A 62,387-nucleotide genomic window follows, 5' to 3' on the forward strand; every position below is an offset into this window, starting at 1 on the left:
ACATGAGGATGAGCTTACACTTCCAACCTGCTGGGGCCAAAGCAGTCCCCAAAGAGCCCCTCCCGAGGCCCCTGGAGGCCCCCGGTGACGGCCCCCACTTCCTCTCCCCTGGAATGGAGGAGCTGCCGCTGACTCAACCAGCACTTGCTTCTCCTCTCTAGGACGGCCCCCGGCCCCTGCTGAGGGCTGGGCTCCTCTGCTGCTATTTCTGTTTGACAAATGAGGAAAGCAAAGGCCAAGGTGCCGGAGGAGGGCAGCAGGGCGGACTATACTCGGGAGGGCCTGACTTCAGCCTCAGGACAAGTCGGGAGACACTGAAGGGGCTGGTGCCAATGGGACCATCACTCCGTCCCCAGGAAATGTCAGTGGAGGGAAGGGTCTGAGGGTTATGTCCTCCTGGGGAAACTGAGGCCCTGAGTTGGGCTTGGTACCCAGCCTGTTGCCTGGACAATCCCTTTCCTCTCTCTGGGCCTCAGTTTCCCCACCTGCAAAAGAGAGTGTGAGGTCTCCAGGGGCCCTCTGTGGTGTTAGTATTGGGGGCTGGTGCATCTTCAGGGTGGCGCTGGCCCCCAGCCCCTTGGCTCCCCTTGGGCATGGGATAGGGGTTCAAGCAAGGGCCCCCTCCCTTGGCAGCTGCCCCTCCTTACTTCCTGTTTACAGCAGCTGCAGAGTCTCATCTCTTCACCCCAAAGCCATTATGATCACCATGGCAACCAAACCGTGTTTGTTCCAACAGGTTGGAAGAACCTGACGTAAGACTGCAGGGGTTGGGGGGGGGCATCAGCTACAAGATCCTGGCTCAGGACCTGCCAGATCCTCAGGGAAGGAGGTTAGTTGCCCTGACCCCATTCCTATCCCCTGTAGAAGGAAGCTAAGGGGCGGCTGGTTGTGTGGGGTCCAGCCCCCTCCCCTGCTCATCCGATTCATCTGTGCAAAGCTGCTGTGCATTTCCCGAGCTCCCCCACCCGCTCTGCCCAGCTGTGCTGGGTCAAGATGGGAGCAGGACTGGGGACTAGAGCCTCCAGCAGCAGAACACACCCTGCAGGGCTGCCCCTCTCCCTGCAGGGCTGTACCCCCTCCCTACAGGGCTGTTCTCCCCAACCCAGGTGGTTCCGCGTCTCTTCCTGCACAGATAGGTACAGGTGGCTCAGACGTCAGTCTGAGTCTAGAATCTAAGACAGGTGGTGGCCCTCTCAGAGCAGTGTCCGCCCCCTCCTGGGGTGAGAGGGGTGGATCTGGTCCCCTCTAGACCAAGGAATAGCGAAATCACAGCTGCCCCCGCATGCAGCTCTGTGCTGAACCCTGCTCCTCCAGGGTCTCCTCCACTCAGCTCAGCCCTGGCCTGCCAAAGCCAACTGTTCTTTGATTCTGGGCCTGAGCAGAAGTGGGTTCCTGGTCTGTCTGATCCCCAGCCAGCCTAGAGTCCCCCCACTAGAGACGAGGTCCTTTGGGGTGAAAACTTCTCCAAACCAGTCTGATCCCCCAAGTACAAGGTGCTCTGAGGGTCCAGCAAGGTCTACTAAAGGCAGGAAGGGGACCCAGGGAGCCCAAGCATCTGAGCAGCCCGCAGGGTTCGCAGCTGGGGTGGGAGAAGCCTCAGATGGCGAGGCCCCGCACCAGCTCTGGGAGTCAGCAGGCCCCGGTGGGCTCAGCAAGCTGTTTTTACGGGCTCCCCAGGTGAGCATGGCACAGTAGAGGGGCACCAAAGATGGGCTGGGAACAGCGTGAGAGGGCTTCCACCCGTCGGGGTAACCTGGCAGGTGGCTAGACGTGGGCCGTGGGGTCGGTCGCCCTTTCGGTGACGAGGATTGCTGCGGGCGTTCTGAGTTGACGCCTGCAGCACACACACCCCGGGGTGCGGGCTGTCCCCTCTGAGAAGAGCGGTTGGGACAGCGGAGGCGGAGTCCCCACGCCCAGGCCCGCTCCAGGCTGGTGGTGGGGGCACTGCTGGCTGGGAGGGCGACTTTGGAGATGACCACACAACCCTTCCAGAAAAGTCTGCGCTGCGGGCCCGGGCATATCCTGTTCCGTTTCGGCGACTCTTGTCTGCCCTGGGGTCCCCGAGAAGGGGTCGTGATGCAGAGCGGGTCTGCTCCGGCTCATTACCCACGTGTGGATTGATTGGCAGCCCCGAGCCCCTTCCCCTTAGGAGCCTCGGGCCGGCACTAGGGGCACGTGGATCCTCGCCCTGCGCCCCTAGCGGCGCCGGCGCGGGCGGAGAGGGGCGTGGGGGAGGCGGGGGCGGGGCGGAAGCGAGCCCCGAGCGGCGGGGCGGGGCGAGCAGGCTCAGCCCCGCCCCCGGCCCCTGCAGCCCGGGCGCGGGGCCCCTGGCGCTTAGTCGTCGGCGCTGGCGGCTGCGAGCGGTCGCGCCGCTGTAGCGACCCCGGAGCCGGCGCCGAGTGCGGCGCCCGCAGGAGCCCCGTCCCCGCGCCCCTGCCGCCCGGCCCACGGTGAGTGCCGCCGACTCCTGCCCGGCCGTCGAAGCCCAGGCCGGCTGACCGCCGGCGGACCGCGGTCGCCGCTACCCCGGGGAGCCGGGAGGTCGCCAAGACGCGCCGTCGGCACCGAGGAGACGGCTCCTCCCCCGCTTGGCGGAGCGGAGCCTCGGAGCGGGAGACGGTGCGCACTGCAGAGGGGCGGGGGGACCAGACCTCCCAGCCGCGGAGGGCGCGGGGCTCCAGGACCACCGCCCCCCGGGATGCGCAGGGTCACTCCGCTCGGACCCGGCGCCCCTATATCCGGGGGAAGGCGCAGGTGGGCGGGGACCGAAGACCGCCCCCCCGAGAGCCTCCGCGGGGTTTCCCAGTCCACCCTCCAGCGATTAAGACGCCCCTGAGCCCGGCCCGCTCCCCCTCCCACGGATCCTGGCAGGACCCCTTGTTTTCCCCAAATTCCTCCTGGCGTGGGTGGGTCCCCCAGAATACGCCCTCTCCAGGCTTCCAAACTGTCCCCAAACCGAACACCCACCAATGAGAGAAGCACCCCGACAGAACTGGGGTGGGGGGAGGTCCGAACGGAGGTCGGGAGGAAGGGGCGAGGCGGGAGCCTGTCCCTGAGAGAAGTGGGAGGGGTGAGCAGGTCAGAGGGCCCGGCTGGCCAGGTGGGAGGGGACCTCTGAGGAAGATCGTACGGGCACTTCATTTTAAATGCGTTCATTCTAGAAGCATCTCGACAACCTTTTACTGCTGGTCTCCGGCTTCAGAGCTCTAGGTCCGCTCGCGGAATTGTTTACAATACAGACCTCAAACCCCTCCCTGGAACTGGGTGGGCATGAGACCCCAGTGAGCAGTGCTCCTAAGAGGCACTGCAGGCGGACTGCAGAAGGCACTGTGTGCAGGCGAGCACTGTGCAGGGAGTCAGAGGAGAGGGGCAGCTGGGAACCTCCTAGGAGAGTGAAGGGGGCCAGCTGGGGGCTGGGGGGCAGCAGGGAGAGCCAGGTGGCCAGGCCAGACCTTCTGCCGCCCCCTTACTCATGCCGGGGGCAGCATCGGTGGATGCCCTACTCCTAAGTCCCCAGGGACCGGTTTCAGTGAGCGGCCCCAGCACCCTGAGGGTGTTGATTCACGTCCAGGGCAGCCAGTGGGCTGCTGGGGACTCTTCTAGAAGACCAGGCTGGCTCTCCAGTTCAGCTCCACTGCTCCAGACCTGCCTGCTTCAGTGCCAGCCCCCAGGTGGGCTAGCAGGACGCAGCTTGGCTTTGAGCCCTGGGTTCTGGGCAAGTCACCCCATCACTGGGATGTGAAATGCAACAGTGACATCACTTTGCAGAGTGATCCTTTCCCATTCAACCCCAGGCCTTGGGCACAGCCCTGAAACACAGCAGGCCTGTTGCTTTCGGCTGGGTCCTGGTACCTGTGGGGCGTCCAGCTCCTCGGCTGGCCTCACTTTGTTCATTGGACAAACTGGAGCCGGTGGCCAGGCCTGAGTGGGAATACAGGTGTGTCTTGCTCAGGGCTTCTGGCCAGGCCTGGGAGGGACCAAGACACGGAAAGTTCAGGAAGGAGTCCTCTGGGGCCCGTCAGACAGACAGGGGGTCCCCTGAAGCCCCTGCTCACTTTGCCCCATACACACCGAGAGCCCCTGGCAGCTGGTGAGTGCTCCCTAACAACCAGCCCCACACCCTCTGTCCATGACAGCTCTGAGTGGGTGCTGGCTGGCCCCAGGGCCCAGGCTGCTGGGTGCAGCGAGGCTGTGGCGGTGCAGGCAGCCCAGGGGTTCCCAGGGGACAGAGGGGGCTCCTAAGCTCCCAGGAAGAGCCTCTGCACCTGGACACCACTGCTGCCTCCTTCCTGGGCACAGGCTGAGACAGGAGCAGGGAGGGAGCAGCACGGGGGAGGCCGGTCCGCCTGCACCTGGGACTCAGGACGAGCCAAGAGCTTAGCGCCTGGACGCCAGAGCCTGGGAGGCCGTAACTCCACCCCGGGCTGCCTGCTGGCTGGGTGACCCTGGGCCTCATGAGCCTGGGGTCTCGGTTTCCCGGTCTAGGTGTGGGGAGCAGAGCGTCACTTCCCATCCAGGGCTGGTCTGAGGAGGGGCCCCCCCTTGCCTTGAACACTCTGGTCTCACCGAGAAAGGCCCCCACCCTGCAGCTCAGGCCACTTGGCTCCTGCGTCATCTTTGTCTCCGGGACTGTGAGCCCTGGAGCCCCCGTCACACGTAGACGCAGCTGGCGGTTGTCCTGGCAACAGCTCAAGCAGTGGCTGCTCCCTGGCTTTGGGGGGCTGTTGGGGAAGCAGCGTTTTCCACTCAGCTAGAGAGGAAAAGGGGCCCTGTGACACCCAGCCCCCAGGGACCTCACAGCTCTCTGGGCTGCTGAGCCCGCAGCAGGGGTAGGGGCTCCCTGGGGCAAGCACCGACCGGTGTGAAGCGGGTCCAGGGCTGCTGGAGGCCAAGGTGCCCCTTCTCCTGTCCCAGCTCTTGGGCCTGGCCGGATGGGTTCCCCTGGCCCTGCAGCTCCAGGATTGGAGGATCAGGGAGTGAGATGAGGAGCTGAGAGCTGGAAGGGGGAACATACCGGTGATGGCAGCCCGGGCACCCCGCCCCCTACCCCGGAGATACACCCAGCTTGCTTGAAAAATCTGTCCAGGACCCTCAAGGCGGCAGGTGTGCCCGGCCCCGCTGTCCCAGCAGAGGGTGACCGTCCGGGAGGAGGTCAAGCCTGTAAACGAGGACGGGCCAGCACTCACATGGCCCCTGGCAGTGGGCACACAGGGCAGGGCGGGTCTCCCCGGCTACCCCACTGCCAGGTGCCCGTGAGAGACGGGCCAGTAGAGCTGGATCCAGCGGGGTCCCCATTTCCGACTTTGTCAAACGAAAAGGACAGGCTCCGGCTGATGTGCCTGGCCTGCGGGGGGCGCCCTCGAGTGGACAAGGACGTGACCCAGGCAGTGGGCAGGTCCCCAGGTGAGCCAAGGGAGTATGGCGTGTCCGGCACACAGAGGCCAGCAAGCCAGGGCCAGAGAGGGTCTTCGCTTTGTCCTGATGACTTTCAGCGCAGGCACACGAGACCATGAGACCACCTTGTGGGATGCTGCTGGGGGCGGGGGGGATCGGGAGGCCAAGGCCGGAAGTAGTTGCCTGGGCCGGGTCACGGGGTGGAAGAGGCGGACTGCAGGGCCCTTGGTGGCTTCCCCCTAAGGTCTGCAGGGGGCACTGAGCACCCGCAACGTGTGAGGGTGTAACAGCGCAGGCCGGTCAGGTAGGGGGCTGGAGTTGGCGGTGACAGCCGTGCGCTCCTCAGGGGCGCCCAGGGCCGGGCCCCCTGGACAGGAAAGTGTCCCCTGAGCAGGTCCCACTCCCCTTCTGCAAAGTGTGGGCTGTGGGGCCGCAGCCCCTGTCCGCTCCCAGGGCCTGTGTTGCCATAGCAACCAAGCCACCATGCAGCATCCTGCCTGGAGCAGCCTAGATGTCACCCTGGGGCACGGGGATTCTTCATGCCAAGGGAGGAATGGGGCCTGGGCCTGGTGGCCCCTGCCTGTGTGTCCCCTGAAACCAGCGCAGTCCGAATCATTCTGGTCTGGGAAGCCCGAACCTGTGGGGGGGGCAGGGCTTGGACTGAGCAAGTCTGCAGCCTTGGGAGGGTTGGAGCCCATGGCCCCAGCAGAGGGCACCTCTGAGTTCCAGCTCACACCTCCGTCACTGCTCAGGGTGGCATCTGATGTGACCACAGGGGACGGTAAGGCAGGGCTCTCTGCCCCCCAGGTTGCCTGCCATGTCCACTCTGCTGGAGATCAAGAGCAGCGTGCTCAGGCAGGTGCAGGTGTGCCCATCCTTCCGCCGGAGGACGGAGGAGGAGCCGGCCAGCGGCAACGCCGACCCGTCGGAGCCCACGGCTGCGGCCTGGTGGGTGACCCCGGCCAGCTCCCTTCCTCCCCTGACCTCACACACCAGCCGCACCCCCCTCCCCAGGAGGCTCTGAACCCAAGGCCGTGGAGGGCATCCCACTGCACCCCCAGCTGTTCAGAGACCCTGGGATCCATTTGAGTCGTGCGGGCCAGCACATGCTCTGAGCTGCAGCGTCAGGAGGGTCTGCTGACCCCGAGTGTGGCCTTTCTTGCAGGAAACCCGGAGATGGTGTAGAGTTCTTCTCCCAGATGCGCCTCATCCTGAAGAAGGGGGAGGGCAGACAAGGGCTGCCATGTCCTGAGGTGTGGATGCTGCGGGCCCGGCTGCCCCGCATGGGCCTGGGCCAGCCTCCCCAGCGGCCGCTCCGTGCTCCCCTCCCTCCCTCCCTGGAGCACTCCCTGCCAGGGAGCCACGGAGACACTCACCCCTGGCGCCCTCACAGGTCCTGCTGTGCAGCAGCTCACCTGCCCCCGCAGAGCCCGTGGACCCCAGCCGTGGCCTGAGAGCTTTGAGCCAAGAGGAGGTAAGAGGGTGGGGGGTTTGGGGAGGGTGGGCTGGCCTCCCCATGGGGGTGAGCAGAGGTAAGGGGTGGGGAGGGACCCCTGGTGGAGGCCCCAAAGGTGCAAAGGCTCAGAGGCAGAGACCAGGCTCTACCAGTGGGAGGAGCGGCTGGGGGCTGGGCAGAGAGGGTGCGTCCGAGGAGCCAAGAGCCCCTTCGGTCGGCACTCAGGGCCCACGCCCCCGCCTGCAGGTGGACATGCTCTACGAGGAGGCTCTGTACACGGTCCTTCACCGAGCAGGCACCATGGGCCCCGACCAGGTGGATGACGAGGAGGCCCTGCTGAGCTACCTGCAGCAGGTGAGCCCCAGGCCCTGCCCACTCGGCTGGCCTGGCCCCCCCGCCTCTGGGGGTGGCCGAGACACTTTCCCCACCTGCTTGTGTCACTGTCGCCTCAGCGACACACAGAGTTGCCCCACATACCTACACACACAGGTGCACAGGCAGACACACACAGGCTGACAGGCATGCCCAGGAAGGTGGACACACAAACACATCCAAACAGAAGAACACACAGAGGACACAGCTCCAAAGAACATTGGAAAAGACAGGCAGACAGATGTAGGGTTCACACAGAAGGATGGACAGACACGCAGAGAAAGGTAGAAAGGACAAACCAGCAGGTGGACAGGCCCCTTTCTTCCTGCTGTGTGCACTCCCCCACCCCGTGAAGCCCCCGGGATGGTAACTGGCCTGCTCAAAGGCACCTGGGCCTCACACCTGCCGGCCCGCAGGTGTTCGGCACCAGCCCCGAGGAGCACGCCGCAGCTGTGGAGCGCGTGAAGAAGGCCAAGGTGAGGCTGCCGCCCGCTGGGCAGATGCCGCCCCTTGCAGTGCTTGTGGGCAGAGGCTCGGGGTGGAGGGGTGCAGAGCCGGCCGTGTCAGGCCCACACTGAGCCCCAGAGACCGTCGCTGCCCCCACTGCAGGCCCCCACCTACGCCCTGAAAGTCTCCGTCGTGCGCGCCAAGAACCTGCTGGCCAAAGACCCCAACGGTGAGCGGGGAGCAGCCAGGTCAGGGACCCCAGGGTGGGGGGGGGGCGTTGGAACTGAGGCCTCGGGGGTGGGCCGGGTCTGGGGCCCCGGGGCGGGCTGGGACTGAGGCACCCACCACGTCCTAGGCTTCAGTGACCCGTACTGCATGCTGGGCATCCTGCCGGCCTCAGGCGCCGTGCGGGAGCCCAGCCCGCACAAGGAGCAGCGCTTCAGCTTCCGCAAGGGCAGCAAGCGAGGTGGCCCACTGCCAGCCAAGTGCATCCAGGTCACCGAGGTCAAGAGCAGCACCCTGAACCCCGTGTGGAAGGAGCACTTTCTCTTGTAAGGCTCCTTGTCTCGTTGGGTGGCAGGGTGGCTAGGTGGGGTCTGCGGCGGTGCCAGCTGATCCTGGGGCAGCTACGCCCGTAGGTGGTCTCAGTGCCTGCCCCTGGGAACTGAAGGGCTGGTCCTGTGCCCACTTTCCAGAGCAGGAAGCCGAGGCTCCGAAATTGTCCCTGCCCCAGCACTGAGCAGGGCATCACCTGGACCCTCCTTTCTGTTCTCCTTACAGTGAGATCGAGGACGTGGGCACAGACCAGCTGCACCTGGACATCTGGTAGAGGCCCCTGTGCCCTGCAGGGCAGGGGTGCGGGCGCCTCTGGTCTGGGCGGAGCGGGAGGGGGCAGTCAGAGCCAGGCTGAGCTGCAGACAAGCCAGGCCCCCCCCCCCACCCCGCCCAGGGATCACGACGATGATGTGTCCCTGGTGGAAGCGTGCAGGAAGCTGAATGAGGTCATCGGCCTGAAGGGCGTGAGCAGGTGGGGCAGGTGGGACCCTCGAACCCCTGACTCTCAGTTTGGCCACAGGGGCCAGCGGGTGGGGGCTCCTCAGGGGCCACAGGCATGAAACCATCCTGCTGCCCCCAGGTATTTCAAACAGATTGTCAAGTCTGCCCGCGCAAATGGGACAGCGGGGCCCACTGAGGACCACACTGATGACTTCCTGGGGTGCCTCAACATACCTGTCCGGGTGAGTGGGCTGGCAGTTTCGCTTGCCGAATGCTTGCTCCTGGGTGTCCCACTTGGTGTTGGCAGCAGTCCTGCCCCACTGGTGCTCTGCCCCGTGATGCCCCAGCAGCTTCCCATCCTTCCTGGGCTGGGGCTGGGGGAACATAATGCTGCAAGGGGGGAGGGACAGCCTCCAGGAACCCCTAGTGTCCAGGCACCCTGAGCTGGTCACCAGAGTTCAGTAGGAAGCAGAGACCTGTTTCTCCTGCAGTCCCAGAGACAGTCTGTACAGGCAGGGGGCATTAGGCAGAAACAGCAATCTGAACCCCCTTCCCCCAGGAGGTGCCTGTGGCTGGGGAGGACCGCTGGTTCAAGCTGGAACCGCGCTCTAGCGCCTCCCGGGTGCAGGGTGACTGCCAACTGGTCCTCAAGCTGATCACCACACAGGTGGGAGCCAAGGGCCCCCCCTCCTGCAGCCCTGCACCCCAGCCCATAGGCTCACGAAGGGCTGCTGACCGGCCGGCCCTGCGTTCCAGAGGGACACGAACATGAGCCAGCGTGGGCGGTCGGGCTTCCTGTCGTACCTGCTGCTGCTCAGCCGTCTGCTGCAGTTTGAACACCGAGCCGAGGAGGTAGCGCCAACCTCGGGCCCCAGGGGCAGCCAGGGACGGCGTGGGTAAGGCGAGGCGGGGAGGCCAGGGACCTGGGGGCCGAGAGGGGATGGGGGTCTCTCGCCTCCACCCACGGCCAGCCCGTCCCCCAGCCCAACTCGAGCAGCTGGCGCGGCGAGCTCAGCGGGCCTGCGGCCACCGTGCTCTGCCTGCACGGCGCACAGAGCAACCTGTCGGCGCTGCAGCTGGCTGTGCTGTGAGTGGGCGGGGCCGCGTCGCGAGGGGCTGCGTGGGCGGGGCCTGCCGCACGGGGCGGGGCGGTGGGGGGCGGGGTCCGGAAAGGGGCGGGGCTGTCAGTTGGAGGGGCACGGGTTCCCTGCTGGGTCTGGCCCCTGACGCAGCTGCCCTGAGCCTGGGCTGGGGCCCCGCAGGCACTGGCAGGTCAGCAGCCGCCACCATCAGACCCGCACCCTGGACTACGGCTACCTGCTGGGGCTGCTAGAGGACCTGCAGGCGCACTGGGAGGAGGCGGGCTCGCTGCCCCAAGAGCAGGTGGGCTTGCATGAAAATGTTCCTGAAGGGTGTGCCGGGGGGGGGGCTGTTCAGGCTGGGACAAGCAGGGACAGGACCGCCAGAGTCCTGCCCTGCTGGGGTGCACAGCCTGTGGGAGTGGTAGGGGGTTAAAAACAAGCGGACAAAGCGCGGGCTTAGGAGAGAGCAGCTGCTGTGCGGTCCCAGGACCTGGCTGTGCGATACCAAGGGCGAGTACCGCGGGAGGCGGGTCGTGCGGCTTCATCCCCGAGAGCAGCGGAGGGAGTGGGCCGCATGGAAGGAGGCGCAGCTGGTGCTGCGAAGGCCCTGGGGGCGTCTGTGTCTCCAGGGGGCGCTGTGGAGGCTGGAGAGGGCACCACGGCGAGGCCAGTGGGGTTGGAGGCCCGTAGTAGGGAGGGGGCTCTTCAGGGCAGGGCCTTGCAGACCGGCTGCTTTTGCCGAGGATCGGGCACTCAGCAGTCCGTTCTGAAGGGCCCTGTCCCTCAGGAGGAGGGCCTGGCAGACAGCTTCTCTGCCTTCTCTGAGTTTGGGCTTCAGCTACTGCGACAGCTCCGGGACTACTTTCCTGCTACTAACAGTACAGCCGTCTACCGCCTGGAACTGCTGTTGAAGTGGGTGCAGCCGCTCATCTGTGGGTGGGGGGTTGGGGCTGGGGAACTGGGTGGGTGCAGCCGCTTCCTGGGGATGGGGGTAGGGGGACTGGGTGGGGCAGCCCCCAGTCAGCTGCAACTCCTCGCCCAGGTGTCTTGGCAAGCTGCAGCTCTTCCAGCCTTCGTTTGAGATCTGCCCCTTCGAGACGGAGCTAAACATGGACATTGCTGCTGCCCTGAAGGTGCGTCTGGTAGCTGAGTCTGGGCTAACTGCCCGTCCTTGCCCATGCCCCTGCCCTCAGGCTGGACCTGCGGAACCACACACACTTGCTCTTCTTCCCTCCCACCCAACACGCTTCCTCGGTGCCTTCCCTTGCAGAGAGGCAACCGTGAATGGTTCGACAAGCTCCTGAACACCCAAAGTCCTCGTGAGCAGGTGTGGTGGCAGAGTGGGGGGGGTGTGGCCGCAGGGGAGGTGAGGGGCCACAGGTGAGTGTAGGCCAGAAGGTCAGTGTGCTGGGTCTCCTTGCAGCCAGGCCCACAGCGCCTTGCCGGGCTGGTCAAGCTGGCTGACACCATCTACGAGGACCTGCAGTCCTGCTACGGCATCTACGCCAGCCTCTTCCACAGGTGGGGCCAGGGCTCTCCCTGCTGACCCTGCGCCCAGCCCCTAAAGTGCCACCACCCGGCTGGGGAGCAGGGCGAGCGGGTGTCTGAGGTGTGTCCTTTGCAGCATCATCAAGGTCGACTTCTTCACCCTCACCTTTCGGCAGCTGGAGCGTCTGGTGAGGAGGGGGTGTGGGGAGAGCCCCCTGGCTGGGAAGGGGCCTGGGGTTCCTTGTTGCCACCAGCCTGAGTCCACCCTCCTGGGCAGGTGGCTGAAGAGGCCTGGGTGCTGACTGAGGAGCTGAGCCCCAAGATGACCCTGGAGGTGGCCTCAGGGCTCTTTGAGCTCTACCTGACCCTGGCGGACATCCAGCGCTTTTGGAGCAGCATTCCAGGCCGGTGGGTGCCCTGCCCCACCTGTCCTCCAGTCTCCTCTTGGAGGGCTCTCTGTGCAGTCTCCCCAGAGCCTCCACAGGCTGGGAACCTGGGACATGTTGGGTCAAGGTGTTTGATCAGGGTGAGCGCTGACAGGCCTCGCACTGCAGGGACAGCCGTTCTCTCGCCCTGGCCGGCATCCACGCCCCATTCCTGCCTGCTGTGAAGCTTTGGCTGCAGGTGCTGCGGGACCAAACCAAGTGGAGGCTTCAGGGAGCTGTGGATGTGGACACAGTGAGTGAGCCCTCAGACTTGAGGGGGCTGGGCTCATCCGGGCTCCCCCCAACCTCCGCCTCCTCCTGCTTCCTAGCTGGAGCCCATGGATGCCTCCTCCAAGCACAGCAGCTCTGCAGCCACTGCCAGCCTCTGCTTCAGCCACATCCAGGAGCTGTGGGCCTGCCTGGCATGGCCTGACCCCGCCCAGGCCCAGACACTAGGCACCCAGCTCAGCCAGGTGGGGACTACCCACCAAGAGGAGATTGGGGTCTGGGTGCAGAAAGGACATGGCCCACAGCTCCTGAGCCCCCGTCTTCCACCCCAGGACCTGTGTGAAGCTGCCCTCTTCTACACAGAGCTGCTGCGAAAGAAGGTGGACGCTCAGCCTGGGGCCGCTGGAGAGGCAGTGAGCGAGCCCGTGAGCAGGGGGGTGCAGGAGTGGGGGGCGGAGGCTCAGGGTGGCCACCACCCCCTGCCAGCCCATGCATGTCCGTCACACCTCCCCAGCTCTGCGTGGTCCTCAACGACGTGGAGCTCCTCCGCAAGGCTGCTGGCCAGGCACTTCGTGGTCTGGCGTGGCCGGAGGGGGCTGCGGGGCTTGAGGGCACGCTCCCACGACCCCTGCTCAGCTGCACACAGGCCCTGGACGAGGACCTGCAGCGGGAGGCCCGAACCGTGACGGCACACCTCACCTCCAAGGTGGCAGGGCTGGTGGGCTGGGGCGGGAGCCGGCTGCCCCTTCCTGCACCCCGCATTGCTAAGCACCACTCTCCTGCTCTCCCACAGATGGTGGGTGACGTCAGGAAGTATGTGCAGCACGTCAGCCTCTCGCCCGACTCCATCCAGAATGATGAGGTGAGTGCCCTGCCAGCCGAGGTCTTGGGCTCGGCAGAGAATGCGCGTGTGCACTGGGGCCCAGTCCTAGTCTGAGGACCCTACCTGCAGGCTGTGGCCCCCCTTCTGAAGTACCTGGATGAGAAGCTGGCTCTGCTGAACGCCTCGCTGGTGAAGGAAAACCTAAGCAGGTAGAGTCCTGGGCGGGTGGGCAGAGCAGGGCTGGCCCATGGTCGGGTCACAGATGCTGAGCGTCCTGCAGGGTGCTGGAGGCCCTCTGGGAGCTGCTGCTGCAGGCCATCCTGCAGGCTCTGGGAGCGAACCGAGACGTGTCTGCCGACTTCTATGGGCGCTTCCACTTCACGCTGGAGGTAGAGCCCCATGGAAGCCTTTCCTGCCTGAACTCCTGGTTCCTGGCCCCTCTGCCCCTGCCCCCTGGCAGTAAGACTGCTGACCCTTTCAGCTGCATGCTCCCCTCCAGCTTGGTCCCCAGCCCAGACACTCCTCCTCTGGGAAGCCATCAGGCAGCATCTTTTTCCCTGAGTCTGCTGAGTCAGCAGCACCTGGGCCACCTGTTCTGACAGCTGTCTGGCTTTGGGTGTCCTCATTTCCCCTAGCTTCCTGGCAGCTTCTGATAACGGCCCAGGTATGATTGGCTCTGCTTTGGGCTCCAGACAGCCCAGGCCGGGTGCTGCTCAAGGCTCCATTCCTTCCCACTCTCTGTCTAAAGCACCCACCCGGCCCCTGACACCTCTCTTTTCTTGCCCCACCCCAGGCCCTGGTCAACTTTTTCCACGCTGAGGGCCAGGGTCTGCCCCTGGAGAGCCTGAGAGATGGAAGTTACAAGGTGAGGTTTGGCCCTGGGGCCTCTGACAGAAGAAGGGGGAGGAGTCGACACCTGAGACCCAGGTTTGAGTTGAGCCCCGCTTTGCGCGTGAATGGGGCCTGTGAGGAGCTCCGGCATCACCAGGCGCCGCCTCTTCCCTGCAGAGGCTAGAGGAGGAGCTGCGCCTGCACCAGTGCTCCACGCGGGAGTGCATTGAGCAGTACTACCTGGACAAGCTCAAGCAGGTAGTGCGGCCCAGGTGCGCGCACGAGGCTCCGCCCCCCGACGACCCCGAGCTCGTCTCACCGGCTCCTGGCCTTTCCACAGAGATCCCTGGAGCACAACCGGTTCGGGCGCCTGAGCGTCCGCTGCCACTATGAGGCGGCCGAGCAGCGGCTGGCGGTGGAGGTGCTGCACGCCGCCGACCTGCTCCCTCTGGACGCCAACGGTGCGGGCGAGCGGTGGGGAGGGCTGTCACCGGGCGGGGCGGGGCTGGCGGCTGGGTGCGCTCACAGCTGTGTCCCCAGGCCTAAGCGACCCCTTTGTGATCGTGGAGCTGGGCCCGCCGCACCTGTTCCCGCTGGTCCGCAGCCAGAGGACCCAGGTGAAGAGCCGGACGCTGCACCCCGTGTACGACGAGCTCTTCTACTTGTGAGTGTCCCTCCCCGCCCTGCCGACCCGGAGTGGGGAGCAGGGCTCCAGATAACCACCTGCCTCCCCTCGCCCACCGTGCAGCTCCGTGCCAGCAGAGGCCTGCCGCCGCCGTGGCGCCTGCGTGCTGTTCACCGTCATGGACCATGACTGGCTGTCCACCAACGACTTCGCGGGGGAGGCAGCCCTGGGCCTGGGCAGCGTTGGCGGCGTCGCGAGGCCCCAGGTGGGAGGGAGCGCGAGGGCCGGCCAGCCGGTCACGCTGCACCTGCGCCGGCCTCGAGCCCAGGGTGAGTGAGCGCCCGGCAGGGCGGGGCCAGCCGGGCCGATGTTGGCCCCGCCCCTTGCAGAGTCCAGGGTGACTGAGCGGCGAGGGCGGGGCCAGGAGGACTGACACCGCCCCCGCCCGCAGTGAGGTCGGCGCTTCGGATGCTGGAGGGTCGCCCCAACAAGGAGGCGCAGGAGTTTGTTAAGAGGCTCCGGGAGCTGGAGAAGTACATGGAGGCGGACCCCTGAGCCCTTGCGGGCGAGAGCCAAGCCCTCCCTACGTCCCGCGCTGTTTTTTCGCCTTGTGGTCAGCTCTGTGCAGCCCCGCCATGGCGCCCTTCCCCGCTTCATGGTGTGTGTTCTGTGGCTGGACCCCCCGGCTCCCTTCTGCCCCGCCACGTCTGTGCGGTATGTGCTGTGAACCCCTGTGCCCAGTAAGCCCTACCCTGCTGGATCTGGACAGCCGACTGGACGAGTCCTGGCCACCAGGTGAGCTTTCCCCTTCCCTCAGGTTCCATGGCCTCGGGGTGGGAGGGCCCTGGTCTTAGGGCAGGGTTCTCAGCTGGGGGCCTTGCCCCCAGAGGACGTTAGGCAGGGGGGATCAGTCACACCCAGTGAGTGGTGGCTGTACTGTTGGCACCAGTGGGTAGAGGCTAGAAGTGTGGTTTGACATCCTGCCATGAGCCCTCCCCCCAACATAGAATCACCCACCCCTAAATGTCACCAGTGACCAGGGAAGACCTCTGTCCTGGGCCTCTCTGGTGTCGGGGCAGAGTCTCCTTAAGCGGAGAGGCTGGACGGTCTGGGTTTGGAGTCTAGACAATCCAGGCCTCTGAGGGAGAGGTGAACACCTGCAGTGCCCCCACCTTCTCTGGGGATGCCCCTCCCCAAGAGGGCATATAGAAGGGGTTCTGCCTGAGAGCTCCACGGGTCTCCAGTTCCCACCCAGCTCACAGGCCCAGAAGAGGGACGTCTGTGGTCACTGTGGGAGGCTGAGGATGTCACACCAGGCTGGCTGGGTTAGTGTAAGGCGCTCTGTGCCAACTGTGTGGCCGTCTCCTTTTCATGAACGCACAGCGTCCACACAAGACCTACCCAGGGGTCCCATCTCTACGCCCCAGGCTCTCTAGGCAGGATCTGGCTCACTAGAGGCCAAGTGCTGAGAAGCAGAGGCTCACGCGGGGGTCTTCTTGGCTTGCAGCTTCATTGAGAGGGCTCTGAGGCAGGACCCAGAGCAAGGCTGGGTAAGAAGCGCCGGGAAAGAACCCGGTCAGAGTCCAGTCCTGCTCGCAGCTGCATGGCCTGAGGCTGCCAGGCCTGTCTGTGTTCCCACAAGCTCCACTGCCATCTCCAGATGTTCTCGTCACTCCGCCTCCAAAAATACACACCTCTGCAACTTTCAGTTTCTCTGCCGTTTCTTGATTCCTTTCCAAATCTCTGTGGGGACCCTGGCTTCAGCCCCTTGCTCAGCAGTCTCCTTCTCTTCCTGGCTGCTGCTGCCGTCTCCCCCGCCGTCAGGGTCAGGCCCAAGTTCCTCAGACTCATCTTCAGTGTCACTGTCAGCACCATCTCTGGGCAGCCGGAGAGAGAGGGGTATGTCCACTGGCCTCCCCGACACACCTACTCACTCACCAAAGCCCCTAAGCTGAGGACATCCTCTCAAAGTGGAAACCCCTCCAGCTTCCCTTCTCTGCAGTCAGAAAACCATCCTGATGTTTAAGACACTCCCCCACCCTGCAGAAGGAGGGACTGAGATCAGAGGTGGAGGAGAGCCCTGGGTCTAGGCTGTCATGAAGCGGGGGGACCTACCGGGAGCCAGTCATGGGCCGATTGGGGTTTGCAAATTCTCGCCCTGAGTCCACATCAAAGGGATCTGAATGGAAGAATCAAGGAGGAAAGCGGCCTGAAGTAGGAGTCCCACGGCTGTGGCAGGAAGGTCTTCCCCACCCTGGGGCTTCTCAAGGGAGGGGGCAGGCCTGGAGGGTCCTGGCTCCCACCTGGGCGGCAGGTGTCCCTGCCAGGCCTCACCGATTTCTTCCTCTTCGGGGTGCTCCTTGGCGTGGGCCAGGAACTCCTGCTCTGCCTGCAGCACCTCCTCTGGGCTGCTGCAGGCCGCGTATTTGTCCAGAAGCTGGCGGTTCAGATCCAGAAAGCCCTTGCCCCACTTGAATTTCCGCAGTAAAATGACAGCGAGGTCTGAGAAACCTGTCGGTGCAGGAAGCCCATGGATGCAGACAGTCCCTCTCCTGGCCCTCAGGAACTGAGAGTCCCGCCAACACCGGCCCACGGCCCTCTGCAGCCCACCAAGTCCCTCTCCCCACAGGGCATCTCACGGGACTGCCCCTCTGAGCCTCCGTGTGAACCTTAAGTTCTCAGGAGATGAGCTGGGGTGACAGGGCTCTGGGGGCCGTCGTGCCCTGACAAAAGCTTGGAGGCCAGTGGTCTGTTCTGTCTCCACCTCTGCCTCTCAGGGAGAGGACTCAAGTGGGAGCTGGAAGGAAACCCTGGCCACCACCCAGCATGTGGTCAGGCTCCTCCCGGGACTGGCAGCAAAAGCACACCGACTCCAGGCTGCCAGGCCCTGACACTCACCCAGGATGCAGAAGGTGGCAGCGAAGGCCTCCACGCAGGACAGCCTGCAGGGCCGGCCATAGTTCACAGGGTTGGCGGCCACCAAATGGGGCAGGAGCCGCAAGTGGCTCCCACGCATCTTCCCAAACGGAGTCTCATCCAGTCTGGCCCAGGAGCAGTCGATGACAGCGACCCCAGACTGTGCCACCAGGTGTCTGCCAAGAGCAGTGTAGGGCTTGGTTCTTGGCTTAACTGGGTGCTGGCCCCAGGGCAGCTATGTCCTAGGAGACTGGCCGCCCTGGGGATTCAGAGACATCATTCAAGGACTCTCATGGGCCAAGCATGAGGCAGCTGGGGGAAAGCTGTTCCTCCAAAAGGCTTTTATTCACTCAACACATGTTTACTGTAGCCTGCTACCTCCTGGGTTCTGTGCCAACTAGACAGATCAAACAGGTGAGCTCTGAAGGGAAAGATGCGCCAGGGCTGGGGGCTAATTAAGAAGAGCCCGGGCAGGCCCACTCCGTTTCCCCGCACCCAGTTCTCTCGAGCCTACCTGTCTGCGGGGGACACGTACTGGGAGCCCATGGGGCTGAGCACGAGGCCGCCGAACCTGTGGCCCAGGCGCAGGCAGCGCACCAGCCCCAGGCGGGCCAGCTTGCGGCCGGTGCAGCGCCGGGGGTCGCAGTGGCCCAACTCCCACATGGCCAGCGTGCAGGGCAGCTGCGCCGGGCCCGGGCCGCCCTGGTCCTCAGGGGCCTCTGGCTCCACGGACGCTGCGGTGGGCAGAGAAGGGGATCCGGCCTCAGGCGCGGCTCCGCGGCCCGACCCTCGGCCCCCCTCAGGGTCACGCCCCACTCACCGCGCAGCGCTGCGCCCACCTCCTCGGCGAAGGCCTCCAGGGAACGGCCCGCAGGGCGCCGAGCGCGGCCGCCCTCCGCGCCCGGCCCGCGCGAGGCCCTCCGGCGGCCCATGGCGGGAAGCCGGGCCCGCTGCGCCTACTGCGTCTCCGCTCCTCCGGCGGCGGAGCTGCGCGGGGCACCACTTCCGGTTCCGGCGCTCACGTGACCGCGCGGCGGCGGCGGCGGCGGCGCGATGGCGGCGAGGCTGGCGGGCTTGGCGGTGCTGCTCGGGCTCGCGGCCCGCGGTGAGTGACCAGCCCGGCGCCTCCGTCCCGGAGCACCCCCTGTGGTCTCCGCGGCCCCGCCCGCGCTGCCTGCCCGCCTCCTCACTGCTTGCTCCCCGCAGGGCCTGCACCCACAGGCGCCGCCAAGATGAAGGTGGTGGAGGAGCCCAACACTTTCGGGTGAGTGGCCGCGCGGCGAGCGGGAGGCGCGGTGCCGCGGCCCGGGCCTGCTTCTCCCTGACCCTGCCGCGTCTCGCAGGCTCAACAACCCGTTCCTGCCCCAGACCAGTCGCCTGCAGCCCAAGAGGGACCCTTCACCCGTGTCTGGTGAGTGCGGGGCCCTGACCGCTGACGTGCCGGGGACCCGGGGCGAGCAGGGAGCCGGCCCAGGTTCAGCACCGGTGGGCCGCGTCAGTCCTCGGGAGCCGGCGCCACGGAGGGAGAGGGGCCTTGGAAGCTAGGACCTGCAGGCTCATGCTGTCCTTTGTCAGCCTTCTAAGTGCACGCTAACCTTCCAGAGCGTGCCTGTGCCGGGTTCACTAGTTAGGGACTTAGTCCTTAGTTTGTTTTCCTAGAGGTGATCTCTGTTATCAGGTTGGTGTGTGTTTTCGTAAACGTTTTTTAATGCGCTTACGTGCATAAGCTTACACGTAAAAAACGTGTAGTAGGTTTTTTGTCGGAGAAGGCAATGGCACCCCACACCAGTAGTCCTGCCTGGAAAATCCCATGGACGGAGGAGCCCGGAAGGCTGCAGTCCATGGGGTCGCTGAGGGTCGGACACGACTGAGCGACCTGCCTTTCACTTTTCGCTTTCATGCATTGGAGAAGGAAATGGCAACCCGTTCCAGTGTTCTTGGCTGGAGAATCCCAGGGACGGGGGAGCCTGGTGGGCTGCCGTCTATGGGGTCACACAGAGTCGGACACGACTGAAGTGACTTAGCAGCAGCAGCAGGTTTTTTGTCTGTGACCTTTGCTTTCTTGTTTTGAGTAATACCGTATTACTGCTCAAAACGGGATTCTCTGGTAGCTCAGCTGGTAAAGATTCCGCCTACAATGCAGGAGACCCCGGTTCGATTCCTGGGTCGGGAAGATCCGCTGGAGAAGGGATAGGCTACCCACTCTAGGGTTCTTGGGCTTCTCTGGTGGCTCAGCTGGTAAAGAATCCGCCTGCAATGAGAGAGACCTGGCTTCAATCCCTGGGTTGGGAAGATTCCCTGGAGAGGGAAACTGCTATCCACTCCAGTATTCTGGCCTGGACAATTCCATGGACTGTTTAGTCCATGGGATCACAAAAAGTCAGACACCACTGAGCGACTTCCACTATGCAGGTTTGCTGGTTTGCTCTTGTCGCTCACTGCGCGTCTTCGCTCTTCTCACTTGCTGCCTAGCATTCCATAGGATGCTCTGCGTTCTTTCATTGTCCAGCAAGGTGTTGTTTATGCGTTTTGGTCACTAAAAGCATTGTTGAGGAGAATATCCCTTCTAGGGATCCCTGTTTCTACACCTATGGGAGTAGTTTCGTGCAACAGGATCTCAGGAATGGAATTGCTGTGTTGTTAAATGGGTGTTAAATATAACAAACAAAAAATCCAAGGGAATTCTCTGGTGGTCCAATGGTTAGGACTTGGTGCTTCCACTGCAAAGGGCACTGAGTTCAATCCCTGACGCAGGAACTAAGACCCTGCAAGCTGCACAGTGCTCAGCCATGTCCGACTCTTTACGACAACATGGACTGTAGCCCACCAGGCTCCTCTGTCCATGGGATTCTCCAGGCAAGAGTACTGGAGTGGGTTGCCATGCCCTCCTCCAAGGGATCTTCCTGATCCAGGGACTGAACCCATGTCTCCTGCATTGCAGGCAGATTCTTTACCAATGAGCCATCTGGGAAGCCCACCAATTAAAGAGAAAAAATCTAAGATCTCTTTTTAAAACAAATATTTATTTGGCTGCAGCAGGTCTTAGTTGAGGCACTTGGGATCTTTGATCTTCACTGGGGTATGTGGGGTCGAGTTCTCTGACCAGGAATTGAACCCAGGTCCTCTGTGTTGGGAGTGCAGAGTCTTAGCCACTGGACCACTAAGAGAGTCCCCCAAATGTTTTTTGTTTTTTTTTTCAATTGAATGCTACCGTATGTTAGGGTCTATGCTGTGGATGCAGAAATGAAGAAAACAGTGTCCTCATGGAGCTGACAGTCTTAATTGACAGGAGAGCAGGCTGACGATAAACAAAAGAGTAGGTAAAATGTAGACTGGTGAAAGTGGTCTGTAGGTATGGAAGGCAGAGAAGAGTGTGTGTGTGGGGTTGTTCTGGGGATTGCCATTTTAAATACGGGGTTCAGGAAAAGACTGAGAAGTGAAATTTCGGTCAGAAACTGAAGGGGAGTGGGAGTTAGGGCTGTGAACATCTGGGGGAGAAGAATCCAGCAAAAGGACTGGCCAAATACAGGCCGTGAACACGGATGCCAGGCTGGAGGGATTGGCCACGGGGTGGGAGTGGGGTGCTGAGATCAGAGACAGAGGGTACAGCTATGAGCTTTCACTCTAGACAGAGTTTAGCTTTTTACTGTGAAAATATTGAGTAGAAAAACGGAGGAATGGGGCTGTGAACAGCAGCGTACACGCTGACTCAGTGCAAGAGTTGATGTTCTGTGCTTTACCTTCTTCTCATTTGAGACCGGGGTTTGATCCCTGGGTCGGGAAGATGCCCCGGAGAAAGGAATAGCAACCCACTCTAGTTTTCTTGCCTGGAGAATTCCATGGAGAGAGGAGCCTTGCAGACTACAGTCTGTGGGGTCACAAAGAGTTGAGCACAACTGAGTGACTAGCACATACACACAGAATGCCTTGTATAGCTGTCCTGGGTCCCACGCTCGCCCCCGACCCTCGCCCTGGGAAGCAATCAAGGGAAATATATGCATCTGGTTAACTAGGCGCTGGGCCAGCTGTCTCACTAACTATGAAATAAGTGAGCGAGGTTTGAGACTTGCAGTTTATTTTGGAGTGTGTCCAGCCAGAGTCGGGCAGCAGGGTGCTATGGTCCACCCTTCACGAGGTCATTCTTTTCTCTGTCATCAGTTTGATTTGCAGTTGGGTTCCTGTGTTTCTGCTTGTGCTCAGTTTTAGTGCTTACTGTACACATTCGGAGAAGGCGATGGCACCCACTCCAGCGCTCTCGCCTAGAAAATCCCATGGGTGGAGGAGCCTGGTGGGCTGCAGTCCGTGAGGTGGCTGAGGGTGGGGCACGACTGAGTGACTTCACTGTCACTTTTCACTTTCACGCACTGGAGAAGGCGATGGCACCCCACTCCAGCACTCTCGCCTAGAAAATCTCACAGGTGGAGGAGCCTGGTGGGCTGCAGTCCGTGGGGTCACTAAGTCGGACACGACTGAGCAACTTCACTTTCACTTTTCACTTTCATGCATTGGAGAAGGAAATGGCAACCCACTCCAGTGTTCTTGCCTGGAGAATCCCACGGATGGGGGAGACTGGTGGGCTGCCGTCTGTGGGGTCGCACAGAGTTGGACACGACTGAAGTGACTCAGCAGTAGCAGCTACACATTTTTACTTTTGATTTTTCCTTGACTTAAAAAAAAAATAGTTCTAGCCAATTTCGAGCAGGTGTGAAGTGGGAGGGTGTGTGAAGCACCAGGCAGCCTCAGCCAGCTTTCTTTTTGCCACTCTGGTTACTTTGAAACTAATTTCTCTGTTTATTTGTAATATTTTGTGCATGTGTTGAAGGGCACAGCAACAGTATCCGTCGGTTAAATCCCCTCATTGTTTGAGATGTCTCTGGACTGTGTCCATTGCGTGGTTAACATTAGTTCGTGTAGTAGCTGGAGTCCAGCTGTGCGCCTGCGTGCTGGCCGGTCCTCTGGGTTTCTCGAGAACAGTGGGGAGAGGTGTCCCCCACCTGGCCTCTATCTCCTGCCTGAAGCTCTCGTGTATAGCCCTTTCTCAGGGAGAGGACCTTCCAGGCTGTTCCTGGTTGCTGAGTTTTTACCATGAATAGCTGTTGGGTTTTGTCAAAGGTTTTTTTCTGAACCTATCAAGGCAATCCTGAGTTTTGTTTTTCAACCTGTTTCTAGGGTGGGGGAGAAGCTGTATACAGTCAGCAAAAAGAAGACCAGGAGCTGACTGTGGCTCAGATCATGAACTCCTTATTGCAAAATTTAGACTTAAATTGAAGAATGTAGAGAAAACCACTAGACCATTCAGGTATGACCTAACTCAAATGCCTTAGGGTTATACAGTGGAAGGCCAAATAGATGATAGAGTGAGTGCCTGAAGAACTATGGGCGGAGGTTCGTGACACTGGACAGCAGATAGTGATCAAGACCATCCCCAAGAAAAAAGAATTGCAAAAAGGCAAAGTGGTTGTCTGAGAAGGCCTTACAAATAGCTGAGAAAAGAGAAGAAGCTAAAGGCAAAGGAGAAAAGGAAAGATATACCTATTTGAATGCAGAGTTCCAAAGAATAGCAGGGAGAGATAAGAAAGCTTTTCTCAGTGATCAATGCAAAGAAATAGAGAAAAACAATGGAATGGGAAAGACTAGAAATCTTTTCAAGAAAATTAGACCAAGGGAACATTTTATCCAAAGATGGACATAGTAAAAGACAGAAACGGTATGGACCTAACAGAAGCAGAAGATATTAAGAGGTGGCGAGAATACACAGGAGAACTGTACAAAAAAGATCTTCACAACCAAAATAATCACGATGGTGTGATCACTCACCTAGAGCCAGACATCCTGGAATGCGAAGTCAAGTAGGCCTTAGGAAGCATCACTACGAACAAAGCTAGTGGAGGTGATGGAATTCCAGTTGAGCTATTTCAAATCCTTAAAGATGATGCTGTTAAAGTGCTGCATTCAAGATGCCAGCAAAATTGGAAAACTCAGCAGTGGCCATAGGACTGGAAAAGGGTCGGTTTTCATCCCAATCCCAAAGAAAGGCAATGCCAAAGAATGCTCAAACTACCGCACAATTGCCCTCATCCCACACACTAGTAAAGTAATGCCCCCAAATCTCCAAGCCAGGCTTCAACAGTATGTGGATGGTAAATTTCCAGATGTTCAAGCTGGATTTAGAAAAGACAGAGGAACCAGAGATCAAATTGCCAATATCCGTTGGATCATCAAGAAGGCAAGAGAGTTCCAGAAAAAATCTACTCCTGTTTTATTGACTATGCCAAAGCCTTTGACTGTGTGGATCACAACAAACTGTGGAAAATTCTTCAAGAGATGGGAATACCAGATCACCTGATCTGCCTCCTGAGAAATATGTATGCAGGTCAAGAAGCAACAGTTAGAACTGGACATGGAACAACAGACTGATTCCAGATCAGGAAAGGAATATGTCAAGGATGTATATTGTCACCCTGCTTATTTACCTTATATGCAGAGTACATCATGAGAAACACTGGGCTGGAGGAAGCACAAGCTAGAATCAAGATTGCCAGGAGAAATATCAATAACCTCAGATACGCAGATGATACCACACTTCTGGCAGAATGCAAAGAAGAATTAAAGAGCCTCTTGATGAAAATAAAAGAGGAGAGTGATGAAATTGGCTTAAAACTCAACATTCAGAAGACTAAAATCATGGCATCTGGTCCCATCACTTCATGCCAAATAGATGGGAAACAGTAGAAACAGTGAGAGACTTTATGTTTTGGGGGGCTCCAAAATCAATGCAGATGGTAGCTATAGCCATGAAATTAAGAGATGCTTGCTCCTTGGAAGAAAAGCTATGGCCAACCTAGACAGCATTATTAAAAAGCAGAGACATTACTTTGCCAGCAAAGTCAAAGCTATGGTTTTTCCGATAGTCACGTATGGATGTGAGAGTTGGACTATAAAGAAAGCTGAGCACTGAAGAATTGATGCTTTTGAACTGTGGTGTTGGAGAAGACTCTTGAGAGTCCCTTGCACTGCAAGGAGATCAAACCAGTCCATCCTAGAGGAAGTCAGTCCTGAATATTCATTGGAAGGACTGATGCTCGAGCTGAAACTCCAATACTTTGGCTACCTGATGCAAAGAACTGACTCATTGGAAAAGACCCTGATGCTGGGAAAGATTGAAGGTGGGAGGAGAAGGGGACGACAGAGGAGGAGGTGGTTGGATGGGATCACCAACTCGATGGACATGAGTTTGAGCAAGCTCCGGGAGTTGGTGTTGGACAGGGAGGCCTGGTGTGCTGTAGTCCATGGGGTCGAAAAAGAGTTGGACACGACAGAGCGACTGAACTGATAGGCTGGGGAGCTTTGGCTTAACAGCCTGGAACATGGTTGCAGTATAGCTGCTTTAAAATCCTGTCTGTGTAGGGAAAAAATCCCGTTTGTGATATTTTGTTATAGAAGCTCGAATGAACTAAGTACCTCATGTAAGTGGAATCATAAAATACTTGTTCTGGGATTGGCCCGTTTCACTTAGCACAGTATCTCGAAAGTTCATTGTGTGGCCTGTGGCAATACTGCCTTCCTTTCTAAGGCTGAATACACACTGCATTCTGTTCATTCATCTGTCGGTGCCCACTGGGGTTTTTTCTTTTTGGTTACTATGAATAAGGCTGCTGTGAGCATGGGCCACATTTGAGTCCCTGCTTTCAGTTCACACACCCAGGAGTCAGTTGGCTGTATCATGTGATTCTATTGGGTTGGCCAAAGGTTCGTTTGGGTTTTTCTGAAAAATCTTGAGAAAAATCTGAGATTAACCTTTTTGGCCAACCCCCTATGTTTAAGCTTTCTGAGGAACTACCAAACTTTTCAGCAGCGGCTTGTACATTTTACATTCCCACCAGCAGTAGCAGTGTGCAGAGATTCTGGTTTCTATGTATCCTAACCAACATTTGTTTTCTGTTTGTTTAATAATAGTCATACTGATGTAGGTGAAGTGATATCTCATTGTGGATTTGATTTGTGTTTATTTTTCACTTCAGAAAAATGTCTGGTAATCCTTGGTCCATCTTTAAAAAAGTTTTTTTCCTGATGTATTTGGCTGTGCTGGGTCTTAGTTGGGGCATGTGGGATCTAGCTCCCTGACCAGGGATAGAACCCGGGCCCCCTGCATTGGGAGCTCAGAGTCTTAGCCACTTAGTCTGAGCCACTTGGACCAAGGAAGTCTGCGTGGTCCATCCTTTGATTGGGTTCTTTGGGGCTTTGTTGTTGTTAAGGGAGCGCCCCCCGTTTCTAGTTTCCCTTTTGGTACCGCTGCCTTTGGTGTCATTGCCAACACCGATGTTTGGTGCTGTGTGCTTGTAACTGTCACGACCTTGGTGAGGGGACCCTCTCCTGTATAACACCCCCCTTATCTCCCTGAACAGTGCTGACTGGTAGCCGTCGGGTGTCGGCGTGGTTGTCCCCGCTCGCTCTACTTGCGTCTTTTCCCGTCCTCTCACTTTCAGCCTGCTTGCGCCCTCGAGCTTCAGTGTCTCATAGAGAGGATGCACAGTTGGGTGCATTTCTTTACCCGTTTAGCCAGTCTATGCCTTCCGAATGGGAGAGTTTGATCTGTCTACATTTAAGTAATCACTGATAAGGAAGGATCCGGAGAAGACAAAAACAGCAAAGTTTGTTTCACCGTTGTTTTTTGTTGCTCGTTCCCTCCATTGCTTTTGTTGACCTTTTCCTAAGCGACCTGTTCTGACATCCTTCTTACCTCTTTCGTGTGTATTCTGTGTAGCCATTTCCTCTCCAGTCGCCAGGGGATTACATATGATCATGTAACTCAAGTCTAACTTGTCCATGATTGAAGTTGGTGTGACTTCAGAGACTTCTCCTGTACAACTCTGTCCCTCCCCAGCTTTGTGGTGGACTTCAGAAACTGACCCTTCAAGCGTGGATCTGTAATTAGACCCATGCCTCCTGCCTTTTGAACCCTGTAGGTTTGCGGCTCAGGACCGTGGCACTGCTTTGAGTTTGCCCATGTATTTGCCTTTCCTGGGGGTAATGAGGGGCTCCGTCCAAGGCAGGCTTGGTGGTAATGAAGTCGCTCAGCCTTAGTCTGGGAGGGTCTTGATTTTGCCTAACTCTTGGAGGAGGATTTCCTGGATATAGACCCCCTTGGTTGACAGTTTTGTCTTTCACCCCGCTGCTTCCTGGCCTCCCAAGTGTAGCAGAGAAGTGGGTGGATAATCTCATTGATTCCTTCATGTAACGAGTCACTTCTTGCCACTTTCGACTTGGTGTCTGCCATCTCTCTCGTGTCTCGGTGGGGGTCTCTCTGAGTGTGTTGTACGCGGAGTTCAGTGAGCCGCTTGAATCTGTTGGGGTTGGGGCAGTTATTTCCTCAGATCCCGTCTCTGCCCCTCCTCTTTGCCTCCACTGTCTCGTCACTGGTTCTTCTCTCTGTTCAGAAGTGTTGAACTCCTTCTGTGGGTCTGTTAGTTCAGTTGTATTTTTCGGCTCCAGGGTTTTGTAGTTCCTCTCGACCTGGTTCACTCTCTGCCCACGTGTCATCTTCTGGACACGCTTTGGTTCTTTATGTTTCCCTCCAGCCCCTTAAGCATATTTTAGGCATTTGTTTAACTGAAGTTTTCAGTCAGTCCAGCGTCTGTTTTCAGTCAGTCCAGCGTCTGGGCTTCTCCCAGGTGGTCCTGTTGGGTTTTCCTTTGGAGAAGCTACAGGTGCCTTGCAGGCTGGCCCGGTGCTGGGGCGGCCTTCACCAGGGTGGGCATGTTCAGAGCCTGGGGGCGTCCGCGTGCAGGCCCCCCGGGGTCTCCCTGCACTCCTCCTGTGTCCAGATGGCCTGCTGTGTGTGTCTGACCGTCACCCCTTGCCTGCAGCCTTCACGAGCAGCCCCCTTTCCTGCCTGGGATCTGAGTTGGGCAGAACAGAGGTCAGGCTCCTGGTAGGCCCCAGCCAGGCTGCCCCTCACGGCCTCGCTGGGGCGGGGCTTCGCTGCAAGGGGCTCGCCTGCCTGCCTGCCGGCGAGCCGTTCTCCGGAACGCTGGGGGTCAGTGCTGCTGGTTGCAGTGGTCCTTGGCGCTGTTTTCATGGGGTGTGAGCTGGTGCTCTGAGGTCACTCACGCCCTCTGCCTCGTTGCGCGTTTCCGGCACTCTCCGTCCACGAAGGGCCCTGGCTCTGGGCTCTGCGCCCACTCAGGGCACCGTGCTCAGCGGGCTGCGCTCTCCCCGCAGGCCCCGCGCACCTCTCCAGACTCTCTGGCAAGTGCTTCAGCCTGGTGGAGTCCACGTGAGTGAGGGCAGGGCAGGGTGGCTGGGGGCCGGGGCCCCGCTGACGGCCCCGTGCCCGCAGGTACAAGTACGAGCTCTGCCCATTCCACAACGTGACGCAGCACGAGCAGACCTTCCGCTGGAACGCCTACAGTGGGATCCTCGGGTGAGTGGGGTGCGGCCGAGGCCCCGGGGCGCCGTGCCCCACCCCGCCTCACTCTCTGCCCCTCCGCAGCATCTGGCACGAGTGGGAGATCACCAACAACACCTTCAGGGGCATGTGGATGCGGGATGGTGACGCATGCCAGTCGCGGAGCCGGCAGAGCAAGGTGGGCAGTGGAGGCGGGGGGGTGGGGGGCCTGCTTCCCCCACTTGCTCATTGAGGTCCCCCCCAGGTGGAGCTCACCTGCGGCAAAAGCAACCGGCTGGCCCATGTGTCTGAGCCGAGCACCTGTGTCTACGCACTGACCTTTGAGACACCCCTCGTCTGCCACCCCCACTCCTTGTTAGGTGGGTGCCTGGGTGGGCGGGGGGGGTGTTGGGGGGCAGAGGGGCTCAGCTCAGCCAGTTTCTATCGGACCCTCAGTGTACCCGACCCTGCCCGCGTTCCTGCAGCAGCGGTGGGACCAGCTGGAGCAGGACCTGGTGGACGAGCTGATCACAGCCCAGGTAAGTCACGAGCAGGCCCCGGAAGGGGCCCGGGCAGCCCAATGGGCGCTCCCTCTTCATCCTCCACTTGCAGGGCTACGAGAAGTCGCTCAGGGCGATTTTTGAAGATGCTGGTTATCTGAAGACATCAGAACAAAGTGAAACAGCGCAGCAGGAAGGAGGCACCAAGGGCCTGCGGTTTGAGACACTGGAGAGCTGCCAGGAGGTATAGACACGGCCCGCCCCTGGCCGAGGGCAGCCTCCCACCGAGGGCCTGACCACCCCTCTCCACTCCCGGTCTAGGCACATAAGGCCCTGTCACGGGAGATAGAGAGACTGCAAGGCGTGCTGACCCAGCACGGCGTCCCCTACGGAAAGCCCACAGGTCCGTGGTGCCCAGTGAGGGATGGGGGGCCCAAGCCCACCTGGGCTTTGCGCCTGCCGGTTGGGTCCTGACTCCTACTGCCTGGTGTTTTGGCAGAAACACCCAGCTCTGAGCACTGGGGCCCCCAGATGCCCACGGCCGGGATAGCGGAGCCCCTGCGAGGTGACCCTGGACTGCGTGGGGACACCCTGTGACCCTCAGGGCTGTGAGCCTCAGCCTGAAGACCTTTCTCTCCTTCTGAGCCAAGCAGACTCTAGGGGTTGTCCTCAAAGATGCAGACAAAATAAAGATCAGAGTTTTAATTAATTTCCATACTGATAAAAATAATTCCATGAATTCTGTAAACCATTGCATAAATGCTATAGTGTAAAAAAATTTAAACAAGTGTTAACAACTTTAAACAATTCACTACGAGTAAATGATTATGCATTATAAATACTACCTTCTGGGTTAAGAAAACTCCATCCCAATAGCATTCTCATCTAAACACTCGAACATACAGATGGGGGCTTCCATAAATTAATTTGTATGAAGCATCCACAAGGAGTCGAGGTCTTCTGCCCACAGCGACAGATGGTGGGACGATGGAATGTCACCGCTAACACTGAGCACTCAGGAGCTGACACTTGGCAGCAAGAACCGCGGCCTCGCCAAGCACCGTGTAGCTTCAGCTGCTACACCCAGCACCCCCTTGTCATCTGAGTGCGGGGCGGTGACACCCTGAGACCCTGAGCCTGGCCCGGCCCAGCCTGGGAGGCTCGCTCCGCCCCTCAGAAGGCCAGGGCCACCCGGCCGCTGGGGGACAGCCCCAAGAGCCCCACCCCGGTGGTTCTTTGGTCTTCCCACCACACCTGTCCTCAGAGCCAGCAAGTACCGGCGGGGCGGGGGGGGGGGTGCGCCTCCAGTTCCCAGAACCCCACAGAGAGTACTGACCGGGGTAGCTTATAAATATACCTAAAGCTTAATTGTTCCTGTTTATAATTTGAAAATGTCTAGGCTAGAAGTCGATTACAGACATTGTCCCATTTCCCTGGAAGGCCAAAGGCCTGCCATGGGAAACAAGTGCATAAATATTAATAAAAATAAAGAACTTTAAACAGTGATAACAATAGCACAAAATATACGTAATTTCTAAGAGCTAATAAATCATCATCACTATAATTAGAAACAAGGTTCACCACAACTGAGTCAGAGTTACTGTTAGCAGCGGGCGAGCTGCATGGAGCCATGGACCCACCTTTGAATGACAGCTTTCCCATCAGTGTGTCTTACATTAAAAAAAGGTTTTCAACCTCTCACTATAGTAAATACATTCTAATTTGGTCACTGATAAAAATTTTTACCTAGTCACTTTGCACTTTAAAAAAATGCTATATAAAGTCTTTGGCACAGCCCTGGGCAGGCGGGCAGGGGCAGCTTGTCCCTTCCGGGCCAGGGCCCAGTCCTTGCTCCGCGCCTGCAGCAGACTCCTGGGAGATCCTTGCCCTATCTATGCCTGTGAGTAAGGTCTTGGCCAACTACAGACAGCCTTTACTTCCTCCCGGATTCCTCGGAAAAGTGACCCAACGCAGACAGGAGAGACCGAAGCTGCCACTGAGATCCTACCTGTTCCCAGCAGCCCTGCTGCCACCCTGGCCCCGCACAGCCCTCACAGTGGCCAGGTCCCCCCAACCTGTGGTCACGTGACCACAACACCTGGACAAACAGACCTGGCAACAGTGTCTCCCACGCGGCTGGGCAACTGGGCGTGCTACAGCCGGGAAGCCCACCAGCGAGCTTGGGGGAGGAGGAGCATGGAGGGCTCTCCCTGCCGCCCCACTGCCCTGCTGACTTGAACGCTGGCCAGGTCCAGAGACGAGGAATGCGCCATCGCCGGCTCTCCGAGGCATAGGCACTTGAGCGGGGCCTGCGGCCACAGGGCTGTCACTGGCGCTGCAGTTACTGCGCACACGCGCAGGAAGTGAGTTCCCTCCATAAGTTTCATCTACATGTATGCGTCTCTCGGTAATCACTCTGCTATAAATACTATTGGTTTGCACTTGATTCGAAAACTGTAAAGATCCTAGATGTGTCTCTACTAGATAAATGCTCACTTCATAAGTACTAATCTCAGACAGGAACTAGCATGGTTACCGTGCTACGGGCTAAGAGAGACCGAGAGGAAGTGCTCTGTTCACAGTACACATGTAAAGCTTCATATCATCGCATATTAAAAACACGAACCTCAAAGCAGCTCAGAGCAACTTGGAACCTCTGCCTAAACTCTTCCGTCTACAAAGTGCTTCTCGGGACTTGAGCTCCCAGGATCCAGTCACAGTGGTGTCAGGACCACAGACCCCGAGGGGTCACCCTGCCTTTACGCCCCGTGGGGTGTCAGGGTCTGTGAGGAAGAGTCTGAGGCCGTGGGTGGGCTGCGCGGGGCTGGCGTCCCGACGTCGGTGGCACCAGGAAGCGCACGAGGCAGCCGTCACCAGGCCAGGGGCTGGCCTGTGCAGTAGGCGCACTCGGGGGCGCTGCCCGCACAGGGCTCGCAGAGCACACGGTGCTGGCAGGGCCGCAGGACGGCACCCGCCCGCTCCCCGCACATCACGCACTGCTTCGCCCGCAGCTGGAAGATCACCTGTGGGCCAGGTGTGAAGCACCATCAGGCAGGGGCAGGCTGCCCTCCCGCGGCCACCCAGGAGCCAGGAGGGAGGACCCACCACAAGCCTCCCTCCACACAAGCTCCCAGGGCCTGCTCCACCACAGGGCGAGGGGAGGAGAGCCGGGCAGGCGGCCGGTGGAGGGGCCTGGGCAGGATGGACCCCAGCTCCGAACAGCCTCCGGCAAGAAAAAGCCAAAGCCCGTGTGCAGGCCCCTCGGAGATGAGGTGTGTGCGGGCCGGGCCAGCGAAGTGGCGTGCATAACAGGCAGGGCCGGGGAGCCCCCAGACGCCCTGGGCTCTAACAAAATGCCTGGTGTGGAAGGGTCTTCCTGCTGAGCCAAGGGCAGCGGGTTCAGCACTACAGCAGGGGGTGACCAAGGATCCTAGAGGGTGACCCAAAGATGTGGGCGACGTGGCCCCTGTCCGGGGGGGGGGGGGGGCGCACAGTGGCTGAGAGAAGGCGAGTGGGGAGTGGACGGAAGCTGTGCCCGGCCCCCCACCCCACCTCGGTGTTCAGCCCGCTGGTTCCTTGAGGACGAGCCTGGACTCACCCCGTCCACGGCCTCCAAATCCAGGCGCAGCTGACTCTGCAGGGAGTGCAGCTTGGGCAGGGGGATGGCACCTATGTCGCCGCAGCCGCTCAGCCCGGGGAGGGCGGAGGCCAAGCCCCGGCCCTCCAGCTCCTCCTGCAGCCGTCGGAATTGCGCCTCCACCTCCTCCTTCTTCTGCAGCGCCAGCTGCCGGGCACTGTCGGCCGCGAGCGCCCGCTCCTTGGCCTCCTTGGCCTCCCGCTGCCATGCGTCGCAGGCCTGAAACCCAGGAGCTGCGGTGACCTGGCGGAGCCGGCGCCGGCGCCCCGCCCCCCGCCCCGCCCGCCCCCTGCCCCGCGGGCCCCGCCCCTGCCCCGCCCCCCGGCACCGTGGCCCCCCCAGCTCACCTGCTTCACCTGCTGCCAGGACTCCTCCCACTGCCGGATCTTCCTCTTGGCCTTGTCCAGCTGCCGCCGGACGCGGGCCAGCTCGGCGCTGCTGGGGTTCACGCCCGAGGAGGCCGCGGGGCCGGCGTTCAGGATGGGGGACGGGCTGGGAGAGAAGCTGCCGGAGACGAAGTCCCAGATGCTGCCAGGGACGCCATTCAAGCCTGAGTGTGTGGAGGAGCCTGCTCGAGCTTGGGCCTCTTGGGCATCCCCCCAGCCAGCTCTGGGGACCCCAGCCCTGCCCCCCAGCAAGGATGCCTGAGCCATCACTCGCCCGAAGAGGTGCGTCGTGGGGGCCGCGGAGCTCAGACCCTGGTCCCAGAACCCTGTCCACACTTAGGACCTGGAGAACCCCACAGGGTTTCTGATTATGTGAGTGACATCTATTGATGTATGTGACATTAGAGAGTAAAACAAGTATTTAAAAACATGGTTTCTTTAAAAAAATAATAAAAATAAAAATAGTTTCTTTAAAAACAAATCACAAGTTTCCATTTGCAGATGCATTCTGCAAATCCATCTGCCTCTGTGCTTGGCCTCTGCTGACTTCCTGCGCCTGGTAGTCTGCGAGGCGGGTCCCACCACAGTGGCGTCCTAGGGCGGCATGGGGTCCCAGGCACACTGAACCCCCCAGAGGCGCAGGTGCGAACCCCAGGCCCCCTCCCCAGGGCATGTGCAGCCAAGCAGCTGCAACAGGACATGATGGGCCGCACTGTGGCTCCCCCCCAACCCTGGGGCCCCTCAAGGCCACTCACCAAAGGAGTTGTAGGATGAGACTGAAGGGCCCAGCGCTCTGGGCTCCGACGTGAGGGGTGGCGGCTGCTGGGGGGGCGTCATGGCCGAGGAGATGAGTGGGCCCGGCAGGGACTGGGAGAAGGAGCCGAGCGGGGAGGCGGACAGGGATGAGGAGGAGTGCAGGGATGGGGAGCGTGGCAGGCAGCCCGGGATGGCCACAGGGGCCGAGCCCCCCAGCGACCTCTGACCTGCACAGAGTTGGGGGTAAGGGGTCGGGTTAGTGGGAGGCAGTCGCTGCAGTCCCAGGGACCAGACACGACAGGAGACCCTCTGCCCGGGAATCACCCAGCACTGCCCGAGCTGGGGGACTCCCACCCAGGTGAGAAGGCCACATGTCTCACCCCTCAGATGCTCTCTAGGCCCACCTGGTGACCTGTCCACAGGCACAGTGGTCCCAAGACGTTTTAGGCCCCATAAGTGGTTTAAGATCAGAGAAATTAAAAAAAAAAAAAGATGAACTTTTACATTGAAAAAAACGATTCAGTATCTGATGTGAACCGTGAACCTATCTGTCTTCATACCAACGTGGTGGTTACCCATCTCCTCGGAATGGCCACAAAGGCCTGCCCCTGACTCTGCAGGGGCTTTGGGGTAGGGGGGTGCAGGGAGGCAGACAGGACCCCTCCCACCCCAGAGGCACAGGGGGCAGCCCTGGAAGGTGTGGGCTTAGGCACTACCTGCGGGTCCCAGGTCACAGCCGTCGTGCTCCTCCAGGTCCTTATCTGGGGACACGAGGCTGATGTCACCAAGGTGAAGGTCTAGGGTGGATCCTGCGGGACAGACCCAGTGTCACCGAAGGGGGATCCAGGCTTCTGTGGCGGGGGGACCTGCCTGGGCTCGGGGTCCGCCCTTCCTATAGCCATGGCAACACTGCCCTCATCTCGCCGACTCAGCTTCTGATCGTTTGGTAAAATCTGACCAGATCACATGCCTGCCTAGTACAGAAAATCTGAGGAGGGTGACGTCCATGGGGAGAAAGGGGCTCACGGACAACGAGGGGGGACCTGCACTGACCTCCACCCCAGGGCCCAAACCAGGTCCCGCAAGTGAGCAGGGCTGTTTCCCTCCTGTTCTGCTGGGGACCCCTGTGCACCCCCCCAGGCCTGTCAAAGGGACAGGGGAAAGGGCCGTGGCCCTCTTGGTGCTGACCACCCCCCACTGTCCCCACCTGACACGCCCTCCTGGGGTCCTGACACCGACTGGGATGCTGTCTCGGGATGGCCAAGGTTGGGTCCCCCAACGCCCCGAGTTCCCGTAGCCCAATGGGGGTGACTTGGGGAAGGTGTGGCCTGGGGACCAGGGTCCGAGGGAGCAGGAGCTCCAGGGACAGACCCAGGGCCTGAGCGGCCACCCAGCACAGCCACAGCCAGGTTTGGGGAGACGTGGTGATGCTGAGGGCCCAGCACATGAGAGCGCTGCTGCCCCAGATCCCTTCTGTCCCCATCTCCCGCTGGGGTCCGCTCCAGAGCACGCCCTCCAGAAGGCTGGGGCCTCTCTGGCACGGCCCAGTCCTATGTCCCCTGCTGGCCACAGGGCCCCACAGTGCCCCTGATGCCTGGCCGGACGCACCAAGGCCCCAGCCTCCAGCCCGGAGTGGACCATGGAACCCTCGTCAGGCCTGCCTGTTCTGGGTCAGCCTCCCACCTCCACTCCCAGGTGCCCGGTGCCAAGTGGCAGAATTCCTGGGTGGCGGTCTACAAGCGGCAGAGGGCCGCGCTTCTGCCAGGCTCCAGGGGCCCGCCCTCCTGCCTTCCCAGCGGGCAATCCTCAGTGGCCCTCGGCCTGTGGATGCTCCGGCCCCCCAATGCCTCTGTTCTCACGTGGTCTTCCCTCTCCTTTATTCTGTGTCCAAATCTCCTTCTTCTAAGAACACGTTATATCATATTAGGGCCCATCCTAATGACCTCATTTTTACCTTAATTACACCCGTAAAGACTTTTATTTTTCATTTTTTGGTGGGGGGCAGGCTGCACTTCACGGCTTGCAGGACCTTAGTTCTCGACCAGGGGTTGATCCTGGGCAGTGAAAGCGAGAAGTCCTAACCGCTGGACCACCAGGGAATTTCCTGCAAAGACTTGTTTCTAAATAAGGTCACGTTCCCAGGGTCAGGGGCAGAGAGTGCAGGGCTGAGGCAGGCCTTTAATTTAACCCACAGTAACTGGGACCACCCATCCTTGCCAGGCTGTTCTCTGTGTCCAACAGCACCTCCTGTGGGCTGAGGGCTCCAGGCCTCTCAGGACCCCTCCTGCCGTGGTCAACTCTGCAAAAGAGGCCACCTCTGGCTCCCACCCTTCCTAAGACATGATCGCAGGCCCCGTAGACGCTCAGCCAAATCCACCCCAAGTTGGCTGACCCCCGCTTCTTGCGATCCCCAGTTGCCATCTCATTCTTCAAACTGTTGCCCCAGCCTTGCCCCCCAGCCCTGAGTGGTGCTCCTAAACGCCCCCACCGCCACCCTCCACCTATCCCTCTCCCCTCCTCTGCCTGGGGCCACCTCCCAGCCTTCCCGTCCTCCTTGGCAGCCCCACAGCCCCTCCTGTGGCTGTCAGACCTGGACACCAGTGACCTCTGTGGTGCTGACCTGCAGACACCAGCTGTCCTCCAGCGCGGCTGCATCACCGCCTGCCAGCAAGGGAGGACCAACAGCAGCCCCAGCCCCTTAGCAAACTGTGCGTGCAGGTGCCTCCCTCAGGCTGCTGCACCAGCACCCACATGCTGAGCAGGAGCCCAGCACGGCCCTCAGCTCCTCTGCCCCACCCCCCTAGGGCCCCCCTTTCTGCACGCTGCCCAACCCTGACCTTTTCTGTCCCAGGAGGAGACTTTCAGGGATGCCAACCCCTTCACGTCCCAAGGCCTGCCTCCTAGAAAAGACGCACCCCCCCCCCCACCAGTGACTGGTCCACACTTCCCAGCAGGACCCTCTCTCACCCTCACCCACTCCAGCGAGGGCTCCTCTCTGCCTCCACACTGCGGCACTGCCGTGGGCAGCAGCTTCGCACACAGCTCCCATCAGCCCCAGCAGTTCTGAGAAAACTCCTGCCCAGCCTCCAAAACCCTTCTCAGAATCTTCCCCTGCTAGATCCCTTCAAGTCACCTGGACTGTGTGGTCCATCTCAGACCCAGACCACTGCGGGCTGATGTGCAGACTCACCTGCTGTGCATAAGCAGGGTGACCCGCCCATTGCATACTTGCCTCGCACCACCTCCCCAGACTCCCAAACCACCTGGCACGTCCACTGCCTGGGACACGCCAGTCAGCTGAGCCCGACAACGTGGACTTAGCCCTTCACCCTGCAGTGGGGGGAATCAGGTTGGCTTCAAAGCTGGCAGAGTTTCATAAACGTTTTTTTGACTAACAGGCATGTAAAAAGAAGGAGCGGATGGATGGATGAAAATAAACTGAGTGCAGGAGCCTTCTTCACCTTGAAGGCATTTACTTCATCCCACTCCCCCACCCCCACCCTGTGACTCAGCACAGAAGGACCTTGCTGTTGCCCTGCCCCCTCAGGTGCAGCCGGGGCACAACCAGGACCAACTCTCACCTGACAAGCCACAGCCTGTGTGGGGTGGTGGCAGGCGCCCCTGAGAGGTGTCCTGGCCCCCAAAGGAGTCAGCGCTGTTTCTCTCCTACTACACACCCCACTTCTCCCTGAGATCAGATCCAGGTTCTGAGATGTTCTCTCAAAAGAAATGACTTTCAACACTCAGAATCTACGTGACTGAGTCACCTGACCTCTAACCCGCTGTGTCAAAGTGCCAGGAACTGCCCAGACATTAGCCAGCAATTAGCTGAAAACTGCTGAGTAACAGCCCTGGCAAAGCTCAGTTCCCAACGTGACACAGCACATCTGAGGGATGCCCAGGTCCCCAGGACCAGGCGACACACGGGGACAACTTACAGCGCAAGGAATTAGAGGCCAGAATGGGGAACCCTGACCCGTCACCCCCTGGGGCGGGCCAGGATGCCCCTGGCGGGCTGTCCTTCCGCTAATCGCTAGATGGACATGCACCCGACAAAGCGGCTCATTGCTGGTCTGAGTTCCCCATAGTGCAGCGGCAGTTCGCACCGGGACAAGGCAGAGACCCTGGGCGTGGGAGACCCACCCCCGCTAGGCGATGCAGGTTTCCCTGGAGAACCCGGGGGATGGCACCCACGCAGAAAAGACCCGAGCGCCCCGCAGAGCAGGGTCCTAAAGACGGGAGATTTGTTTTGACCTCATTCCGCAACCCGCAAGATCTTGGCACGGACCCCTGGCTGTCACGCCTGGTCGCGGCGCGGGGGCCGCAGGCTGCTACGGGGGCCACTGGGAGGGGAGGGGGCGGCCGGGGCGGCGAGAGGAAGAAGCGGATGCACCGCACCTGAGGGGTCACCTGGCCTGCTTAGGGGGGCGGGAGTTGGCCGCCTGCGGGGAGGGGATGGCGGGATGCATCTAGCGGGGAGACTTGGCACACCGCCCCATCCGCAGCTCCGGAGAATGACGGCCCGCACCCTACCGGCGCGGGGCTGACGATGCTGACTCACCGTTCCCGCGCCCCGCGTTGGTACCGCTGCCGCCGCCGCCGCCGATTCAAACCCGGCCGGCTCCCCGCCCGCCCGCGCCGGCCCCGCCCCTGGTGACGCAGACCTGATCGCCCTGCCCCGACACGGAATGCCCCGCCCCCGGTGACGCAAGCTTTAGATCGCCCCGCCCCTGAAACGTCCCGCCCCGGTGACGCACGCCCCACCACACCCGGCCCCGCCCCCTGGGTACCCCCGCCCGGCTACCCAGCCCCCACTGGTCCCTGGCCCCGCCCCCAGCGTACCCCGCCCCTGGCCCTGGTCCCTGGCCCCGCCCCGCCGCGACTGGCCCGCGCACCGCGGACAGGTGCTTGCGGACTGGTGCTTGCGGAGTGGTGCTGGCCTCGCGGCTCCGCGTCCTCGGAGCCCCGCGTCCCCACTGCCCAGAGCACGCGCCTTCGGCGGGGCACTCCACCTCTTCGCACCAGCACCTGACTCTTCTGGCGCTGCGAGGCGGCGTGCTGGGACCCCGGGCCCAAGGTGTGCGAAAACCACCGCGGCGAGGGCTGCTCTGGTGGGTTAAAGTGGGATCTCCGCAAGCCCTGTCGCTGGCCGGCTGCTCCTACTCTGCCCACCCGCAGAGGCTCAAGTAAAACGCTCAACCCTTCCCTCCCGGGTCCCACCGTTGGCCGGCCACCTGGCAGTGAACTCTGCAGGGCTCCAGCTGTTTGTGTGAGGTGGAAGGCAAGGGAGAGGAACCAGCCCAGTGGCCCTGAAAGGGCTCCGCGGAGTCCATGAAGGGGGAGGTCTGCAAGGAGCGCCGGCTTGTTTGAGCTATCAGGCAGTGACTGCATCGCAGAGGTGCAGCCTGAACGGACCCCAGGGGAAGCAAGGCAGCCAGCACCTGTCAGCCCTGCAGCGGCGGGGCGGGGGGTGGGGGGGTGGTGGTGTCGCTGTGCACTCCAGGTCCTGGGTGCCAACAGCGGAAAGGCCAGCCAGAGCCCTCCTCCCGGGGCCAGAGGGCAGCTCTGAACATTCTGTGACTTCCCACAACAGCAAGGTACCCACTGCCCAGACGGGGACCAGGGGACCAGCGTGACCTGGCAGACGCCATCTCACGCACCAGCTCCACTCTTCCCTGGGCTTTCACCACAGTCCCAGCCAGGGCTCTGTGCCCTGACCACCACCCCTAACCGAACCGCCGCATCCGATTACATGGGTGATTACTTTACAAACCCACAAGGATGCCCAGCCGCCAGGGACGCCTCCACAGCTGGTAGCGGTGCCTGTGCCTTGGGAACGCCTCCCGCTCCCCACCCTGGTCACCGTCCGACCTACAGGACCCGTCATTTCTCTGAAGCCTCAGGTTCTCGGTGGTGCTGCCGCTCTGGCCCGCCCGTGGCGCCCAGCGAGGTACGCGCTCTCCTGGGGCAGCACAGCCCGAGTGGCAGGTGACCGCCGGAAACGCGCTCCTACGAAGGAGCGTGTGCCCACACGTGTGCAGAGGAAGGTGTCAAGGCGAGTGCAGAGAGGCAGCAGAGCCCCGGGCTTACCTGGGACGCCCTCGCCGGCGCTGCTGGCGGGGTCGAGCGGGTGGGTGCGGGCCGAGAGGGTGGGCAGAGCGGTGGGCGAGGAGCCGCCTGAGCCGGTGCTGGACGCCAGGCTGGACGCGAGGCTGGAACTCATGCTGGGAGCGAGGGGGTGACCCACTGCCAACACCGCAAGGTGGCTCTGTGTAAAGACACAACAGGATGAGCCAGCACTGGGCTCGGGGACAGCAACGTGACCACGGCCGCGCAGTGACAGAGGACACTGGGGGACAGAGAAATGACAGAGTCACAACGGACAGGCCAGGTCGCTTCGCTCCCCAAAGCAGACCAGAGAGCCAACTACTTTTCCAGATATTCTAGAGGGAGGGGCTTTAAACGTCTGGTTAAGTTAGAAACCGTCACCGCAGGATCGTAAGCTGTTGCCACCCAGGGATGGAAGCAAGTGCATCCAGAGAGTGTCATTCTTACTAGTGACAACAGGATCACGATAATGGCGATGCACAGCAGAAAGGAAGAAGCCACCAGGGCACGAGCAGACAGCCAGCAACGCTTCTGATGATGTCGATGAAATAACCTTGTAATCTCATTATCCAACAACAAAAATAAAAGATTGGGGCAATTCGCATTATCTTTATTTGATAGATTAAAAGGACGAGAACTGGCACAATCTTGGATAAACAGCCAGGAACGTGGAGGGCACTGCGCACAGTAAAGGCAGCGATAAAAATGAACTGAGTCATGAAGTCAGGCCTCGGGGCTTTCCAAGGTCACCACGAAACCAGGAGTCAGAGGCTGTAGCAAAGCGAGACGGTGTGTTGTCTGGGCTTTGCTGTTGGGGCCCAGGGACTCAGGGTTCTGTGGCTACAGGAGGAGACTGAGGTCCTGGGGAGGAGTGGACGGCACCCACATGCAGGAAGGGGTCCCCAAAGCAGCTCTGAGCACCAATTGCCTGCAAGAGCCAGGAGGCCAGCCTCACGGCCATGGCGTCCCTTGGACATTCCAGCAGACCCATCAAACAAGTGGAAAGCTCAGGGCCCCAGGGGCCCTCTTAGATGGCTTTCCAATACGGCCCCCCAACCCCTGTTCACTGTCCCTGGAGCCTGGCTTTGGGACAGGACGGAGGGGGTCCCTGGGTGTAGGTGAGCACTGGCTGGTAGATGAACTTGGCCAGCCTGCTCACAGTGCCTGAGGGGGTACAGCTCACTCATCACATCAGGAACTGCCCAGCCCTCTCGGGGTGCCCCACCATGCACCGCACTCCTTTCCAGGCCCTTCCTCCACAGCCCTGAGACCATAGCCAGGTGCCCTGTTGGCTACGCTACTATTAACATTTCATGTTTCAGATTCTTAATGAGCAATGTCTCAATTTCAATATCTTTTTTAAAAATCACAAAGTAACTGGCTTGTATTTTTACTTTCAATCATCCTGCTGACTTCAGAATTTCCTAATGGCAAAATGTCCTGATTATCTCCCTCTGAAAAGTCCCCCGGGAAGCACCCATGGGGCACCAAGAAAACCAGCAGAAAAGAAATAGCGAGACCCTGTCCACTTGGGGATTTAAAAGAAAGCTCCGAGCAGAGACAAGTGACAATCGAGCAGAGGGTGTGTGCTTGCTGTCTGCCGGCCAGGCCCCAGCCTTGCAAAGCTGGCGAAGCTCCCTCCGCCCTCCGCCTTTCCATGGTGGCAGAAAAACATGCGTCCCATGTCTGAAAAAAATCCCTGTTTCTCAAACAACTCAGTTAAATGAGCACACGGGAAGCTGGGTGGCACAAAAGAGAGAGAAAGGGTCCGACTTGGGGGGAAGCCTCCATGTAGCCTCATAGATCCTGCAGAGGTGAGAACGAGCCCAGGTTGCGACCCAAGAGGGAGCCAGGCTCACCAACGGACGCTGTCACGGGCTCGGCTGGAACTGACATGGGAGTCCTGACCCCTCGCACCTCTGGGCGGGACCTGACTGGGAGTCAGGTCTTCACCGAGGGAATCAAGTTAAGACGAGGTTGTCAGGGCAGGTCCTGATCAACAGGACTCATGTCCTGATGGCAAAAGGACGACTGGAGACAGACACAGAGGCAGAGGGAAGACGGGGCCCACTGGCAGATGGTAGAGGGTGGCCCAGGAGGAACCGACGCCGCTCACTCCCCGTCTGCAACTTTGGGCTCCGGACGGAACCAAGGCCTGCAGTTTAAGCCTCGGTCTGTGGGGCCGTCACCCATACAGAAGACCACAAAGGGCTCCTCTTCTTTTCCCAAGGTGGGAGGAAACTTTAAGAGGCTTTGGTTCTGTTGTTTCTAAGGTACAGCACATTTTTTAAAACATGAAGACAAAGGACACACGGAACAGACAGCTCTATGGAGACCGTGAGAAAGGCGCTGTCTCACAAGTGGACGTCAGCCCGGTCACGGTGTGAGGCGGAGGTGAGTGTGACCGGCTACGTGCAGAGTCCTAGCACAGGCAGAGGTTGGTCGCAGACAGCACGAAGTACCTGCTTGCTGTCCTGCTCACTGGCCTTCTGGCTGCCGCCGGCAGGTGACTCTCTCCGCTTTGCCTGCAACAGAAAACGCACTTGCTGTTGGAAGGAGAAGCAGTTGATCAGAACCACACAGAGAGACCTCAGCTCCACCAGGAAGGCAGGAAAGGCCAAGCACTGAAGTCCAGGGAACAGAAAAGGCTTTCAAGTCGCTGCTTCTGCGTCAGCTCTCCTGGGCTCCATTTCCCGCACCTGACATGATCTCTGAGCTCTTGGCTGGTCCGTGTGGAGGCAGGTGAGAGGTCCCTGAACCCACAGCATCAAATAAAGCGTCCCAGGCAGGGCTGCATTCTAGAGCGGAGAGTCTTGGAGAGTCAACCCCTGAGGCAAAGAAGGATGGTTTCCTGGAAGGTGATTCTCTGTCCTCTCCTTCCGGCCTGGACACAAGGCCTCTCAAGAGAAGGGGAAGAGCTTCACCCCAGAGAACTCAGATCACTTGGGGCTGCAGGAAGCTGAACCTCACCACAAACTCCCTACATAACCCTCCTCTTCCACTATTTCCCCCAAATCTTTACCATCCCGTAATTCAGCTCCCTGAAAGCAGAAACCCCTAGGTCTAGTCGCTTCTCCACAATTTATCACTCTCTGTTAAAACGGTAGATAAGTCCTCAGGTCTGGCATCCCAATGAATAAATAATGAATCTTTTGTCCAGCTAAGCTGGCTTTGGTCAGTTTAATTTGCGGGACCCCAGACACTAACCCTAAAAGTGTAGAGGGAACTGTTTCCCCCCCTTGCCTGTGTGTGGAGTTCCTGACTCTCACGAACCACCTTCGGGGGCACCTGCACGAGGATGGCTTAGCCTGCAGCGTCAGGGCCTGGACTCTCTCAGGGCAAACGGCACAAAGCTGCCGTGAAACACGCGCAGGCCTGAGAGGTATTCCAATTCCTGTGTCCAACCGTGTGATAAGTGAGCCTCTGATGGCTCCGGCCACCCCGCCCTGTTTGGTCTCTGGGTTTGCAGAAGGACCCATGGAGGGTGGAGAAGAGGTGCTCACACTGGCCCTGATCAGGGCCCCTTCCTCCCACCCGATGGCTCAACTCTGAGGCCATCTGGGTACCTCTGGTTTCCTAGAACTCCACAAGTGACCCCGCAACCCCGGTTTGGGCGATGGCTCCAAGGCCCTGACCCGGAACCCAAGACCCTCGCTCTAAGGAGAAGCTACACTGTGAAGGAGGCAGGCCATCCTGAAACAGCTCCGCTTGGCTTCCTCATCAAGTCCCAGGGCTCTGCCCCATCCAGGCCCCTCTGCCTCTTCCCTGTGCTGGGGACGGGGGTGGGGGCTCATGCTCCGCAACGCTAGGAACTCCCATCACATTGAGCAGGCGCTGAGCTGTGCATGGGCGCGCTGGAACGGGGCGGGAGGAGGGTGGGGAGAGCAGTGCGCCTCTGGGCACAGGGCACTTCACTCACGCTCAGCTCGGCTGTCAAAGGCGATGAGATCCTGGGCAACAGGGAAGGGAAGCTGACCTCTAGTCCAAGCCCCCACTTGGCTTATTTATTTTTTCATATTTATTTATTTGGCTGTGCTTGGTCTTAGTTGCGGCACACGGGATCAACTTCCCTGACCAGGTGGATCAAACCCAGGCTCCCTGCATTGGGAGCTCAGTCTTAGCTCCAGTCTACCAAGTCACCAAGCAAATCCCCTCACCATCACCTTAAATGAAAATGGCTGATTTGGGACAGCAAGACCCATGTTGAGGTCTGAGGGTCTCCAAATACCCCAACCAACGTATTCCCTTAGGGTCTTGACCAAACCAATCATCCCTGACCTCACGCCGAGAGGCGTGGGCCCAACTGAGGTGCCCCAGCACCTCAGATCCCGCATGTTTCCTGGACTCTCAAAGTCTATTTGAGCATTTGCTGAAAACGTGGGGCAGAAGGAAATGCCAGTTTCCAGGTCCTGCTCCAGCCCAGGGGAAGGCTGGATGTTTCACTCTGAATCACTTTGCTCTGATCTTTTACTGGACACTTTGTAACACAGAAGAACAAATTTGACTCCATATTGGATCTCTTTCACTTTAACATTTGTATTGTATTGCTTTTGCTACAAATTAACCACTAAAAGAATGCTGCCTATAGTCTGAAATATACAGGCTAGCCCCACCAACCACAGTCCCACTCCCGTTTCAGTGCGGAAGCAGGCTGACTTCTACCTGGGCTCTCTGAGACACTAGTCTATCGTTTTCTTGGTCTCTCAGCTTTCTGAATAAAGTTGCTATTCTTTGCCCCAACAACTCAGTCTTTTGGCTTATGACCTGTTGTCGTGAGTAGTACAAGGGATTCCGTAACAACTCCTTGGAGGATCTTAACTTCTCCCTCAATTTCCAGTTCTGGAGATTTCAGGCTCAGGCCCTCCCGAGTTCTAGCTCACATAAGGTCAGCCAGAAATGGTGGCTGGACCACCGCTGCTCACCCTGAAGGAGCTGCACTGGAGTCCCACCCCAGGGTAACTGAGGAGCTGGGAGGGGGCTGCATCCAAGTGCAGCCCTGCCTACGGCAGCAGTGGAGCCGAGAGCCGGACCCGGGCACAGCGCGGGCATCGCCCAGGAGGGCAGCCCAATTCCCTGCCCCGCTGAGAGGACTCAGCTCCACCTGCAGGCAGATGCGGAGGCAGCGCCTGCAAGATGGCTTTGTCGAAGTCACAGACGGAGAAGAGGAAGAGCTCCTGCGACACTCACGACCCCAAGACGGTGACCCTGAGACACGCCTGCACCTCAGACACCGAGTCCCAGGCTGCCAGCTGTGCTCCTCACGGGGAGCCGCCAGCACAGCCTCACCTGCCCGACGGGGGTCCTTCTTCACCCTCAGGCAGAGACTGCACCTCACACGGGACTGACACGTGCGTGTCTGACAAAACACGAGACTCGGCCAGGACTCTTCTAGACGCTTCTACGCCACCAAGCCTGCAGGCAGGCTGCCTCCAACCGCACCACACAGAGACCACACCCATCTGAGTGCCTGACACTGGATTCAAACCAAACAGCAGCGGGCATCTTCCTTGGATGCCCCCACTTACGTGTCCGGGCTGCCCGCTGGGGGTCGTGGGGACACTGGCGAGGGCAAGGTCTCGGCAGCTCCAGTCGCTGGCCATCCCGAGGCTCTCTGCCGAGAAAGGGGGCTTTGAGTGGCTCCTGGCTGAGACTCTGGTTAAGGGACCCCAAGCTGGGGGGGTGGGCGAGTGTGTACTAGCCTCTGACAGGTATGAGCTGACCCGCAAGAGACTCCAAAGTCATGGAGAATTTCAACAGGAAAAGCCACCCTCACCATTAAAATAGAAAAAAAAAAAAGTAAAATCAGAATTTGTAACATGCTCGTAAGAGCAGGAACCCACGCCCACAGCTTTAGGAGGAAGCTCCCGGGGGCAGCGAGGAAGGGCTACATCTGTGCACCTCCCGAACCCGAGGCTGCTTCCCCTTCAGGTGCTTTGTAAGGGCCCATCTGGTCACAGTGACTGCACTCAGGACCCTGGGGCACCCAGAGGCAGGGCTAGGCTGGGCCCCAGGAGGCCCAGAGGCCCCCGACCCTCCCAGCCACCCTCGCCCGAGGCGAAGCCCCCGCCCGCTCCCGGCAAAGGGGGCACGTACTGTCCACGTGTGCGAAGGCGCAGAAAGGGCCCCGGGGGCAGTGCCCGGTCTGGCGCATGTCGTTGCACTTGGTCGACTTGTAGATCTAGGAGACAAGGGCGACACAGCACGCAGAGTACCGGGCTGCAGGCCTGCATCCGCGGGAGGCCCGAGCCAAGCCAGTCGCGACGCGGAGCTCGAAGAACCACACTGCGGCGGGGCCTCCCGAAGACGGATGCCGACAGCGCGCCTCCCACCCCCCAACCCTCCCGGCGGCCCGGACGCCCCGCCTGTGTGGGGCCCGTCAGCCCAGGAACCACGTGGGCCCAGGCCACTCCTGTGGCGCCTGTCCTCGAAGCCACCCTCCAGGTCAGCTTGGCCACTTGGCATTTCCTGAAAGATGCACCTGGCTCAGTGCCCGCCACCCAGCAGTGCCCAAGTGGCCAAGGCATCCACCCCGTGAGCAGACCGCGAGTCCCCATCGGGCGCCCATACCTCGGGGTGGAACTGCTGCTCCGTGCGTGAGTGGCAGTGCGCACAGCTGTCCCCGCTCGGGCACCTGGACGGCTCGCCCCACTCGTCACCATGCTTCACGCTGGGGCAGGGCGTGGACCTGCGGCAAGGCGGGGTCAGGCGGGCAGACGGCCTCCCCACGTGCCACCGGGGACCAGGTGCCAGCCCTGCACACTCTGGCCCTTCCTCACTAGGACAAGCGTCCAGGGGAGCCCGGAAGGCATCCGGGAGCCCGTTTTCATTTTCCACAAAGTGTGAGGTGAGTCTCAGTCAGAGCCCCCAGGGCCCCTGAGACTCAGCCAGGCCTCCTGCAGCATCTGGGCGACCAGGTTCAATGCCACCCGGCCTACCAGGGACTAACACCCTTTTTCTCCCCGCCAGACTGCTTCAACACTGAATCTGAGACCTGGGTCCCACGACACGAAAACCCTAACAACCCCCTCCATGCTTCAGATGCTTCCCGGCAGCTTTATTGTATGGGGTTTACTTTAAACTTATCTGTGGGAAATAGGACATATTTTACGATTTTCTAACCTTTTTATATGCAGTAAAATTTACTTCATCTTCTCGAGATGACATCAAGTGACTAATACTCAGAGGTTCTCTGACCCTCAACTCTCGTTAAACCACTCACAACAGTAGCTGTCATAAAATGATCTCTCTCTACGTGAAGGCCAAGTGAGGCATGCAAGGCAGTGTCAGGTGATTGGAGAGTGACTCTTTGCTCAAAGAACAAGCTGGACACAGACCTGGGGACCCACAGGAGGGGCAAGGTGAGGTTCTGCGCCCCCAGCCCCTACCATTCTCAGTGCTGGGCCCGTGTGGCGGGTTGGCAAACCTGAGGATAAGCAGGGCACCAAGCTGAGGACAGCTGGAGGGAGGAGGAAATGGCCCAGGAAGACATCAGAACTGCCCAGGTGCACGACCCCAGGTGAAACCCAAACCCACAATCCGAGGAAGTCAGGCCCCCAGAGAGGGCGAAGCAGGCTGTGGGCACTGGGATTCCCAGCCTTGCCAGGGCGGGCCCTTGCCAGCAGGCACCCTCACGGGAGGGCGCACAGGTTGCGGGGGGGACAGGGAAACAGAGGAGCCACACCCTGACCACACCTGCCACCGTGGGGGCATCCGCTGAGCTGGTATCCCTGGACACCGGGGCCTCCAGGGAGGCTGAAGGAAGTGGAGGGGCCGCTGCCTAAAGCAGAGCCTCGAGCCAGACGTGAGCCTGGTGGAGGGGCAGCCAGGCCCACACCCGCGACCTGGGCTCACCTGTACTGGAAGCGCCTGGGGTCCCGCCGCCGGTCCCTGCTGCTGTGGAAGTGCGGGCAGGCGTAGCCCTGGCGGCACAGGCGCGGCGGCTTGGGGCACTGCTCCGTCTTGTAGCTGCCCAGCACGAAGTTGGTGTCTGCAAGACAGGGGTCCACGCGGGGACGTGCGCACGCCCGCTCACGGCGGCCACGCTGCCTCAGGCGTCTCTGGGCAGATGACCGGAAATGCCGTGAGGCCTGTCCCGCGGCGGAGGGAAAGGAGCGAAGCACGGACACATGGGCCACGTGGGTGAGCCCTGAGCGGGCCGGACCCGCGTGGTCAGCGAAAGCGGCAGGCACGGAAGGCACGATCTGAGCCTACTTAAAGGGAGCGTCCAGGACAGGCAAACCCGCGGCAGGGTGTGGCCGGGGCTTCTTCGGGGAGACCGGACAGTTTCAGAACCGGAGGAAAGTGAAGGATGCGCAACACTGAACAGACCAGGAACCTCCGAAATGCGCTCTTAGAAGGCGCGGCCTGACCCGCAGGTGACGCTGCGACAGCCGTCCCCTGGCACCAGGGCCACCGCCTGTGGGGAGGCAGTGGCCGCGTGACAAGCCCCAGAGCGTTCCACAACGTGGACCCCAGACCTGCCCTGAGAAATAAAGTCTACTTTCTAAATGGTTCATTTCATGTTATCTGAAATTTCTCTCAAAGCAAAAATAAAAACCTACCAAGGGTTATTTATAAGCCGTAATCAATAAAAGGAGATTCTTGAAAATAAAATGCATTCCTGGGCAATGTGGGAGACCTGGGTTCGATCCCTGGGTTAGGAAGATTTCCTGGAGAAGAGAATGGCTGCCCACTCCAGTATTCTGGCCCGGAGAATTCTGTGGACAGTCCATGGGGTCACAAAGACTCAGACACGACTGAGCGACTTTCACTTTCTCTGGGCTGGTTAATAATCGACCTTCCCTTTATTTTTTCACAAACGCCATTGTTTTAACCAAACTTGCCCAGTGGGGCTGACCGCCGAGGTGTTGCAGGAAAGGCCGGGGCAGCGCCGTGCCGACCCCCAGGACACGCTTCCACGCCCACGTTTAATGGCCCACCTCTACCAGGCCACACTCAGCTCCAAATAACTGATTGAATGACGAGAAACATGGACCACACAGCAGGGCATGGCGAGGACAAAAGGAGTTTGAACAGAAAAGATGATTTTGAGAAAATGAAAATCGTAAGCTATTTGTTCGCAAGCACTGACCAAAGGCCTCCAACAGACAGAGGTCCTGCACTGCATGGCACGACCCGCAAGGAAGTAGGCGGGGTGGCAGCATCAGTGAGTCCCAGGGGCTGCGGACACCCATCGGAGGGTGATGGGTGAACAAGCCCCCCAGACCTCTTCAGCAATAAGAAGAAAGACACTAGCAAGCACTGAAGAGACACGGGGACCCCTGCACACACAGCTCCAAGTGTAACGGCTGCAAACTGTGGTCCCAACTGTATGACAGGACCATGAGGTGAAAGGTCAGCGGCCAGCAGGGGTGGGAAGGGACCAGCCGCAGAGCAGAGAGAGTCTGAGGGCAGTGACACCCTAACGGGAAGATCCGAGTCATTACACATCCGCCCAAACCCTGAGGATGCACAAGGCTGGCGAGAAGCCTAGGGTAAGCTGGCCAGTTTACGATCAGGTATCAATCCTGGTTGTCAACTGTAACAAATGTTACCACATCAATACCAGGGGTTCCTGAAGCACTAACAAAGAACTTCCCTAAGAAATAAAATCTGCTCCTTAAAAACTCAAATCACAGGGCTGAGAGTCACTGGGCCTGGCCCAGCCCACTTTGCTTCTTCAAGCTCAGCCCGCCTGACGGTGACGAGGGCACTCACACCCCGACCCAGGCCACCAGCCGGAGCGCACGGGCGGAGCTGGGGTCTTGGACCAGGGGCTGAGGGGCTGCAACACAAGACGGCTGCTCTGCTGAATGACAAGCTCTGAGGTGCCGGCAAGTGGGAGCTGTGGGTGGCCATTCATCTGTGGTAGCTTCTCCCAGGGGGACACGGCACAGCGGGACAAGCACTCGGATGGCAGCCCTCGAGGCCTGTCCTGAGAAGGCTTGGGCAGCCACCGTTATAAACACGTGCCTGGGCCCTTGGAGGCTCAGGTTTCAGCAAGCAGGGGAAAAATCCTCGCAGGGAGCTCAGCACTGAAGTGAGGCAGCCTGAAGTGTTGTGTGCGAAGCTTCCAAGGAGACATGCTGGCATAACTTAGGGGTGGTGGGGGCGGGGGGGGCGTCTCTTAAAACCACACCGCCCGCAAGAAGCATCAAACAGGCGGCCCCATGGCAGCAGAGCCAGGCCAGGGTTGTGAAGGGGGCCCACTAACAGGCAGGGGTTTCTGTCCAAGGTGATGGAATGTTCTGGAACCGAGGTGACGGCTGCACACACTGCGGACACACCAAACGCCTCGAGTCATGATGCTGAGATGGTTAAAATGGAAAATTTATATTGTGAGTATTCCACAATTAAAACCGCTCGCTGCCTGTGGCCATCACCTGTGAGGCTGCCGGGGAGCAGGCCGGCTCTAGGACTGGACGCCCCGCAGGGGCAGGGGCCGCCACACACTCCCGTCCCCAAGCAGCCCGGGGACCAGACCCACGAGTAGGGGTGCTGATGGGGGCCAGTGTGCACAGAGCCTCGGTCTCGAGGTCCACCGTGCGGGTGCTCTGCAGACAGCGGTGGCCGCAGGGTTACCTTGCCACCGGGGGTCCTCGCCCAGGATCTTCTCCATCAGGGCCTGGCTGGCCAGGACCCCGGGCTGCAGGTCAGGGATGCCATCCCCAGCACCGAGCTGGCCGTTCTGCAGGGCTTCCTGTGCCTGCAGCTCCCTGAAACCAAACGTCGCGCGGTCACAGAGCTGCGGCCCGTCCGAAGCCTCGGACGGCGAGATGGCCACCGGGCTCTCATTTTACAGAGCCACCTATGCGTGTCCGTTCCGGGAAGGCCGCCTCAACTCAAACCCCAACAGCCTCAGAGCTGAGCACCCAAGATGCCCGAGCTCCCAGCGCCCAGGTCAGCAGGACAGCAGCGGGTCACTTTCTCCTTGGGAATAAAATCCAGGCCCCAGAGGAGCCACTGGAGGCAAGTGAAGCCTGAGGCCGGGGCAGCAGGGCGGCTCCCGGAGGGACGGCCACTCACCGGGCGTCGCAGACGGGCGGCCGCAGGTCCAGCGGGCCGTGGGCGAAGGCGCAGTGCAGCCCATTCTTCACGCAGTGGCCCCGCGCGTCCGTCCCGTGGGCGCAGGCGCCTGTCTTGTAGTAGCGCAGGTGGTACTTGCGTTCCGTGTCCCCAGTCGTCCGGTGCAGGTATGGGCACCTGGGGGCAGAGGACGGTGCGCATCGGGCGCTGCGGCCACCGCGGCGGCCACCTGCTCCTGGCCAGCTGGCTCGCGTTGGCTTTTCCCAGACGCCTGCTCTGGTTGGAGCGTGAACAGCACCAGAGCCCTGTCCCTGCCCCAGACCCCTCACACGGCCCTCAGACCCCACGAAGCCCTGGACGACACATGGGAGGAAAGCACAACACCCAATCTCCTGGAAAATCACCCATCATAATTTTTTGAATCAAGTGGAAAACAAAATTCCCATCAGACAAGCGGCTGACAGCTCTCCCTCCTCCCATCCTGGTGCCTCTGGGGACCCCTCGGCAGAGGTGGCGCTGGAGGACGCTGTGGGGGACGGGCCGGGGAGAAGCGGCTGGGGGAGGACGGGACAGCATCCCTGGGGCCACACAAAGGCCCAGAGCCTCACATGCCCAGGGAGAGACATGGGCAGCTCCAGGAGCACCAAGGGTCAGGGTCAAGGCCAGGGTCAAGGGTCCCACGCAGGGAGATGTCAGCTGTGAGACGGCATGGACAGTCCCAGCACACACATGGTGGGAATGAGCCCGCCTTTAGGTCGGTCCCTCCAGACAAAAGCCATGGACACAGAAGGATGGGACGGTAGCCCCTCTGAGCAGCCCCTGGACGGCCCGAGGCTGCTGCAGGCCACAGCTCCAGGCCCCCAGGTCTAAGAACACGGCCCTCGGCCCCTCCCCGAGATGGCAAGGCAGCACCGTGTGGGGTTTGGGAAAGGCCCACTCCTGCCTCACTGTCAGGCAGGCCGCGACCCGGGTGCTGGGAGCACCTGTTGGGGTGCAGGGCGCTCCTGGGCAGAGCACAGATGGATGGACAGGACCAAGGGTAAAAGGAAAGCAACTGAGGGGCAAGCAATCCACATCCCCATCTCGGAAGACGAAGAAACAGAGGCTCCGAGTTAGGGCAGCTCACCCAAGATCTGACCACACCTTCGGCATGCAGGCCATGAGCAGGAGGCAGGAGGCAGAGAAGATGCCATGCCCGGCAAGTCCCGGGGGTCCTGCAGCCACCAGGCAGAAGGCAAATGCTGCGGGCCCTGAAGGGATGCCTCCGGACGTATCCCCGAAGGAGCCGGGGTCTCGAGGAGATACCTGTGCCCCCACGACCAGAGACACAAGAGCTTAAAGCTGGAGACAAACCAAGTATCCACCAGCTGATGGACAGATGAGCAAGGCGTGGTCCATCCGGACAGCAGAGTGAGTGTGGATGCGGCTGCAACGGGGATGAATCCTGAACACGTCATGTTACGGGAACCAAGCCGGACACCAGGGGACACACACTGTGGGGGTCATTTCACACGAGGGCCCTAAAGCAGTCACTTTCACAGCAACGGCAAGGGGAGAGTGGGGCCCAGGGAGGGGGAGGGGAAGGGGGATGGGTGTGGACGAGGGCGGAGCTTCTGTCTGGGAGAAAGAATCTGGAAAAAGATGGTTGCACAACATTTTGAATGTAATTAACGATGCTGAATTGCACATTTAAAACTATTTAAAATGGCAAACTTTAGGGATGTTATCACAACTTAAAGTCCATTGGAGACACAGAAGAAGCAAGAGCTACTCTCCACATTTGTAGTGAAATACACAAACTTACAGGGACACGTGTCACAGGTCACATCTGGCTGGCCTGTGGCATTTCACCTGAGTGGCAGCATCCAGTTCAAGAGGATGGAACACAGCCAGCCCGAGGGCCCCTCACATGGGCACGGGGGTGGGTGTAGGGGACAGATTGCACCCTCTTGTACATCGGGGAACTGAAAGTGAGGGAATTCCTCCAATTACCTCTGCACAAACACCTCCGGGCAATCCCAGCGCCGGAGCCCGTGTTCATGAGATAAAGGAAAAGAGGAAGGTGGAGAAAGCGGGTTACAGGTCAAGTTGGTCCTCACTTTGCAAAAAAGAAAAGAAAAAACCTGACTATTACTGTCTCGCACACAGATACGGAAAAGGAAACACTGCGTGCTGACTGTGCTCCACATGCCCGAATATGAGCTGTTTCCTCCGTGTTCCCAGTGACAGTTCCAAGGAACAGTTTTCAAGGGGTGTGAGTGGAATGGTCAGACATCTCCTAAGGAGTTTTACTGCGTTAGGTGCCGGTGCAGCCTGCTTGAAAATCCCTCCCTCGGAGCTGCGTCTCGTGTCTCAAGCTCCTCCCGGCACTCCTGCGCATCTCTGCCCGACTCAGTCCCTGGGGCCCCAGAGAGGAGAGCTGTCGGGGAGCAGCCTCTGCCACACCAGGGAGCCTGTTCTAGAACAAGGACCCTCTACTTTTTGCATTAATATACAGAGTAATAGCACTAACAAATAATGTAGAATTAGGGACCAGAAGGTCACAGGACGACAGCTAGTGAAACAAACCAGGAACTTAGCTCCGTGAAAATGCAAATGGTCTGGGGCACTGAAAGGCACTCGTCCTGCTTCTGATGAGAGAAACTCACCTGTTCGGACAGAACCCCAGGCGCAGGGCGACAGCCAAGTGACACTGTTGCCGGCCAGTGACAGGCACCCAGAGGACACGTGCCCTTACCCTCTGTCCCAGGAACCGTCACAGACAGACTCGCAAACAGAGACAGAAAGACGTGCTGTTTGTAACCGCCAAAGGTTGCAGACAACTGAGTTGTGGGATAAACACCAAGGGAGCTCCGCAGAGGCAGAGGAGAGAGCTGGTGGTTTGTATGAGGGGTGCTCTGCGTGGAGGGCTTCGGGAGGGGCGCCAGGAGGCACCTGGAGGTAAAAGCACCGAGAAAAGGAAGCGCTGCACCCTCCAGTTTACGTCGGAAGGTGGGGGAGGGGCAAGAATACAGACACACCATCTGCTTTCATCAGGAATCATGGAAGGAAGGGCTGCTTCGTGGGGACGTAGTTTCGGTTTGAAGATGGAGAAATTGAAGATGGAGAAATTCTGGAGGTGGATGGTGGTGATGGCTGCGCAACACTGTGAATGAACTCGACACCACTACACTGTACACGGAAAACAGCTAAGCTGACACATTTAATGCTATGTTTCGCTTCAATAAAACGACTTAAATAGGAAAACAGCCATTCTGCAAAAACAGTTCCAATCTTCAGAAACACTCACTCATCTACTGTATGTTTAAAGGAAGACAATTCCAGAGTCTGGGGAGGGGGCCAGCACACCGGAGCTGAGGCAGCATCTGCAGGTCTGTCTGTGGAACCAAGCCTGCAGAACAGCCCGAGCAGGACCACAGGACCGCGAGCACCACCAACGGGCTGACACAGGCTGTGGCAGAAGCTGCAGGAACCCCCCAGACCCGGGGAGGGAATGTGGTGGGCGCCACACCCCTCCCATTTCCTAGCGGTCCCCCAGGTCTGCTCTTAGCATCATTTTGTTTCTTTGCCAGCACCATCTCCACGGCAACCAGACCTGGCCAAGGTCCCCCTCTCCCTAGCACTGAGCACCAAACAGGCACTATTATTTCACTAGGGGCATGTTACCTCTGCTTGAAAGCATGGGCTGAGATTAAGATACTGGAGAACATTTAATGAAAAGAAAATGGCTTCACCTAAGAACATCTAAAGGGCTTCCCTGGTGGCTCAGATAGTAAAGAATCTGCCTATAATGCAGGAGACCTGGGTTCAACCGCTGGGCTGGGAAGATCCCCAGGAGAAGGAAATGGCAACCCACCCCAGTGTTCTTGCCTGGAGAATCCCATGGACAGAGGAGCCTGGCCATGGGGTCGTAAAGAGTTGGACACGACTAAACGACTAATAGACACTAAGAACATCTAAGAGACAAAAGGGACCAAACCTAGGCTCTCACCAAAGTGGGGAAGGAGCGGGGAGACCCCAGGGGTCAGCGCCATACAGCCGGCAGGTGCTTCCTCACCGCAGGAGTTCAGTCATCCACCCCCCACCCCCCACCCCCACCGGGCCACTGGCAGCCTGACAGCACGTGTTAACACGACTCAGTCCCACAGCCCACCAAATCCAGGGCGGTGTCCATAGCTGACAAATCCATCCAACCAGCGACCCACTCGGCGTAACTAACACAGGGCTCTGTGGACGCTGCGGTGCAGCAGCACCTGTCAGACGCAGGTCTGCTGCGAAGCTCTGGAGCTGCTGGAACCAGGAGGGAGGGGTAGAGAGCAGCACAGCTCCAGGAGTTCCTTTCTGCAACTCACCCCACGCAACGGTGGACCCACAGACTCAGTGCCACTCTGTGTTAACACCAGTTAGCAAGCCAAGCCAGAGCACCTCAGAACCGTCTGGACGGCCTGGGCTGGTGCTGGTGGGAACCATGGGTCTGAATTCAGGGCAAGTCCTCAGGTGACGGTGCGGCTGCTGGGCTGGGGCCGCACTGCGTGAGCTCTTCTACCTCCCGGTCTCGCAGACCCGACTCAGTCACCCGACTGTAACGTCCTTAAGCCGGCCAGCGTGGAAGCCTACTGTCTTCCTTGAGCCTGTTAAGTAGCCCCTGACTCCTCAATAGGGCTTCCCAGGTAGCTCAGTGGTAAAAAATCTGCCTGCGATGCAGGAGACCCAGGTTTGATCCCTGGATGGGGAAGATTCTCTGGAGGAGGAAATGGCAACCTACTCCGGTATTCTTGCCTGGAGAACCCTGTAGACAGAGGAGCCTGGCCAGCTACAGTCCACCGGGTCGCACAGAGTCAGACATGACTGAGCGACTGAGCACGCACAACTCCTAAATATTCTGCTCTGATGTTCCCAGCCTGCCCTTGGCTTTCACCTCACCCCCAAAAGCCCAAGCAGAATTTACTCATAAGGTCGTTTTAACACCAAGAGTTTATAACCCTCCTGCAGTGAACAGACTTCCACCTAAGCCTTGGGTCCCAGGACACCCGACTCTTTAAACATGGCAAGAGCATCTCTCAGCAGAGAGGCCAGACTAAGGACACGTATGACACAACGGGCGCACCAAGCCTTGGGCAGGAAGCAAAGTTTCTGTAGGTCAGCAAGCTCCCATGGTGCCAGATTCACAGGTGGAAGGTCCCCAAATCACACAGCATCGCCGAAGTAATGGGGCCGTGTTACCAGACGCCCCGGGTGCAGTGGGGAGAGGACAGGGCCTGCCAGAGGAGCCACGGCAGGGAGCCCTGCAGGCAGGCCTCTAGTGCCAACCTGGAAACTTAGAGCACAGGAACGGGGCAGGCCCACTTCTTACCAAAACTAAGAAAACATCTATTAAACGTGGGGCCTGGAAGGCCACCCACAGGCGGCCTGCCTTTGGCAGAAGGGTTATCAGGCAAGAGGGAGGCAACTTTGTACCTGGCAGAGTTGGGGGCCGCTTGTATTGTTTGCCAATGAAAACATTTCTGGGAGAGGCCCCTCAGAGGGGCCTTCGCTTTGAACCGACCTCTGTAAATGCGCCTGACACCCTTTACCAGCACAGCAGGGATACAAGGTCTCCGGGGAACGGAAGCAAGACCGGGAGCAGGACCAGATGGGGGCCGGGCGCTCTCCGACAGCTCTCAGCGGGTGGCTGAGCGGGAGAGACCTCCGGCCACGCTGCGCTCAGGCCCGCGCCCCTTTCTCGAAGCGCCAGCCTAGGGAATACCTGAGACGGATCCGCACGGAGGGTGGGGGAACACGCACCCGGGGCTGCGGGCCTGACCCCGAGGCCAGAGGCAGCGCCGACTCTGAAGTGAGCGAGGCGAGCTGTTCACCCCGCTGCCCCGCCGCAGGGAGGCCGGTTCCCACGGTGGGGGGGCGGGGCCACGTGACCCCGCGGCCAGACGCGGCCCGCCGGGAGGGGGCGTGGCCGCCGGAACAAAGGGTCCTGGGGGGGGGCCCACAGGGTGTCCGCTGGGAGGCGGGCGGGGCCAGGGAGGAGATGAGACCGAGAGGAGGGTGACTGCCGCTGGGGAAAAGGAGTGACAGCGGCGTCGGGGGTGTGCCCGCGGGGGAGAGGGGATGGGGGCTACCGAGAGACAGCTGGAGTTCTCACTGGGGTGGTGGGGACAGGTGGGGAGGGCGCCCCAGGAGAAGGGCGACAGCAAGAGGGGAGAATGACCACCTGCCTAGCACAGGAGCTGACATCAGGGATGCCAGCCTTCTTGGGGGTCCCCAATCCTGCCCATGGCTCAGCCCCACAGCTCCCCCATCAGACTGGTAGAACCACCTTGGATGCAAAAGTCACCTGAGCCAGCTGAAGGGTCTTTGCTCTCTGATACATATTCATGATTTACAGTAATAGGTTGGTCCTATAAAAGCCCAAAATAGACATTTCAAGAACCAATGAACTGAAATAAAAGGAAGGAGGCTCTTTCCCTGCTCTGAAGGGTAGAGTCTATTTACAGACCCCATGGCAACCGTGAATGAGCCAGAATATGTCATACAACAGGACAGACTCCAGGAAGGTCCGTCTCAGGCTGAATGAGCAGTGATCACTAACGAGAGACTCTCAGGGGAGCCGTCTGGCCTGCCAGACACTCTCTGTGGGGCTAAAGCAAGTCATCTCACTTGCTCAATAAAAGTCACAAAGAAAATCTTTAAGAAGACACACATGTACTTTCATACTACGTGTACATGTTCACAGGACACACCCAGAGCAGTGTCAGACACCCACCTCAGTCCCACTCTTCTCAGTGACGACTTGCACGCTGTTCAGGCTGCACGTGTTTCCACCCCTACCTCCCCACCCCCCCCACCCCCTACCTCCCCCCCACCTCCCCCCCACACACCCCCCCACCCCCGCCATGCTGCCCCACTTGTGGGATCTTAGTTCCTCCACCCAGGACTGAACCTAGGCCCTTGGCAGTGAAGTGTGTAGTCCTGACACTGGACCACCAGGGGATTCCCCATGTTAACATTTTTATAATAAACTGCAAGGCTATTTAATTAACATTTAAAGCCAGCTTAAAAGGACCATTACCAGGTAGGTGTTCACCGCAGTATACTCTTCATGCCATAGGAACTGGACCCTACCCTGTAGCCCAGCAATGGGTCTGAATCAATACCAGGCCATTCAGACTCTGGAACCCAAAACAGCCACTAAAATACACTTTCTTTTCATCATCCATGAATACTGCCAATCAGTCTCCTATCCTGGACTCTGAAATGGGGTCACACACGCTAGGTGACTGGATCTTTGCAGCAGGGTCTCATCAGTGGCCCCCCGAGGGCAACTCAAGACTTACATTCAGGAGAGGTGATGGACATGGCCAAGGGAAATGAGGAGTCAGGGGCTAAGCCTTAGCTAGGCAAAAACATCTCTCTTCCGAGAACACCCATTTGCAGGAAACATCAGGTCAAGATGCAATTAAATAACGCACTTTTAAGACCTCACAGAATATAATACCATCTTAACCAAAATGGAGCCAGTTACATTATTTCCACAGGCTACAGGCTGCCTTAACAATCTTATTTGACTATCTGGTGTTCAATTAAAAACCTCTCAGGAAGTAGACAGAGCTTTTAAGATGACCGCCATAGATCAAAAGTTTACTCTCTGGACCTAAGCATTTTTTAAATGAAAAACAGGGGACTTCCCTAATGGTCCAGTGGTTAAGACTTCACTGCCCAACACAGCGGGTGTGGGTATGATCACACATGCCCCAGGGCCCAGGAACCAAAGCATAAAGCAGAAACAACACTGCAGCAGATTCAAGAAAGACTTTAAAATATTTATCGATCAGCATTAGTCGCTCAGTCGTGTCTGATTCTGTGACACCATGGACTGTCAGAGCCTGCTAGGCCCCTCTGTCCATGGGATTTTCCAGGCAAGAGTACTGGAGTGGGTTGCCATTCCCTTCTCCAGGGGATCTTTCTGACCCAGGGATTGAACCTGGGTCTCCCACATTGCAGATTCTTTAATATCTGAGCCATGAAGGAATCCCCGGAGAAACTAAAAAGACCTCCCCCAAATCAGACTTGGATCTGACAGAAGCTGAACCCTAGACGTTTTTTCCAAGAGGCCCTGGGGCACAGCGCCACCACCTCACCTCCAGGTGGGACTGGCGAGGCCCTTTCTCCTCACACAGCTCACAGGAAAAAACCAAGACCTCCTGCTACCGATCTCTGCTGGTTTCATGAACGTACAATCTAACTTGTTTTTTGTATTCTACATACTTCAAAATGAAGACATCTGTTCATAACACCATTAGGAAACTTGTAAAAAAAAAAAAAAGCAACCAAAACAAAACATGGATTTCTTAAACTTTAAAAGTGCTATACAAGTGACAGTCTGCAAATAACCCTCCTGTCAATTCTTTAAAATTTAAACATATAAACAGCAAGCAAGAAGCCATTCTGGATATGTGTGCACAATGTGAGCAAATCTTCTAACAAGCTCTCTGACCAGAAAGCAAGAGACGACTACAAAATGATCCTAAACTCAAAAGCTGTACCTCGTGAGGGCTGGCTCTAACGCAAGGAGTTCAGAGAACTGGGCCGTGATCAAAGCGGGCAGCGCAGCAAAATCTAACGCAAGGAGCTCAGAGAACTGGGCCGTGACCAAAGCGGGCAACGCAGCGAAGTCTGCAAGGGCTACCCGCGGCCTCACGCGGTCCTTCCCGCACCGGCTGACAAATGCCCCCGCCAAGACCAGCGGTCAAGGGGAAAGTTCAAAGCGGAGACGGGGCCTGCCGGCGCGAGGGGCCGGGAAGCCCGCGTCCGCACCCGCCGGGTGTGGACCGCGCCGCCCCGCACCGCGCGCACTCACTCGTCGCCGTCCGGGCACACGCCGCTGGCCTCGTCGTACTTGGAGCAGTACACGTCCGGGCTGTAGTTGAAAGTGCCGTCGCGCCTGCGGAGCGGTCTGCGCCGACGCTGATTTAGGAAATGCCAATGGAAACAGGTAAATGGCCTGTGCTGGGTGCACTTGTGCTGCACAAACAGGGAGCACTGCTCTGTCCTAAACTCCTTTAGATACCTAAAAAGACAAACAGCGTTGGGGTCGCTTCCGCCGCCGCCGCCGCCGCCGGCGGGCGGCCCGAGGACTCCCGGGCAGGGGTCGGACCCCATGCACCCGAAGGCCCCGACCCCAGGCGCGATCCCCCACTCGGCCGCCCCCCGCCCCGCTCCCCCGGCCCGGGCGGACCCCAGACACGATCCCACATCCCCGACCCCAGGAGCAGTCCCCAGCTCCAATCCCAGGCACGGCCCCCCGCCCCAGGCCAAGCCCCCCATCCCCGACCTCAGGCGCAGCTACCCATCCCAGACCGCAGGTGTGATCCCGTCTCACGGGCGACCTCTCAAAGTTCAGACCTCTCCCCACCTCCCTTCCCTCTCCCCTTGCCCCGCCTCCCTTTTCCCTCATCCGTCTCCCTCCACTCCCCTCCACCGCCGCCCTGAAAGCCCACGCGCGTTCCTCGGATCCCAGGAATGATTCGTCAATGCCAGACACGGTCCCCGACCCCAGGCACGACCCTGCAGAATCCAGACGCGGATTGGCCCAGGGCGCAGCTGGCCCATCTCGGAGCTCAGGCGTGACACCCACTCCGGTTCCAGACGGTCCCAGGCGGCCGCTCCCCCAGAGCCCAGGAGAGTCTCCTGGATCTCAGGCGCGTTCACTCAGACCCCGCGCGCAGCCCCCTCATATGGAACACAGACACGAGCTCCGGGACTGCAGGCGCGCCCCGGACAAGCCCCGGTACCAGCCCCGAGCCAAGGAGGCAGCCGGAGTCCAGATGGCCGCCCTTCCCTCGAGCCCAGGCGCGGCCCCCCATCCCCAACCACGGGCGCATTCTCGGAGGCCCCGACCCACGACCCCAGGCGCTGTTCTACGGTCCCCAACCCAGGTGCGTGGACCCCCGAACCCGTCCCCCAGCGCCCAAGCCCAGGTGCCACTCCAGAACCTGGGCGCCGCCTCCTGAGCTCAAGCGGCGGCGGCCGAGGAGGATGGCGGTTCAGCCTCCAGAGCCCAGGCATCGCGCGGAGGCCGGGGGGCCAGTTGGCTAGGGGCCGGCAGGTGAGCGGCGGGGGCGCGGGAACCCGCAGCGGGGCGGCGCGGGGCCCCAGGCCGCGCCCGGCGGCAGCTCCCAGGCCCAGGGGCGCGGGGCGCGGGCGCGCGGGCCCGAGGAGCGCGGGGCCGCCCCCCGCCCCGCCCCCGCTCCTGCCGCGGCCGGCCGGGGCGCTGACCTGTAGTGGGTCGGCTTCTCCGTCTGCGGGGGGGACCCGCTCAGCGCCGCCGCCGCCGCTTTCGAAACCGACGGCATTTTCAGTCAAAACAATGCAGCGCGCATGCGCCGCGCGCGCCCGCCCCCGCCTCTCCGGATCTCCCCCCGCGCCGAGCCCACCCGCGCCCCCCGCCCGGCCGGCCACGCCCTCCCGCCACGCCACACCCGCGCGCCACGCCCCCATCCGGCGCCTCCGCTCGCCCTGCGCCCGCAGGGGACGCGCGAGCACCGCGGACCCCGCCCCGCCCCGCGCCCGCAGTCCCGGCCGGCCGCCCCCACCCACTTCCGCGGGGTCCCCGAAGTCCGCGTTCACGGCCCACCCCGCACCCGCTCAGTCCGCGGCCCCGCTGCAGCCTTCACCCCAGCAGGGCTGCCCACGCGCTCCGCACGCCGGACAGCGCCCTGTGCAACTCCAGGCTCCGAGACAGAGGACGGGTCTCGAGTAAAGACAGCGCAGCCCGGCTGTCACACGCGCCTTCACTCATTCTGTGACCCCGGGGGGATGCTGAGACCGCGGAGAGTGGCTCCAGTTGCTTAGGGCTTGGTGTGGGAGACAAGGGAGCGGAGAGGCCTGACTGCTCACTGGTACCCGGGTTCTTTTAGGCGTACGAACAGGGTCCTAAAATTAGAATGTGGTAGTGGTTGCTCTCTGCGAACGTACTGAAAATTTTCACTTGTTTACTTTAAATGGGTAAATATGAACTGCATATCAATAGAGCTGATTTTTTAGAATCCAAAGGCGCGAAGTCAAGAGACCAGACACACACCCTTCGCCAAAAGGGTGGGAGGGGATGCACAGAGGGCGGAAACTCCGCGGCAGGCAGCATCCGCCCCCCACCCTCGCTCCCGGCCCCCGTCAAGACTCACACGGAGGTCCAACTCAGTGGTCCCTGAAGGAAGAAGCACAGTTTGCATTTGAGAAAGAAGAACCCAGGCCCAGGGTATATTATTTTGTAAATATGTAGCATAAGAGACATTCTTTTTTTTTTTTGAAGGGCTGGGTGGCTTGTGGGATTTTAGTTCACCGACCAGGAATTTAACCGAGCCCTCAGGGCATTGAGATTGCAGAGTCCTAACCACTGGACCTCCAGGGAATTCCCAGTTCAGTTCAGTCGCTCAGTCATGTCCGACTCTTTGCGACCCCATGAATCGCAGCACGCCAGGCCTCCCTGTCCATCACCAACTCCCGGAGTTCACTCAGACTCGTGTCCATCGAGTCAGAGATGTCATCCAGCCATCTCTTCCTAGGTCGTCCCCTTCTTCTGCCTCCAATCCCTCCCAGCATCACCAGGGAATTCCCAAGACCTGTTAAATGTTCAGCCTCGCCAGTAATTTTTTTTTAATGCAAATTAAACAAAGAAGGGGGCTTCCCAAGGCAGTGCTAGTCCTAAACAACCTGACTGCCAATGCAGGAGACAAAGGTTCGAGCCCTGGGTCGGGAAGATCCCCTGAAGGAGGAAACGGCAAGCCATTCCAGTCTTCTTGTCTGGAGAATCCCCGTGGACAGAAGAGCCTGGTGGGCTATAGTCCATAGGGTCGAAAAGAGTCGGACACGACTGAAGCAACTTAGAACACACAAATAAGAGCTCTTGGAACAGGCACTTTTGTTCTTATTCTGAACAGAAAACCAACAACACTAACCTGCAGCAAGAATACCCTTGAAGGAACTGTGGCTAGAAGGATAGGGTATGGATTTTTATGGAAAACTAATTTGTTCCATTTCTAGAAACTCCAACCTAAAAAAGAATGAGATTCAGACAAAGATGTACAAAGATATCAGAGTTACTTGGCATAAACTTAAGAGCACCTCGCAGAGAATAAAAATGCTGAGAATTAAGAAAAATGCTCCTCCTTATGTGACAGGACAAAGCAAGATATAGCAGTTCCATACATTAGTTCCCAAGAATATAAGTTCCTGTTGTTTTTTCAAATACAATACAGTAAAATAGTATAAACTATCATTGGTGGTGGGATGAATGACTACATCTTTATATGTTCACACTGGCTAAAAAATATACTTCTACAAACTGTACATTGAAACCTGGAAATCAAAATAGCAAAAAATGAACAACATGACATTTTTTTAAGGAAATCAGCAGGAGAATGAAACAGGGCCCGTGAATTCTTTGGAAGACAAAACAGATCAGACTGCCAGGATGTAGGGAATGAGAAAGAAGCCTAGGATAATTCCAAGGTCC

The 62,387-nt window shown here is 59.5% G+C and overlaps 4 protein-coding genes and 1 long non-coding RNA gene across 7 annotated transcripts; 2 read left to right on the forward strand and 3 right to left on the reverse strand.

Annotated features, from left to right (window-relative positions):
- Nucleotides 1-2,326: 2,326 nt before the first annotated feature.
- Nucleotides 2,327-15,875, forward strand: BAIAP3 (BAI1 associated protein 3). Its single transcript, XM_069570457.1, has 35 exons — nucleotides 2,327-2,450; nucleotides 6,202-6,342; nucleotides 6,560-6,647; nucleotides 6,788-6,868; nucleotides 7,097-7,204; nucleotides 7,639-7,698; nucleotides 7,832-7,898; nucleotides 8,025-8,220; nucleotides 8,450-8,494; nucleotides 8,619-8,696; nucleotides 8,805-8,907; nucleotides 9,225-9,332; nucleotides 9,422-9,517; nucleotides 9,649-9,752; nucleotides 9,928-10,048; nucleotides 10,535-10,659; nucleotides 10,790-10,880; nucleotides 11,018-11,074; nucleotides 11,171-11,268; nucleotides 11,372-11,423; nucleotides 11,513-11,643; nucleotides 11,790-11,913; nucleotides 11,990-12,133; nucleotides 12,221-12,313; nucleotides 12,403-12,594; nucleotides 12,682-12,750; nucleotides 12,841-12,920; nucleotides 12,992-13,100; nucleotides 13,505-13,576; nucleotides 13,720-13,800; nucleotides 13,883-14,003; nucleotides 14,083-14,206; nucleotides 14,291-14,496; nucleotides 14,619-14,962; nucleotides 15,675-15,875. Exons 2-34 carry the CDS (start codon nucleotides 6,212-6,214, stop codon nucleotides 14,720-14,722), a joined length of 3,459 nt encoding a protein of 1,152 aa, XP_069426558.1. The 5' UTR covers nucleotides 2,327-2,450; nucleotides 6,202-6,211; the 3' UTR covers nucleotides 14,723-14,962; nucleotides 15,675-15,875.
- Nucleotides 3,137-5,635, reverse strand: LOC138429214 (uncharacterized). The gene is made up of 3 exons (XR_011252724.1): nucleotides 4,858-5,635; nucleotides 4,567-4,721; nucleotides 3,137-3,967 (listed from the first exon to the last, which is right to left on the reverse strand). It is a non-coding gene; the product is annotated as an uncharacterized lncRNA (long non-coding RNA).
- On the reverse strand, nucleotides 15,661-18,246 carry TSR3 (TSR3 ribosome maturation factor). 2 transcript variants are annotated; one of them, XM_069570460.1, is made up of 6 exons: nucleotides 17,904-18,246; nucleotides 17,598-17,817; nucleotides 17,066-17,259; nucleotides 16,502-16,678; nucleotides 16,283-16,346; nucleotides 15,661-16,044 (listed from the first exon to the last, which is right to left on the reverse strand). In XM_069570460.1, the coding sequence occupies exons 1-6, from the start codon at nucleotides 18,013-18,015 to the stop codon at nucleotides 15,873-15,875; spliced, it is 939 nt and encodes a 312-aa protein (XP_069426561.1). In that variant the 5' UTR covers nucleotides 18,016-18,246; the 3' UTR covers nucleotides 15,661-15,872. The 2 variants fall into 2 exon arrangements, with proteins under 2 accessions (XP_069426561.1, XP_069426562.1); XM_069570461.1 differs by having other exon boundaries at nucleotides 17,619-17,817; nucleotides 17,904-18,194.
- GNPTG (N-acetylglucosamine-1-phosphate transferase subunit gamma) lies at nucleotides 17,044-28,679 on the forward strand. The gene is made up of 11 exons (XM_069570462.1): nucleotides 17,044-18,188; nucleotides 18,290-18,347; nucleotides 18,427-18,494; nucleotides 27,305-27,359; nucleotides 27,423-27,506; nucleotides 27,576-27,669; nucleotides 27,736-27,850; nucleotides 27,927-28,009; nucleotides 28,083-28,214; nucleotides 28,292-28,373; nucleotides 28,470-28,679. Exons 1-11 carry the CDS (start codon nucleotides 18,137-18,139, stop codon nucleotides 28,565-28,567), a joined length of 921 nt encoding a protein of 306 aa, XP_069426563.1. The 5' UTR covers nucleotides 17,044-18,136; the 3' UTR covers nucleotides 28,568-28,679.
- On the reverse strand, nucleotides 28,658-60,271 carry UNKL (unk like zinc finger). Of its 2 annotated transcripts, none has more exons than XM_069570458.1 (15): nucleotides 60,152-60,271; nucleotides 58,734-58,943; nucleotides 49,883-50,059; nucleotides 49,439-49,572; nucleotides 46,709-46,844; nucleotides 45,425-45,542; nucleotides 44,951-45,035; nucleotides 44,383-44,468; nucleotides 41,320-41,382; nucleotides 38,840-39,017; nucleotides 33,466-33,558; nucleotides 32,749-32,976; nucleotides 31,955-32,157; nucleotides 31,569-31,826; nucleotides 28,658-30,993 (listed from the first exon to the last, which is right to left on the reverse strand). In XM_069570458.1, exons 1-15 carry the CDS (start codon nucleotides 60,226-60,228, stop codon nucleotides 30,841-30,843), a joined length of 2,199 nt encoding a protein of 732 aa, XP_069426559.1. In that variant the 5' UTR covers nucleotides 60,229-60,271; the 3' UTR covers nucleotides 28,658-30,840. The 2 variants fall into 2 exon arrangements, with proteins under 2 accessions (XP_069426559.1, XP_069426560.1); XM_069570459.1 differs by having other exon boundaries at nucleotides 58,734-58,840; nucleotides 60,152-60,249.
- Between the last annotated feature and the right edge of the window lie 2,116 nt (nucleotides 60,272-62,387).

The sequence above is a fragment of the Ovis canadensis genome, chromosome 24, assembly GCF_042477335.2.
Source record: "Ovis canadensis isolate MfBH-ARS-UI-01 breed Bighorn chromosome 24, ARS-UI_OviCan_v2, whole genome shotgun sequence".
Classification (NCBI taxonomy): Eukaryota; Metazoa; Chordata; class Mammalia; order Artiodactyla; family Bovidae; genus Ovis; species Ovis canadensis.

Bases quoted from the DNA above. Each gene is read 5' to 3' on its own strand.
- BAIAP3 (XM_069570457.1), top strand. From the start codon at position 6,212: ATGTCCACTCTGCTGGAGATCAAGAGCAGCGTGCTCAGGCAGGTGCAG. The intron at 8,697-8,804 runs GTGGGGCAGGTG...TGCTGCCCCCAG, and splicing joins GGCCTGAAGGGCGTGAGCAG to GTATTTCAAACAGATTGTCA. The intron at 13,801-13,882 runs GTAGTGCGGCCC...GCCTTTCCACAG, and splicing joins ACCTGGACAAGCTCAAGCAG to AGATCCCTGGAGCACAACCG.
- TSR3 (XM_069570460.1), bottom strand. From the start codon at position 18,015: ATGGGCCGCCGGAGGGCCTCGCGCGGGCCGGGCGCGGAGGGCGGCCGC. The intron at 16,679-17,065 runs GTGAGTGTCAGG...CTGCACCGACAG, and splicing joins TGCCACCTTCTGCATCCTGG to GTTTCTCAGACCTCGCTGTC. The intron at 16,045-16,282 runs GTAGGTCCCCCC...CCGGCTGCCCAG, and splicing joins CGGCCCATGACTGGCTCCCG to AGATGGTGCTGACAGTGACA.
- GNPTG (XM_069570462.1), top strand. From the start codon at position 18,137: ATGGCGGCGAGGCTGGCGGGCTTGGCGGTGCTGCTCGGGCTCGCGGCC. The intron at 18,348-18,426 runs GTGAGTGGCCGC...CGCGTCTCGCAG, and splicing joins GAGGAGCCCAACACTTTCGG to GCTCAACAACCCGTTCCTGC. The intron at 27,670-27,735 runs GTGGGCAGTGGA...GGTCCCCCCCAG, and splicing joins CGCGGAGCCGGCAGAGCAAG to GTGGAGCTCACCTGCGGCAA.
- UNKL (XM_069570458.1), bottom strand. From the start codon at position 60,228: ATGCCGTCGGTTTCGAAAGCGGCGGCGGCGGCGCTGAGCGGGTCCCCC. The intron at 49,573-49,882 runs GTGAGTGGCCGT...GTTTGGTTTCAG, and splicing joins CCGCCCGTCTGCGACGCCCG to GGAGCTGCAGGCACAGGAAG. The intron at 31,827-31,954 runs GTGAGCTGGGGG...CCTGGGTTTCAG, and splicing joins CCTGGCAGCAGGTGAAGCAG to GCCTGCGACGCATGGCAGCG.